Raw genomic sequence first — 72,089 nt, forward strand, 5'->3', positions numbered from 1 at the left:
AGTCCATGGGGTTGTAAAGAGTCAGACACGACTAAATGACTTTCACTTCACTTCACAATCTGACAATGGACCTAGCCATGTGATATATTTTGCTCAAAAGTGTTGTTCGAATACATGACATGTATTTCTGCTTAACTGTACCTGTGTTTGTGCTTTCCCTGTTGCAGAATTTGGTCTGCTCACTCCTGTTCCTCACCATGACTACTAGGACAGGGCTAACTTAGTATGCTTCAGGCTGAGATACAAGCAAATTGACTTTCCCCAGTTTTCCCAGCAAAAGTCATCCAGGATAACCTGACAGTCAGTTTACTGCCAAACACAGAAAAGCAACACTGAAATAAAATAAAAGAACAGTGAACAGTAGATTTCCTGTAACTTGAGTTGGTATTTCCAACTCTCACACTCATGCCTTAAAGTGGGGTCAGTGAGTATCCTACATGGTAGATAAGTATGCATAATGAAATATGTTCCACTTTGGAGACTGATCGGGGTGAAATATAGTCTCTGACTTTTAAATAGAATATCCATCTTAGTTATAGTGAAGGATAATTTCTTTTCCTGATCACTATTTCTATCTGAGTCTGCTTTATACTCTAAAATGCAAAACTCAAATACAAAGTTCAATTTATCTTTTTTTCTATTTTTTTTAATTTTATTTTATTTTTAAACTTTACAATATTGTATTAGTTTTGCCAAATATTGAAATGGATCCGCCACAGGTATACATGTGTTCCCCATCCTAAAACCCTAATAAATGAGCAGGATTAGTTGGGTAGAGTGTTCCCAGGAGGGAGGCACAGAGAAGCAAGCCCTGGAAGCAAGAGAACAATGCATCTGTACTCTTACTGGGGTGAGGCATCATCTTCCTTAGGCTTAGTCCTGCTAGTTTGTGAACAAAATCTGCATGGGAACTTATGGGGTTAAAACCTGGCCATGAACCTTTTGTGGAGGAGGAAATAATGTTTTTCCCTTGCCCATAATAAGCTGTGTGTGGATCTTGGTATGCCATTCTGAAACTCCCCATTTCAAAGAAGAAGAGGAACATCAGTCTGAAAGCAGAAGAGGACATTATTTATTTAACATACGTAAATAATTATAAGGTGAAAGAAGTCTTCACTCTCAAAAGGGAAGATGACATATGGCTAATGGATGCCAATGTAGCATGTGTGAATGTCAAGACATCATTCTAGAACTCCGGTCCATTTTCTCAACCTTTTGCATTTATCATTTCTTTAGAGATTTATAGCCTCTGAATTTCAGATTTTGGAAGTGTAGTGGCTATAACCATGAATAAAATATGCTGGTGTACATGTTATTAATCTCTCATGCTGTTCTCGCACTTGTGTGGGGTCTAGCTGAATTTAGATGATAGCATATTCATTCTGTACAGCTTCTAATAAAAAATCTTTTCTTGCAACTATTTTTTTCCCTTAAAAATAAACTTTCAGGTTTATTTGGGTACCTACTCTAGAATGTTAGTAAACCTATTCCTTTTCTCAGTGATCTGAAAGATTGCAATGGGTAATGAATAATGTTCACTCTTGAGGGAAAAAATATTTTCTATTTAAAATGTTTAGAAACTGGTATTCGTCTGAGATGGGGAAAAGGATTGGTACCAAATGTAACAAAATGCAGCAGTACACATTAAGTCAATTTTAATATACAGCAGATGGGGAGATACAAATTCTAAATCATTTTAGGTGCAATGCTTGAAACATAACTTACTCATAGTTTTCCAGTAAGATTAAAATTTAATAATGTTTCTTTATAAATATGCTAGAATCGAACTGATTTAGATTCTGGTGCAATCACAAAGATAGTCTCAAATTTTCAATTCACTTTTACTTATTGTCAGTTATGGACTGCATATATGAATTTCTATATTCCAAGAGCTTTTCATTATGCAAAGATAAATATACAATTATACTCACCTCTTTCTGACAGCTACCAGCTGGCTAGCTCTTCCTTCTCAGAGGTCTGATTGAGTCCTGAGGACCACAGGCCTCTGATCTGAGCCCCTGAAGTTCAAGTGTCTGAGTTTGGAGTCTCAGTTACCCAGCACTCCTCCTCAGAGAGGACTGGATCCTGATTTTGCAGGGTTCCTCCTGTGAACTTTAATAATCCAAACCTCTTCCCTTATTTTCTTCAGTCCTATTTCCTGCAATTACTAACTCTGTAACAGCATAGTGTGTTCTTTTTGACTTTTCAGCTCTCTAATACTTAGTTAAAAATTATTTAAATTACATTTTCTGTTAGTTTAACTAGAGTGGGTTCTGTCTCCTGACCTTATTGGAAGGTGCTGAAGCAAGAAGCACTTACTAGTCAGTACATTTCTAAATCTTAATTTTAAGATTAAGACCCCAATCTTAAGAGATGCATTTGCCCCCTTTTCTAGAACTTCATTATAAATACAACTACATTGTGAATGTTGAGAGAGTACCAATTCAAGGTAAGTATAAGGACAGGAATTAAAATATAACTAGCTGCTCTTTATTTTAGATGTTTCCTTTAGTCATACTTAGGGAAGAAAAAGATTACCCACAGATTATAGATAAGATTATTTTAAAATTTGAGTTTCTTCTAACCTCAGGAGTCTATAGATTAAAATATTTGCTTGACCTTTAATACAAGCAGGAACCCAATAATTCCAGCAATAATTCAAAAATATTATTACCTACCATTTATTAAGCATTTATTTTCCTGTTTATCTTACTTGAGACCTTTTCAATTGTTTTCTTTTGTCTGAACTCAAAGCCTCCTTCTCATTTTCTGAAGCTGATATTTATGCAACTATTCTAAGAAATCCTACGTTTAATTATGTCCCTATATTCAGAGAAGTTAACAGCTGTCAAGTGTAGCTACTGTGATCTAACCAAAGAACTGAACTGGGGTCATTCATTCATATGTTGGGCCCAAGGGCCTTAGTTGGCCATAACTTACAAACTAAGTCTTATAACCATCCTGCACTTATGTGAGGAATGTGAGGCCTAGTGCTTGTATAATTCTTTAGATGACACAGTGTATAAAAATCAATACATCAGATGGTGTCAAAACTAGGTGTTATAATTTTGCTTAATGTAGATTTGTCAGTGTATCAATTAAAAATATTATATTGATTAACATCAATGAAATATCTATAGATATAATGCATTATAGGAGAACAGAATATGGCATCCCAAAATATGATGCTTTGACACAGGATTATTTTGAGCTGAAGACAACTGAGAAACAGGAGATGTGGAAAAAGAAGCCCCCACCCTCATATCCTATTTCCCTAAAAGGAGGCTTAGACTCTTAATCACCTGGAGCAACTATTATCAGCCCAGATGCAGAACAGAAAAGAATCTAAATAGCAAATCTTACTAAAATACGCTTTCCTTGCATTAATTTATTCTCCTATATTTACTGTCCCATTGCCAGCTAGTCTTAAAATCCTATACCCCTTTCCCTCAGTCTTAGCATTTTTCTACAAACTCATTGTTCATTATTAAGATGCTATATAAACCTATAACCCCACTCCAGTACTCTTGCCTGGAAAATCCCATGGACAGAGGAGCCTGGTGGGCTGCAGTCCATGGGGTCGCGAAGAGTTGGACATGACTGAGCGACTTCACTTTCACTTTTCACTTTCATGCAGTGGAGAAGGAAGTGCAACCGACTCCAGTCTTCTTGCCTGGAGAATCCCAGGGACAGGGGAGCCTGGTGGGCTGCCATCTATAAGGTCGCCCAGAGTCGGACACGACTGAAGCAACTCAGCAGCAACAGCAGCAGCAGCATAAACCTATAAAGCTCAGCTGGTAAAGAATCTGAGTGCAATGCAGGAAACTCCAGTTTGATTCCTGGGTCAGGATGATCCACTGGAGAAGGGATAGGCTACCCACTCCGGTATTCTTGGACTTCCTGGTGACTCAGCTGGTAAAGAATCTGCCTGCAATGGAGACCTGGCTTTGATCCCTGGGTTGGGAAGATCCCCTGGAGAAGGGAATGGATACCCACTCCAGTATTCTGGCCTGGAGAATTCAATGGACTGTACAGTCCATGGGGTCGCAAAGAGTTGGACACGACTGAGTGACTTTCACTTTCACTTTCATAAACATATAAACCCCAAGTTCTAATCATTCCTTTGGAATACTAGCAGAGTTTCTCTCATGGGTATTCATGCTGCACATGTTAATAAACTCTGGGTTTTTCTGTCTTGCTAATTTGTCTTTTGTCAGTTTAATTAAAAAGATCACAGTTATAGAATTTAGGAGGTAGAGGAAAAGCTTTCTTTCCTCCCACTATAGTAGTCAAAGTGTTCACTTAAGTAAACAAAATTTTAAGTATATATTATCTTGTGCCTGCTTTTAGAGGAACAGGTTGGCCTATGGATGCTAGACATATTGTATAAATGATGAAAAGTACTATCAATTGGGGTCATCATTTGCTACAATTCTCAGTTGCCTTTGATAATGGCCACAGAATACTCTTAAGGAACAAAAAGTTTAAATGCATTTCAGAATATTTTTCTGAATATTGATTAGCTAAAAGAACAGGTGGCCCTCCTTATCAAGATGCAAATTTTAAATGGAACTTTCTTGAAAAAAAAAAAGTCCTAAGTTATTCTGAGAGCTGGTAATGAATGAAAGAAGTGATACTGCCATTTCCTTGTATGGACACAGACACTTCAGGTAAGCTACTATTTCTGGACAGGAAGGTAATGCAGGTGCCGCTCTGTGTGGAGCAAATCAATCCTTGGTGGTTTATGCTAATTAATACTGGGAGAGGAGGAAAGTTAGCTATGTCTTGAGAAAACCAGAGAATAGGATGAGGGCATGTCAAGAGTGAAATGGGGTGTATGGTGTTTGAAGAAAACAGTAAAAATTCTGGAGAAATAGCCTTGCCAGTGCATGTTTTATGGTGTTGTAGTTAAGGTACCAAAAATGAAACTGCAAGGGGTTTGACTTCAAGTTTCAAGTATATAATTATACGGACGATTGTGTCCTGTTCATCACTTTCACAAAGTTCAGGGTAAGAAGAAAAAGACTTCCATTGGTGCCCAGAGGGACTAAGTTTTCATTTAAGACAGAATGAACTGATAGCATGTATTACAACTTGATATATGTTGCAAGGGACATTGTGTAACTAAGTATGGTGTAGACTATCTGCAACCAGAAGTTTAGTGAAAGAAAATTTAACTTGGTTGGAAAAAATAAGGAAGGCTTTTTATGGGCCACAATATGTTACCTGAACTGTGTAATAAAATCTGAGCTCTGCTCTGCTCTGCTTAGTGGCTCTGTTGTGTGCTACTCTTTGAGACCCTATGGACTGTAGCCTGCCAGGCTCCTCTGTCTATGGGGATTCTCCAGGTAAGAATACTGGAGTGAGTTGCCATGCCTTCCTCCATGGGATTTTCCCAACCCAGGGATCGAACCCAGGTCTTCCCCATTGCAGGCAGATTCTTTACCATCTGAGCCACCCAGAAAGCCCATTTGTCTATGATGTAATATCAAATACAGGCAACAGATTGTTTATTTTTTTTATTAAAATCTGAGAATGTCACTGAAATGAAAAGAATCAGGGAATAAACAAAATATAGAAAAGTATTTAGAATTTGTACTAACATTTATCTATCATTTTTCATATCTTAATAAGGGGCTTTCCCAGTAGCTCAATCAATAAAGAATCTGCCTGCAATGCAGGAAACAGCCTGCAATGTAGGAGACCCAGGTTCAGTCACTGGGCTGGGAAGCTCCCCTGGAGAAAGAAATGGCAATGCATTCCAGTATTCTTGCCTGGGAAATCAAATGCACAGAGAAGCTTGGTGGGCTACAATCCATGGGGTTGCAAAGAGTTGGACACCGTATCTTAATAACTCCGATTTTTATGGGTCAGACATTGTTCTAAATGTTTTGCAAACATTATCTCATTTAATTCTCACAGCAACACTGCAGGGCTATTCAGGCCCTAGAGTATTATCCTTATGTGTGCCTGTTCAGTCACATCTGACTGTTTTGTAACCCTGTGGACCGTAGCCTGCTAGGCTCCTCTGTCCATGGGATTCTCCAGGCAAGTATATTGGAGTGGGTTGCCATTTCTTCCTCCATGGGATCCTCCTGACTGAAGGATTGAACCATCATTTGGCAAATGAGAAAACAAGCATAAAGGAGATATTAATAGTTGATGACTAAGTCATTTGGCTACCAAGTCACTGAAGTGGTTTTGAATCCTATTGTTTAGTTTAAGAGGTTAAAGCTTTAACCAAAAACACTCATACCCATATCCCACATCAGACATTGTTGTTGTTGCTTAGTCACTAATTTGTGTCCAACTTTTTGTAACCTCATAGACTGTAGCCTCCCAGGTTCCTCTGTCTATGGGATTTTCCAGGCAAGAAAACTGGAGTGGGTTGCCATGTTCTTCTCCAGGGGATCTTCCTGACCCAGTGATCAAACCCACATCTCCTGTATTGGCAAGCGGATTCTTTACCACTGAACCACCAGGGAAGCCCTCACATTAGACATGCCAACATCCAAATTTAGTATTTCTTCCATAATAGTTTCTAATTTGAGAATGCCTTTGTCATCCATTAAGTGTGGTTACTCTGAATACTGAAAGATACATATTGTTCAGTCGCTCAGTTGTGTCCAATTCTGCTACCCCATGGACTGTAGCACACCAGGCTTTCTTATCCTTCACAATTTCACTAGAGTTTGCTCAGAGTCATGTCCATTGACTTGATGATGCCATGCAACCATCTCATCCTCTATCGCCCCTTTTCTTCCTGCCTTAGTCTTTCCCATCATCAGGGTCTTTTCCAATGAGTCAGTTCTTTGCATCAGGTGGCCAAAGTATTGGAGTTTCAGCTTCAACTTCAGCATCAGTCCTAACAATGAATATTCAATGTTGATTTCCTTTAGGTTTGACCGGCTTGATCTCCTTGCTGTCCAAGTTATTCTCAAGAGTCTTCTCCAGCAACACAGTTTGAAAACATCAGTTCTTTGGTGCTAAGCCTTCTATATGGTCCAACTCTCACATCCTTACATGACTACTGGAAAAAAACAGAGCTTTGTCTATAAGGACTTTTGTTGACAAAGTGATATCTCTGCTTTTTAATATGCTGTTTAGGTTTGTCATAGCTTGCTTAGGTTTGTCTTCAAAGGAGCATGGTATACAGAAAGGTATATAGAGGGAATTTTTTAGGCATCTCTTTGTGAAAGATCTTCAGAGGTTAAGGAAGCAACTGAAACTGAATTATTCTTACACCTAAAACAGTGAGATTATGAACAGAAATGAGAAAGTCACATGAACATTTCTTTTACTGCACCATTTTTTTCCCTCCCATGCATATACACTGTTATTTTGGCAGTCACTATACAGATATAGTCATTTTGAACAGTTTTAACTTTTTACTATTTTATCTATTAAAAAAAATGAAGTTAAAATTTCCATGGTCATTTGTCTTTCAATATGTCATTCAAACTCAAACAAATATTTAGCCTTCTGGTGTCCAGTTAACACTTGGTTTTCAAAATAGATGATGCTACTCTATTGTGCCTACTGTTGTAAATGGATGCAGAGGAAGACTGCATTCTTTGACTACTTGTTACTGGTACACTTTATGTTTGGCTTCAACAGTAACTCCCTTGACTGCATATCTCAACACGGTTATCTGTAGCAATTGCCTTCGATTGCTACAGTTAGTATTTAATTATCAGCCTAACAGAATAGTGCCTCCAAGAAACCATTTGATTATAATTTCTTACTTTGTCTTTAATTTACAGTTACAGATTCCATCTAAATGTTTTGCTCCAAATGCATATTATAACAGCCCTAGAAACTAGAAATCTAATAATGAATTTGAAGAACAGACAATTTCCATAAACACAAAAATCATGAATGTGCATAAAACCTCTCAGTGTACCCTTCCGCACACCGCACACACACCCACAAACACTTCTTTGAAATCACATCTTTGTCACTTAGAGCAGAGTCTTTAAAAAGTGAAACACTTACTTAACTCTTCATCCCAGCTAGATTGCAAAATTCTCTGGTGGAAAATTAGGTAGTTTGGAGAGCATGTTGGGTTGTACATATGAAAGGCACCCTAATACTCTGAAGAGTTAATACACTAAAACACCTTCCCACTGCAAATTGGTTCTAGGTTGCCCTAGTGACCCCAAAGAGTCCATGTTAAATTGCATCTTTTAACACCTAGGGTGGGAAGGGGTAATTTAGCTACTGAAGAAAACTTAAATCACAGACTGCTCTGTTGTCTAAATCATCCTCAGGGGGCAAATGACAATTTTGAAAGCTGCATTAACTAAGTAGAAAAATGTACAGAGAGATTCTCTAGAGGCCTGATGGAATTAAAGTTCAAGTTTCTGCTAAAGGCGAGTCACTTTCTTTAGAGTAAGGAGTTCAGTAGGGGTTTCTGCTTCCAGGTCAGAAGGAACAAAGTCAGCCAGTAACAGTGAGCGTGGAGGCATTAGATAAGGAGGGGTGATGATCACAACGATGGAATCTCTCAGCACCATCTTCAAGGCTGAAGTACTTTAAAGTATTAAGCTTTGGTGGCTTAAACAAGTTGGTATGCTGAAGACTTTTAATGTCCAACTTAGAATAATTTGACATTGTGGGAAAAGAACAAGTTTTCCTCTTATGAAATATGTAGAAATGAGACCAGCAACTCTGTTGTGCTACAGCCTATTAAAGATGCAAATTAAAAATATCAAAATGCATGGAGATTTGCTTAACCTTTTACCAAGTGTAAATCTTTAATCTGATCTTAATATGAATTTTGTCGATTTACTTAAGTTTAATAACACACTGAACTTGTGAGGTGTTAACAATACCTTTAGTGGTCAAGTATTGCATTTTAGAAAAAGGTTAATTCGAAATCCAGTCAGGAAATCATATTACATTGCACAACATATATCTGCTCTAGTGAAGAACTGACAAACTGAAAATGCCTCAGAGGAAAAATTCCACTAAATTAAAAGCAAAAGATTAATGTACTTGGAAATGAATTTGCATTCAACTGTAAAACAATGCCATTATGCCATTTTCTTCCTTCTTCTTAAAAAAAAAAAAAAAAAAACCAGTCATTTCTGAGGTGCCTGTTACTAAACTAGAGGTTATATAATGAAAATGGAATTGAAGACACTTGAGTTAAAAGAAAAATTCAACAGAAAATTTTATTTATAAACATGAGCTCTCACTTAGTATTTTATTGGTGAGTTACTTTGTTATTTTTTAACTTGTCTGTTTTTTTCATTTTATAATAAACTTAAATTAGCCACACTACATTTAAAATATAACATGCATGAAAACAGTCATTGCTATAGTTTTTAGAATATGATTTAATTTAGCAATTTCAGAAGTAGCATTAATAAAAACAATATAATATCTGAATGACAAGAAAATAAGGCAGTCCCTCATGCTTGTACAGGCCATGCCTTTCATATTTTCTAAAAATTAGACTCACAAAACATGTCATAATTACTTGAACTTGTCTGCAGTATCAGGAAGAATAGTTTAAAATCACTTTATCACATGCCAAGCCATGGTCCATATCTGACAATGTAAATTAGTTACTACTAAAAATAAGGGATGATGATTAATTACCTTAGACAATACCTGCCAGAATTACTAGTCACTGGAACCAGATTCCTTACTGAAACATACCCTGCAATAATTTAAGTACTTGCTTCATCACTTCCCCTAGTCCAAGACAGAGACTTTATGGTTGGAAATAAATAAATAATAATATATACTTGAGATGTCTTCATCTTGCTAACAGAGTAAACAGATAAATAAAGCATCATATTAATGATAGTTGCAGATATCAAATACTAATTTTATCCATGCCTTACTTAAATCAAAGATGGCTGCCTGGAATGCTTTATAACACTGTCAAATCTGCTTTCCATCTCTAAAGCTGTAATTTGAACCCCATCCAGTATTTAAAATCATTTTTTATTGTTATTTTTTGCATTCATGGAGAACAGTCCTTCCAGTGAGATCATAACATATTCACTGAGCTAATGTATATATAGTGGCACAGAAGATTAATTTACTAAATATCACTCTTGAAATTTTCAGTTCAGTTCAGTTCAGTCACTCAGTCGTGTCCGACTCTTTGCGACCCCATGAATTGCAGCACGCCAGGCCTCCCTGTCCATCACCAACTCCCAGAGTTCACTCAGACTCAAGCCCATCGAGTCAGTGATGCCATCCAGCCATCTCATCCTCTGTCGTCCCCTTCTCCTCTTGTCCCCAATCCCTCCCAGCATCAGAGTCTTTTCCAATGAGTCAACTTTTTGCATGAGGTGGCCAAAGTACTGGAGTTTCAGCTTTAGCATCATTCCTTCCAAAGAAATCCCAGGGCTGATCTCCTCCAGAATGGACTGGTTGGATCTCCTTGCAGTCCAAGGGACTCTCAAGAGTCTTCTCCAACACCGCAGTTCAAAAGCATCAATTCTTTGGCACTCAGCCTTCTTCACAGTCCAACACTCACATCCATACATGACCACAGGAAAAACCATAGCCTTGACTAGCTGGACCTTTGTTGGCAAAGTAATGTCTCTGCTTTTCAATATGCTATCTAGGTTGGTCATAACTTTCCTTCCAAGGAGCAAGCATCTTTTAATTTCATGGCTGCAATCACCATCTGCAGTGATTTTGGAGTCCAAAAATATAAAGTCTGACACTGTTTCCACTGTTTCCCCATCTATTTCCCATGAAGTGATGGGACCGGATGCCATGATCTTCATTTTCTGAATGTTGAGTTTTAAGCCAACTTTTCACTCTCCTCTTTAACTTTCACCAAGAGGCTTTTTAGTTCCTCTTCACTTTCTGCCATAAGGGTAGTGTCATCTGCATATCTGAGGTTATTGATATTTCTCCCGGCAATCTTGATTCCAGCTTGTGTTTCTTCCAGTCCAGCATTTCTCATGATGTACTCTGCATAGAAGTTAAATAAGCAGGGTGACAATATACAGCCTTGACGTACTCCTTTTCCTATTTGGAACCAGTCTGTTGTTCCATATCCAGTTCTAACTGTTGCTTCCTGACCTGTATACAGATTTCATAAGAGGCAGGTCAGGTGGTCTGGTATTTCCATCTCTTTCAGAATTTCCAACAGTTTATTGTGATCCACACAGTCAAAGGCTTTGGCATACTCAATAAAGCAGAAATAGATGTTTTTCTGGAACTTTCTTGCTTTTTCGATGATCCAGCAGATGTTGGCAATTTGATCTCTGGTTCCTCTGCCTTTTCTAAAACCAGCTTGAACATAAGGAAGTTCATGGTTCACATATTGCTGAAGCCTGGCTTGGAGAATTTTGAGCATTACTTTACTAGCATGTGAGATGAGTGCAATTGTGCGGTAGTTTGAGCATTCTTTGGCATTGCTTTTCTTTGGGATCGGAATAAAAACTGAGTTTTTCCAGTCCCGTGGCCACTGCTGAGTTTTCCAAATTTGCTGGCATATTGCGTGCAGCACTTTCACAGCATCATCTTTCAGGATTTGAAATAGCTGAACTGGAATTCCATCACCTCCACTAGCTTTGCTCATAGTGATGCTTTCTAAGGCCCACTTCACTTCACATTCCAGGATATCTGGCTCTAGGTCAGTGATCACACCATCGAGATTATCGGGGACATGAAGATCTTTTTTGTACAGTTTTTCTGTGTATTCTTGACACTTCTTCTTGATATCTTCTGCTGCTGTTAGGTCCATACCATTTCTGTCCTTTATCGAGCCCATCTTTGCATGAAATGTTCCTTTGGTATCTATGATTTTCTTGAAGAGATCTCTAGTCTTTCTCATTCTGTTGTTTTCCTCTATTTCTTTGCATTGATCGCTGAGGAAGGCTTTCTTATCTCTTCTTGTTATTCTTTGGAACTCTGCATTCAGATGTTTATATCTTTCCTTTTCTCCTTTGCTTTTCACTTCTCTTCTTTTCACAGCTATTTGTAAGGCCTCCCCAGACAGCCATTTTCCTTTTTTGCATATCTTTTCCATGGGGATGGTCTTGATCCCTGTCTCCTGTACAATGTCACGAACCTCATTCCATAGTTCATCAGGCACTCTATCAGATCTAGGCCCTTAAATCTATTTCTCACTTCCACTGTATAATCATAAGGGATTTGATTTAGGTCACACCTGAATGGTCTAGTGGTTTCCCCTACTTTCTTCAATTTAAGTCTGAATTTGGCAATAAGGAGTTCATGATCTGAGCCACAGTCAAGTCTCAGTCTTGTTTTTGTTGACTGTATAGAGCTTCTCCATCTTTGGCTGGAAAGAATATAATCAATCTGATTTCGGTGTTGACCATCTGGTGATGTCCATGTGTAGAGTCTTCTCTTTTGTTCTTGGAAGAGGTGTTTGCTATGACCAGTGCATTTTCTTGGCAAAACTCTATTAGTCTTTGCCCTGCTTCATTCCATATTCCAAGGCCAAATTTCCTGTCACTCCGGGTGTTTCTTGACTTCCTACATTTGCATTCCAGTCACCTATAGTGAAAAGGACATCTTTTTAGGGTGTTAGTTCTAAAAGGTCTTGTAGGTCTTCATAGAACCATTCAACTTCAGCTTCCTCCGCACTACTGGTTGGGGCATAGACTTGGATTACTGTGATATGGAATGGTTTGCCTTGGAAACGAACAGAGATCATTCTGTCATTTTTCAGATTGTATTCAAGTACTGCATTTCGGAGTCTTTTGTTGACCATGATGGCTACTCCATTTCTTCTGAGGGATTCCTGCCTGCAGTAGTAGATATAATGGTCATCTTAGTTAATTCACCCATTCCAATCCATTTTAGTTCACTGATTCCTAGAATGTCGACATTCATCTTGCCATCTCTTGTTTGACCACTTCCAATTTGCCTTGATTCATGGACCCGACATTCCAGGTTCCTATGCAATATTGCTCTTTAAAGCATTGGACCTTGCTTCTATCACCAGTCACATCCACAGCTGGGTATTCTTTTTGCTTTGGCTCCATCCCTTTATTCTTTCTGGAGTTATTTCTCCACTGATCTCCAGTAGCATATTGGGCACCTACTGACCTGGGGAGTTCCTCTTTCAGTATCCTATCATTTTGCCTTTTCATACTGTTCATGGGGTTCTCAAGGCTAGAATACTGAAGTGGTTTGCCATTCCCTTCTCCAGTGGACCACATTCTGTCAGATCTCTCCACTATGACCCGCCCGTCTTGAGTTGCCCCATGGGCATGGCTTAATTTCACTGAGTTAGACAAGGCTGTGGTTGTAGTGTGATTAGATTGACTAGTTTTCTGTGAGTATGGTTTCAGTGTGTCTGCCCTTAGTATGATCTAATTGTTTCCAACACAGAGGAGACTTTAAACCTAAATTACCATAGCCTGGTGTTATCTATATAAATCCATCCCATAATTGTGGGAGATTTTTTCCTCCTTTGCTGAAACTTTTCTTGTTGCTCTGATTGAGCTTGAGTAATAGAAAAAAGCTCAAATTTATGGCCAGAGTCAGATCAGGCATAATTAATTGGCCCAGTGAGGGTATCCCATCTAGTAATATCACAGCAACCTGAATATGACTATAATTCCTTTTTAAAGTAAATTTTCTCAGGGCCAACCAGTTAGAGTCTTGTAGTAGAGAAATTTAACAAGGTAAACCAGGACTAGACACAGGTAATTGGCCACAAACCCAACAATTGAATTGATTTCTAAAACTAGCATAGAATCAGGCCTATGATAGAAAAGCATTTGATTTATATGCAGAAGTCTAAGAAGTCAAGAAAACATAAATGATCATACAAATCAGGTCCAGCATCTTGGGCAAGCTGTCTACCTCTGATGTCGTCATCTTCTCATCCTGGTGTAGTATAGTTTCTCCTGCTTGAGCATCATTTTAAGGTGAGATCAAGTCAGCTGTCTTCTCTATAGACCAATCCACTTTTGGGGCCAGTCAGGGCACTCTGGCTGGTTGTCCGCATCAGGAGGAGACCAGGGACAAAAAGGTCCCAGTTGCAGCCGGTGGGTCTGGTCCATTGGCAAGCAAGCTGGCCCCTGAGTACCCCGAGTGGTCATTCGGGCTCTTGTCTAACACTCGGAAATGAATTGTCTGAGGAGACACATGTGCTGACAAAGCAAGAGACTTTATTGGGAAAGGGCACCCAGGTGGAGAGCAGTAGGGTAAGGGAACCCAGAACTGCTTGAAATTTAAATAGGTTTTAAATTCTGACAATTGTGGTATTTACTCTCTCATATTATCAGATAAAAATTTCATATTTTAGTGATTCTAGACTTCACTGAATTCTAATTTTCAATTCCTAATGCATTCAATTCGTAAATATTTTACTTTTATAAATTTTGTTTGCACTGTTATTTACTGTTTGCAGTAATAAATTTCTGCTAATAACAAAATGCTGTTTTTTAAAGAACAATGAAAAAAGTCTCTGCAGGAAACGCCTTTCTTCCTGCAAATTATTTAGCTTTTAGACATGAAAAGAAATTCAAACTCTCTTGTGCCTTTCCTCCTCCCTTCTTCTCTGTCCATTTTCAAATAGCACTTAATCTTTTTTTTTAATGACTAAATCAAATCAGTTCACTCCACCAATCAAAATTCTTTAAAATGACCTCTAATTCAGTTTGTAATGTACTGCAAAATCATTAGATGGTGGGCTAGAATAAGCTTCACATACTTATATTTTAGATTTTACTTTTAGCATTATGTCCTCTAACTAAATGAATAAAACCTATAGTGGTCTTTAATGTTTACAAAATTCAAGACCTTATATGTATTATTTGTCTCTTACACTTGAATTGTTGAATTTTCTTTAAATTTCCCTTCACTCTTAACCTATATAATTAACATTTATTCACAGGTCTCCTTTTATTTTCTGATATTCCAACACATACAACCACAGCCATCACCATCACTATCATTACTAAAATCCTTCTGTTATATTCTCCCACAAAATTATTTTTCTATGTTAAAACAGTAAGCTGCATGATATATTTTTCCTTCATCAAACATAGAAGTATGTGAAACATGTACATATATTTAGGTCTTTACTTTGTATACCATGTTTTCTATAGATTTATCAGCAAATGAATATAATAAGAATAGAGAATATATATGTATTTACATATATGAAAGAAAAAAAGCATGTATAAAAACTTGATGACTGCTCAGACAGGAAGAAATAGACAATCTGAATGGCCCTCCTGCCCCCTTTACAAGATTGAATAAATTATTAGCCATTTTCCAAAATATAAAGCACCAGTCACAAATGGATGGTGAACTCTACCAAGCATTTAAGGAAAAATGTAAACCAATTACCTACATTGCCTCTTTCAGAAGATAGAAACTGAGGCTGTATTTCCTAACTCATGAGGTCAGCATTACTCTGACCAAAGACATTAGAAAAAACCAAAGTCATTAGAAAAAACTACAGACCTATATATCTCATAAACATATGTGAAAAATTCCTCTACAAAATATTAGCAAACCATGTCCAACAATACATTAAAAAATTATATATCAAAACCAAGTGGAATTTATCCCAGTAATACAAGGCTGGTTCAACTTTTGAATACCAATTAATGCAATCCATCACAGAAACAGACTACAGCAGTTAAATCACATGATGTTACAACAGATGCAGAAAAATCATTTGGCAAAATCCAACATCCATTTAAAAAAAAAATCTCAAGAACCTAGGAAAAGAAGACAACTTTCTCAACTTGATAAAGTATATCTGTAAGAAACTTACAGCTAACATCATCGTTAATGGTGGAAAACTTGAAACTCTCCTACTAAGCTTTATTCATAATTGCCAAAATTTGGAAGCACCTGAGATATCTTTTAGTATGTGAGTAGAAAAATACAATACATCCATACAGTATAGTATTATTAAAGACTAAAAAGAAATGAGCTATTAAGCCATGAAAAATATGGAAGAAGCTTAAATGTATATTACTAAGTGAAAGAAATCCATCTGAAAAGTCTGCATACTATATAAGCCCCACCATATGACATTTTGAAAATGGCAAAATCACTGAGACAACAAAAAATCAAGTGGTTACCAGGGGTAAAGGGGAAGGAAGAGATGGATAGGAACAACACCGGAGGATTTTTCAGGGCTGTTAAAATACTCTGTGTGATACTATAATGATGGCTACGTATCATTTCACATCTGTCCAAATCCACAGACTGCACAATACCAAGAATGAACTGTAATGTAAACTATGGACTTTAGATGATAATGATGTGTCAATGTAAGCTCATCAATTGTAACAAATATAGCACTCAGTGTGCACTGCCAATAGTAGGGAAGTATATGAATATGTGGACATAGGGTTATATAAGAACTCTGTACTTTCTGCTCAATTTTGTGGAGAACCTAAAACTACTCTAAAAAGTAAAGTTCTTTAATTTAAAAACGTTGACCATGTCTCTGAGAAGGATAACAAAAAAACAAGGACTTCATTTGTAAAGAGTAGCATGGAAGTATGTCACTAAGATTATTTCTAATTTGCAAAATATGTAACTACAAAAAATAAAGGTAGACAATAATAGATACTAAGGTAGACACCAAAATCAAGTTTAAGTGAATGTAAATATGATGAAGAAATTCATCCAATTCAATACATCAATAGGATTATAGAAATATAAGTAAATTAGGTAATTAATCTCCTGCCAAGTATTTATCCTTAAAAATATTATTCAACTTTTTCAGCCTAATAGGTAAAATAGAAAGATGAACTAAATAATCTCCAAATACCTCTCAAGATTTAAAATGATGAAATCTTAAAACCAGTGTTCCTTAAAACTAAGTTCCCAGGGCTGTGAAATATAATAGGAATATAAGACTCAAAGTGTAATATAATATGGAAGGATAGTTCACAGAATAAAGGTTCAAAGAAAAGTAAAATATGTGAAGCCTAGGTTGAAAGATGGTGAAAGACAGAAAGGCTTAGAAAAAAGATGAAGATTTCTCAGACAATAAGAAACAGAAAGGTAGATTGAAACAACACACTCAAAAAAAAAAAAGGAAAGAAGAAAAATTAGAGAACAGTTCTGTTGAAGGTCAATTTAACCTTCACATCAAAGTTTAACTCAATTTCTTAGATACATTTTGAGCTTAGTACTGTCTTATTAACTTAGTTTTCTCTGACTGCAGCTAGAATCTGAATGTGATTCTTATGAGTGCTGAGCACAGAAAGGTGTATAACTGGCTTATGGGTCTTGAAGGTTAGTGGTCACATTCAACCAGTAAAAACGCCAGGAATTCTATCAGAGTTGGAGGACAAGCACACCCCTAGATAAAATCTAGTGTGTATGGTACATTAGAATCGTTGACATGCCATGAAAGAGTCTCCCATTTGTAAGACTTCTCCCTTCATTCCTAGCGCAGCAGGATAGAAATTTACAAGGTAACAACTGTGTTGGCTAAACTGGTAAAGCCTATGCCTGCCAATGCAGGAGATGTGGGTTCAACCCTCAGTCAGGAAGGTCCTCTGGAGAAGGCAATGGCAACCCACTCTAGTATTTGTGCCTGGGAAATCCCATGGACATAGGAGTCTGGCAGGCTACAGTCCATGGGTTCGCAAAAGAGTCAGAAATGACTGAGCGACTAAACAACTGTGACTTACAAGAAGAGATCTTAGCCTAGAAATGGTAAAGTTCAAGTCATGACTCAGCTGCTTATTAGCCATTAATGTAGGTTTACTTTATCAGTCATCTCAGTTTTTCAAGAGCTAGGAGCTATGCCCGTTGCACTCAGTATTAAAGGAATCCTGACCAGGAAAGATAAGAATTAACATGAATTCAATGTTTTGTTTCTCTCAGAAACGTGTAACACATTTCATATGGATTAACATGTTCATTGGAAGGACTGATGTTGAAGCTGAAACTTCTATACTTTGGCCACCTGATGTGAAGAGCTGACTCATTTGAAAAGACCCTGATGCTGGGAAAGATTGAGGGCAGGAGGAGAAGGGGATGACAGAGGATGAGATGGTTGGATGGCATCACCGACTCGATGGACATGGGTTTGGGTGAACTCCGGGAGTTGGTGATAGGCAGGGAGGCCTGGCCTGCTGTGGTTCATGGGGTCGCAGAGTTGGACATGACTGAGCGACTGAACTGAACTGAACTGAACATATATAATTCTCCTAAGAATTCAATGATGTGTATTCTACTGCTACTCTCAGCTTACTAAAGGGGTTAAGTAAGAATTTTATGAATGAGACCCTGAGACACAAGTGGTTTATGTAATAATATCCAATGTTACAATACTAGTAATAATCATACCATCAGGATTATATTGAGGAGTTCATATTCTTATACTCTTTATTTATCTGCACTTTTATACTTTATCTTCATGTATTTCAAGACAAAAAAATACAGTATTTATTCCTTCAAATTGTTGTTCAGTGATTCTCCTAATCCTGTTGTTTTAAAGTTTAGAGATTTTTGCTATCAGATCAGATCAGTCACTCAGTCGTGTCCGACTCTTTGCAAACCCATGAATCGCTGCACGCTAGGCCTCCCTGTCCATCACCAACTCCCAGAGTTCACTCAAACTCAAGTCCATCGAGTCAGTGATGCCATCCAGCCATCTCATCCTCTGTCGTCCCCTTCTTCTCCTGCCCCCAATCCCTCCCAGCATCAGAGTCTTTTCCAGTGAGTCAACTCTTTGCATGAAGTGGCCAAAGTACTAGAGTTTCAGCTTTAGCATCATTCCTTCCAAAGAAATCCCAGGGCTGATCTCCTTCAGCATAGACTGGTTGGATCTCCTTGCAGTCCAAGGGACTCTCAAGAGTCTTCTCCAACACCACAGTTCAAAAGCATCAATTCTTTGGCACTCAGCCTTCTTCACAGTCCAATTCTCACATCCATACATCTGCTTTATTGACTATGCCTTTATATGACATCTGCCTTTGACTGTGTGGATCACAATAAACTGTGGAAAATTCTGAAAGAGATGGGAATACCAGAACACCTGATCTGCCTCTTGAGAAATTTGTATGCAGGTCAGGAAGCAACAGTTAGAACTGGACATGAAACAATAGACTGGTTCCAAACAGGAAAAGGAGTTCATCAAAGCTGTATATTGTCACCCTGTTTATTTAACTTCTATGCAGAGTACATCATGAGAAATGCTGGACTGGAAGAAACACAAGCTGGAATCAAGATTGCCGGGAGAAATATCAATAACCTCAGATATGAGAAGGCAATGGCAGTACTTTTGCCTGGAAAATCCCATGGACAGAGGAGCCTGGTAGGCTGCAGTCCATGGGGTCGTTAAGAGTCGGATATGACTGAGAGACTTCACTTTCACTTTTCACTTTCCTGCAGTGGAGAAGGAAATGGCAACCCACTCCAGTGTTCTTGCCTGGAGAATCCCAGGGATGGGGGAGCCTGGTGGGCTGCAGTCTCTGGGGTCGCACAGAGTCACACACGACTGAAGCAACTTAGCAGCAGCAGATATGCAGATGACACCACTCTTAGGCAGAACGTGAGGAGGAACTCAAAAGCCTCTTGATGAAAATGAAAGTGGAGAGTGAAAAAGTTGGCTTAAAGCTCAACATTCAGAAAATGAAGATCATGGCATCCGGTCCCACCACTTCATGGGAAATAGATGGGGAAACAGTGGAAACAGTGTCAGACTTTATTTTTCTGGGCTCCAAAATCACTGCAGATGGTGACTGCAGCCATGAAATTAAAAGACGCTTACTCCTTGGAAGGAAAGTTATGACCAACCTAGATAGCATATTCAAAAGCAGAGACATTTTTGCTATAGACATATTCAAAAGATAAAAATCTGCCCTCTTGTGGTTAAAGTCGGTTTGGGATAGCAAATGATGTGTAAATGAAAAGGGTTAACACCAGGGTCATCTGTCCCAGAATATATACACGGAATGAGAGTTATCCAATTCTAGTTCTTTCTTGGTAGCCTCCCTTTTCATGAGACAACACTCCCTTTTCATGAGACAACATTTCTGTAGTAATGAATAGCTACACTTTGATTGTACCAGAAACTTGTATGTCACTAATATCTGAAATCAAACTATTCTCACTTTATACATTCATCTGAAATCTACATTCCTTAATAATATATTCTGAAAAGAGCTGTAGGTAGTATTCATGCATGCCTACATGTGAATGAGTTTCTTCAGATCATCTGAAAATAGCAGGTTTTGAAGGTAGGATCAGCAGAGTAAGCTTTGGCTGATAGACAGTGAGAGAGACAGATGAACACGTGTCATTAATGGGATGAAGCCTGTAAGCATACAAACTGGCGACCTCAAGGACACACATTTCCAGTTTTGCTGGTGGCCTGTCTTGCCCTTTCTGCTTTCTCATCCCCACCAGGGATGACAAGTTCAATGGAAATCGAGGTGTTTCAGAAAAATTCTAAAATAAACCTCAAATACTTGTTTAGAGAATTCCAGTGATTTAAGTAAGATGTGACAATGGATGAAAACCACACTGTTAAAAGTGGTCTCACTCCCCTCTTAGCTGTTTGAAAAAGAATACTTTTATCTCAGGAAGCTACATTCTCAAATTTGAGTCCTTAAATCAGGGTTGTTGAAACCTGGTTTACCGGTTCAGTTCCAAATGTGAGATAATACAAACATAACCCAGTTAAGTTTCAAGAAGAATCCCTTCAGTTGCACTAATCATTGTTTTAGATGCTTTAGTAGATCTTTATATGTATGTAAATATATTAGTGAAGGGTTTCACTTTTGCTCTATTTCCTTAAGCTGACGGAAAAAAAAAAATTCTTCCCATTCAATCTACATTACTTATTTTAGCCCATAATTTAAGGCTACTTTCTAGTCACAGTGCAAGTCTATTTAGTAATTTTGATAATTTGCCAGTTCTGAACATATTGCCTATCATATGTTTTTTTCTATAGTAACTCAACCAGGGACTCAGAAAAAAAACTATCTCAAAATTGCGTCTCCTGAAATGCCATGCAATTTGTAGCAAATATTCTGTCAATTTTATAACTTGTCAAAAGTGAAATGAGCACTGACTTGATGGTGACAAAATGAAAGATAATGGAAAACCACACTATTGTGCCATTCCTTTCATCACATGCAAGTGTAATTATATTCACTATGAACTGTTGATCTTCATATTATTTTTTATCGTCAGTTCAAGTCTTATTTGAGAATCAATTATTGCAGATTCACTGCTTTGAAACTCTGTTGGGCTGGTGGTCAAACACATGGAGTCACAAGTCTGTGGCAGGTGTTAGTGTCTGTGGACTTTTGCAGTGACCTTCAAGTGGTTTTAGCAGCTGCTGAATGCCTACACATAATGAAGGTAAATTTGAACAATTTAACTGACACCATTTCTTAAAATTGGTCTAGAAAGAAACTCTGCTTGTGATGCCAAGAAACACTATTTCTCTAGTAGAAGTAAAGTTAGATACTGAGATATCCACTCAGGTGACAAATCCTATTTGATTTCCTACTACGTGTCAAGCCGTGTACCAAGCACTGGGGACAAATGTGAGACAAAGTTCTCTGACCTTAGACAGTTGTAGTCTCACTGAAGGAACAGATACTAAATTTTAAAAAATATGAACCTGTAAATCTTGGTATTTTCATTATTTCTACATGTCAACATTTTTCCTATGTGCTGCATAATTTTTTAAGGGATCCTCCTTTTGGCTAAGTATGACAGCCTTTTATTTTTTCTAAATTTTATTTTGCTTGTGTTGAGAATAAAATGTAAAGTCTGTTTTTTGTGTTTTTTTTTTTCACTACCAACAAATTATTGAAAACAAACTCTATCCTCCTTAATTGTCATTTCTGGACCTTGCATTTTATTGACATAAACTGATTCAATTTATTTTTCATTCAAAAACAAAAATTTTGATGTATAATCTAATGTAATAATATATGCTTTAAGCATAAAAGTCTAATGAGTATTGACAAATATACAGCACCATGAAAATCAAAATATAGAGTATCTGTGTCAACCTAAAACCCGTAGGTCTTTTTGTAGTAAATTCTCAGACCACCCAGGTATCCACTGATCTATTTTTTGTCACTGTAGATTAGCTTTGTCTTTCCTATAATCATGAAAATCATACAAATGGAATCATCCAGGGAGCTCTGATTTGTGATTGGCATTTTTCATTCAGCATATTTTTGAGATTCATGTATGTTGTTATGCGGATCAGTAGTTCATTCCTAATTATTTTTGGGCAGCCTACCAAGTTTGGATGCAATACAATCTGTTTATTCTTTTACCTACTGATGCACATTTGGGAGGTTTCCAATTTCTGTCTATTATAAACAAAGTTGACACAAACAATTCTGTACAAGGTTTTGTATGGACATATTTTTGAGTGCGTGAATAAAAGTGGAATTGGTGGATTGTATGTTAAGTGTATATAAGTAAGAAATTAGCTGTATTCCCACCAACAAATGAAAATGTCAACACTAGGTATTTTCAGTCTTTTAATTTAAACATTCTAGTGGTTATATAGTCATATCACATTGTAGTTTCAATTTGCATTTTACTAAATTCTAATGTTCTTCTGAATGTCTTTGCAGTTGTTCTGGGACCATTAATATATTTTACTTTGTGAAGCATCTCTTCAACTGTTTGCTTATTTTTAATCAAAATGGTTGTCCTTTTATTACGAAGTTGAAAGATATGCATACATTTTGAAAGCTACATGAGGTTTGTGACAAATTTCAAATAGGGTAGACAAATATATTCTAAGAAACAGATAATATGGAATTTTTTTCTAACTAAAAAATACATATTGGGTTCACCAAAAAGTTTGTTCAGGTTTTTCCATAGCATATTATGGAAAAACCCAAATGAACTTTCTGGCCAACCCACTATATCTACTTTCCTATCCTCCATATATCTATTTATCTATATTTGTCTAGACTGCATTTTGAACAAGTCTATATGGACATATTTTTACATTTTCTTAGGCAAATAACCAAAAGTAGAATTGGTGGATTTTATGTTAAAGATAGATAGATAGCTGTTTTCTAGTTGGGAAAACTTGTCTGCCCCAGGGTCACAAACCTTATATATTTTTAAAAGAATTTTCATAGGTTTAACACACATATATAGATTTAAGATCCATTTTAACTGAATTCTGTTGTATGGGGGAGGGTACAGGTAAGGGTTCATTTTTGTTTTCCATATGGATACACAATTGTTCAAGCATCTTTGCATCACTGTTGATCATCAATGGAGCATCTGTGTGTAGATCTATTTCTGGACCCTCTACATTGTTTCATATATCTATTTTTATGTCAATACCACACTGTTTTGATTAACATAGCAAGCAAGTCAAATGAGTTTTCCAAAACTCATTTTCTGTGTATCTAGTTACTTCTCACTTTCATATACATTTTGTAATCATCCTATCAATCTATCAATATGCTTATATTCTGATTGGAATTACACTGATGTGAGGCTTTCCAGATGGTGCAGTGGTAAAGGATATGCCTGCCAATGCAGTAGAAGCAAGACAGTCAGTTTCCATCCCTGGATTGAGAAGATTCCCCTGGAGTAGGAAATGGCAACCCACTCTAGTATTCTTGGCTGGAAATTTCCACAGATAGAGAAGTCTGTGAAGCTACAGTCCATGGGGCCTCAGAGTCAGATACAACTGAGCACTCATGCAGGCACACTGATATGATAAATCAATTTTAGAAGAACTATTGTCTTCAAAATATTGTCTTTCAAATATGAAAAAATATATATATTCAATTATCTGCTTCAGTATCTGTCAGCAAAATTTTATAGTTTTATATAGAGATCTTGCACATGTCTTATTAAATATATACCTAGTCTTGGATGGGGACTACCCTGGTGGTTTAGACAGAAAAGAATCTGCCTGCAATGCAGGAGACTCAGGTTCAATCCCTGAGATGAGAAAACCCCTGATGAAGGGAATGGCTAGCCACTCCAGCATTCTTCCCTGGAAAATTCCATGGACAGAGGAGCCTGGCAGGCTACAAGCCATTTGGTGGCAAAGAGTTGGATACGACTGAGTGACTAACACTTTCACTTTAGTTTTGGATAATATTGTGTGGTAGTTTTGTCAACTCATTGAGTCTTTAGTATCCAGTTGTTCAAACATAAAAATACTGGTATTTTGTAGATATGATTAATATCTATAATCAGTTGACTTTCTAAAGGAAATTATCCTGGATAATCGGGGTGGATCTGATCCAATCAGTTGAAAGGGCTTAAAAACAACCAATTGTTTCTTTGTGAGCTACAATATAAGCTCCTGCCTGAGAGTTTCCAGTGTGCTCCTATGAATTGTTTAGCCAGCTCTGCAATCAGTAAGTCAATTCCTTCTCTGTCTCTGTTTCAGATTCTCTCTTCTAGCTCTGTTTCTCTTATAGAACTGTGATTGATTCATATTGTAAATCCTATTTTTAATTTACTCAAGTTACTTATTAATCAATAAATCTATGAGTTTTCTTATATTTTCTTTGGGATATACTGTATATCATATCATACATATAATGATACAGCCTTCAAATACAGATAGTTTTAGTTCTCTCATTTTTTTTTCTGTTTTCACACATTCTACACTTTTCCCCTCGTATTAAATATCTGAGGATCTTGAGTGAGTCTTACCAAAAGATTGGCATGGGAATCCTCATATTGTTTAAGATTTGATAACATCCAGGGAAACATTTGGTCAGTTGTTTTAACCTACCCAATTACTCAGCCTGAAACCTTCCTCAATTCCACCTGTTTATCATGCAATCAAGTGGAGTACCATTTATGCCCAGTTGAGCATACAATTTTGTCCACATTTTCTACAGTGATTCCTATGATTCCCTCAAATCCCATTAATTAGCCTATGGGGCCCTTACCTTTCTTCTTCCAGAGAGCCATCACTCTACCAGTATCCCATCTTCATCACCAAAAGTCAGGAATTATGAATTTTTTGTAATCTTACCCCACATCCCTGCTAGCAAGTTAGCCTGCCCTAGTTTCATGAAAAACGTCTGACTCAATGGATTTTACTACTCACAATATTAGCAGTAATAAATATATCAGATTTCTGGTGGTTCTATTAAAGAATAAATTATTCATTCAATGACAGCTGTTAAAGAACAGTAAGGAAGAATTTATTCAGGACCATCATGGTAGGTACACTTCACTTCAATGGGGTTTTGCAATGGAGCAAGCTTAGGCTCAAATCCAAATACAACAAAGAAAAGTGGGAATTTATAGTTGGGAAGCAGTGAGTGGTCAGTGGATAGAAAATTGAGGAGAAGTAACATCAGAGGTAAGGAAGGATTGTGCTGATTATTTTTTTTTAAAATAATCAACTAGACATTACACCTAAAATAACATTAAGATAATAACATTTATTCAGTAATACATATATTCAGTAATACATATTGATTGACTACCATATGCTAAGCATTGCTACAAATGCTTCAGGTTGAAATTTATATTAAAAAAAAAATCAGCACTCCCTTTAGACTCATATAAGAGGACAAGGTACTTTAGACATCCTCACAGATCACAAACACAATTATAAATAAATAAAGAACAAATGTGTGACTTTTTACTTGGACTCTGAAGCTAAACTCTGGTACAGGAAACACCTGTAACCTTACACAGCCACTCTCATCATTACTATTCTCTAGACTTTAGTGAAAAGACTCTCCATAGCTCTTATCTTATCTTGTATCCTCAAGTGAAGGGTGACTGTTCTAAAATCTATGAAGGTGTCTGAATTATTTTGTTGTTAACCTGGAAGATGTGGTACAGAGGTCAACCAGTGGATCAGGGATTGGATATGTTGAGATGAGGCTTGTTGAGTTTTGATAATGCCTTACATTGCCTTCAGAAAATCATTGCATACACCTTTACTACTGAAATCAACAGCAATAGCCCAATTTGTAAGCTAACTGACTATATCAGGTATTCTTATGGAGGGAAGAACTAATGAAAATATGTGTTCTTATCTAGCTGCCTTCTGAATTTTCATCTGTACCCTTCTCACTCTAATCTCTAAGGAATTTTAGATTTTAAGTGTAATGGCTATAAGTTTAAAGGTGAAGACCTAATCTGAGGAGGTACTTAGTAGAGTGACAACGAAAGTTCTGTATTATGTGTATGCTCCATATGCTGCTTTGCTTTCCACATCTTTAAATTCATCAGGAGACATGGACGGGAACCTGGGCTTCATAATATGTCCCATGTATATAGGATAGCTGATTTCTCCAAGGGCAATTGTTGGAGGCCGGCATGAGGCACTCAGCCCATGGCAAAGGTCATGAGGAAGGAGGCTTGACATACGCAAAGGCGGGATCGAGCCTCAGGAGTCCCCCTGGAAATCCTCAAGCATCTACCCCCATAACCAGAGCCTGCCTACTTTACTACTTTGCGCTCTCCCCTACACCTCTGACTTTACGAGGGGCTGTCCCCCACCACCTCTTTCGGAGAAGGAGTTAACTTAGAGCTCCAGTTAATAATAATTCCTGGGCGTGATAGGAGTGTTTCAACCTACAAACTCCTCTGAAGGTTCTCTAGCCTGCCTGATAGGCTTGTCCAGCCACATGTGATTGCTCACAGCCTCCCAACTGTGAGAGGCACGAGATGCTTTAAACCTTCTAAAAACAGGTTCCTTAGAAAAGTTAGAAAACCATTAGTATAAGTATAGTGGGCTGATTAGAAATTGTATTGATGAAGGGTTTTTCCTTTGTTGAGCCAATATTTGCTGGTAAGTCTCCATATCCCCTGCCCTTACACACATTAATGAATATATAGAAGAAATAAGTATTAACCTTTGATATAAATCACATTAGACCTTAGGCTAAGTAAATTCTTTCCTTAACTAAAACCCACTACACCCTCACCCTATAGGAATGTAACTTTATTTGGGTGGCGTCTGTTTTAAGAATAATCACTCCTGGAGAAATAAGTGTTGACTGACCGCTGTCACAAGGAGAGGGTCATAAATTGTCAGCAGGCCCCCTGGCCAGAAGATGATGTAACACCCCTAAGACCTCTGTATACATTTGTGTGAAGCACCTGACTTTAATAAAAGTCAGGACTGCTGTCCCCGCGTGACTTTTGTATAACATCTCAGTGTATAAAAACAGACTCTGGAAAATAAAGAATTGGGATCAGTTCCTCAAAAGACTGGTCTCCCCATGTCTCTCTCTCTCTCACTCTGGCTGAGTCTCCATCTGGAGCGCGGAACCCGCCATGCTTACTAATTATGCCTGGGCTTCTAAGATCCGACCAGGGAGGCCTCAGTGTCTCCTCTCCTTTGGGAGAACGGAAGGATGCCTGCGGCCTCCGTAAGTGGTGCAAACTTCTTGTCTTGAAGTTTTACTGGTCTCCCGCATAAACCAAGCTACTCAGCCTCTTTTCTCCACTGAATTTTCCTACTGAGCTATCCTAATTCTATTACTCTTTATATCTTTAATTAATATCTAATTGAAGCTATTGTATCCTTATCCTCGCTGACGCCGTCCCCGCTTCGAATACCCTGGATCAGCCAGGGCTGGACCCCGGCAGGCAATATGAGCTCACACTAAAATAACTAAAATCCAGAAGAAAATGCTCAGAAGAAAGATAACAAAACTAATATGCATTCCATCTGAAGCAGAAGTACTGAAACCAATAGACTCAAATTTAAAATAAGTAAATAGGTACACCTAAACAAAAACATTAGCAAAATAAGATAACAATGAAGAATATTAAGGAGAAAAAAATAGGGATATTCTGTTTAGATTACACAGTGTTAACAATTGGCATTCTATAATGGTTTAAACAGACATTTCAACAAATCAATGTTAAGAGAATGAAAACCTGCAATTCAGTACTACTAGTATTCTATATGTCATTCTCATAGTTTGTCATAAACTGTCACATAAAAGATGATAGATAGATATAGATAAATAGATGGAGACAGAAATATATGAAACGTTGTAGGATGGATATAACTGGAAAATAAATGAGCGGTTTGAAAGATTATATCATAGAACTTTTTGAGAGTAATAGCTAAAAAGAATAAAGCAATAGAAAATAAAGAAAAAGCATATTGAGAAGACATGTACTTATGCCCAGATGACCAAATAAAAGAAAATTACCTTTGAAAATGAGATAAAATATTTGAAATAATAATAAAAACAACCTCCTGAGAATAAAAGATGAAAAATTTCAAATTAAAATGACTCAAAATGTACAAAACATGATAAAAATTATAATATCAAAATAATATAAATAGAAGATCCTTGTTAAAGGAACAAAATCAGATTTATCCTAAACTTGTTAACAGCACATCAAGATGTAATGAGTTAATATTTATAAATCACTCAGAAACTTGAGTATAGAATATTGTATGCAGCAAATATTTAATTTTTATAAAGTACAAAATATTACCATGCATAATTATCCTCAAAATAGTTTTTAGGAAAAAAATTGGCCTTGACACAAAACAAATTGAGTTCCTTCTATAAACATGAAAAGCAAGGATTATCAAATATTTTATTAAACCTTACTCCAATCTAAAATCAATTATAAACAATGGCTAAAATTAAAAATACAGAAAGATAAATAATAAATATAATAAATAATTAAACAGAATAACATAGACAACATATACTAAATGGGGGAGGGATAAACTAAAGCCGCATGAAAGAATTCTAAGTTTTTCTTTTCTCTTATTACCTGTCTTATGTAAAGACTTTGTTTTGCTTTATATATTCCTTAATGGAAAGTATGAAAGACATTATTATCTTATTATGTACTAAATGCACAACTGGTTTTTTTTTTTTTTCTTTCCCCTACTTATTTCTACTGAAGGGGAAAAACAAAACAAAACAAAAACAAAAAACTAGTGCTTTTTATACTCTTCTTCCATAAACAAACCAAGACACAAAACTCCAGGAATACTTTCTCTGTAGCTATTCTCTTTCCTGAAACCATCCTCAAACTGTATGCCATCTTCACAAGTACCTGGGGAAACGGTCAACTGACCATTTAGATTAGTTCAATACTATGGAGGCAGAGAGTGAATGTGGATTCAGAAAACCTCCTACCAAGTGTTCCTCTGGCCACTTCTCAATGGCCTGATTTAGGGACAATTTTTCAATTCCTTGTGATTCTAGTCTGCTGTGTGAACTGAAAAGACAGGTGAAGATACCTTACTAATCAAAGATATATGTCCTAATAATACTATCAGTTTCAATAGCATAATATTCATTAATGCAAATTTATTTTACATATTGAATGCATCTTACTAAGAGACTAAGCACTGATTATTTATTTATTTATTTTTTACTCCAAAACTGTCATTCCTGGAAATATCCATTCTTCTAAAGAATCTGAGGTTAGTTTTGGATTCCTTAGGAAATGTCACTATTTAAATTTAGGTCTAGTTTTTAATCACCCCCTGAAAAAATATGCATCCTTGGGGTAATTTTTAGAAAGACTATATATAGGGAGATATTAAGGAAAGAAAAGAAACAGAAAGAAAGAAAATAATTAATTGGATGTTTCACTATTGTTACTGTACACAACCTATTAGCATTTACTGATTCTGTAAAAAGTCCATTTTTTTTTCCCTTTTGCAAATGAGACATTGTATTTTTCTATTTACTTCACAGAGTCTCTGATGTTTATTCATTCTCAGCTAACCTAGTTTTGAAGAAGCACGGAAACAACTACAAAATATCCCCATCTTGTTTCACCTTGAGGAAACAAAGTCACATATGAAACAGAATTTATCATTATCAATCTTCCTTAGTTTGAAATTAAGGTATCATATCAAACCTATTACTGTTCTTTACCCCACCACTCCTTTGTGAGGAAGATGTATGATGTGATGCCATATAAAGAAAGGGTAGATATATTTCTGCTTATAGTTCAGAAACATATACAAAACTTCAGATGCAGTAATTAATTACCTGTGGAATTCAATGGATGACTTAGCACCAATTCCTGAAGTTCAGCTTCCCAAGAGCTCAGTTGGTAAAGAATCTGCCTAAAATGCAAGAGACTCCAGTTCGATTCCTGGGTCAGGATGATCTCCTGGAGAAGGGATAGAGAAGAGATAGGCTACCTACTCCAGTATTCTTGGGCTTCCCTGGTGGCTCAGATGGTAAATAATTTGCTTGCAATGCAGGAGACCTGGGTTCTACCCTTGGGTTGGGAAGATCTCCTGGAGAATGGAATGGCAACCCACTCCTGTAGTCTTGCCTGAAGAATTCCATGAATAGAGGAGCCTGGTGGGTAACACTCAACGGGTCGCAAAGAACTGGACACAACTGAGTGACTAAACACAGTACAGCCTGAAGGTAACTTGGTTTCACTTTAAAATCTATGGAGACAATTTGTAGAGAAACATTATTTGTTAAATTTTGGTTAGTTGTTGAATTGTTTTTGTTTGCTGCTTTTTCTCCCAGATAACATAACTAAAAATGAATGAGGCATAAATGGCAGCTAAAATCAAATTACATAGTTAAGGTTCACATCATTCCATAAAACAGGCAGAAGTTAATTGAACACTTAGTAAATATTTACTAGTTATTTTAAAATTATTCACTGATTTACTGATTCATTTAACATTTACCATATACATATTTCATGGCAGTCATTGTCCTGGGTTCTAAGAAGTCAAACAAAAAGACATGGCAAACTTTGCCCCATTCTCCCAAAATCTACATTTTTAACTCAATAAATTTGATGCATATAATTATATTAAATGCATATATAGATAGATATATACATATGTGTAATACAACAAAATATGTCTATATGCATATGTATATATATATATATGAACATACATATATATGTTCTGACAAAATACATTAAAAATTTTAAATAATAATTTAATAAATGATTCAATGGAAAATCTGAAGGAGTTATGAGTGGTTTAGAAAGATCTTTAGGAAGGAGAATCAGAAAGGTATTGAGTTGAAATTTAAATAAATAAATAGGCATTTCCACCCATGAACTCAACCAACTAATGGAGTAAGAACTTTCTGATAGAGAAGACAACAAATGCATTGGCATGAAGAGTTCAACATAATCATCTAATAAATTGTCACCAATGTGGCAAGGGATAAAAACAAAAGATCCTTTTTATTTTGCAATGGAATTGAGATTTCAGCCTTTAAGTAACTGCAAACTAATGAAGATTATTGACTGGGGATAGTTTTACTATGATTAGCTTTCCCTGTAGAGAGTGATAATTTTGGAGACATTATAAAGGATAAATTGAAAATGGGAAAAGTGGTTAACTAAGAAGGATGTAATTTTGAATAGATGAAGTGATAAATGACAAATTCTTAAATAGACAAATAGCATTTAGAAAGAAAAAAGATGAATGGTAGGAACATTATTATAAGATGCTTAGTAAATGAGATCTTTAAGGGAGTTAAGAGAGAGAAATCTAGGACAATACTAGTTTGTTGACACATATTCCAAAAGAAAAAGTAGTATGTCTCCACTGTTCAAAAGTTACTGAGTTTAAGACGAATGCTTTTACCAGGAAAAGAAATAGGGAATAGTCAACCTTGCAAATTTAGAGATGCTATTAAAGTTGAAGTTCTTGTGAAATATCCATTTGAACGTCTAAATGGATGTATAAATTCGATACTTATTAGGGATCTTGGCTAGAGATACAAAACCGGAAGTCATCATCATTGCTGCACTAATTCTCTTGAGTAGTGAAAGCAAATTAATAATTCCTAAAATATTACTACAAGAGTTCTGAGAGTAGAAAAACTTTCTCTATTTTAACAGTATTTCAAAAAGAAAAGGACATGGCTTTCACCAATCATTTGTTATGGAAATAACAGATTACTGCCATGAAATATTAAGCTTGTTTCATATAGTTTCTTTGTTTTAGAATAAAACATATAATCTATCAGTTTTCTTGAGAATTAATAGTGTACATGTCATTTTTTCTCTTTGTTTCAAACTTCAAGTACACTCATATAGATTATTTTTTCTAGAATAATAAAATTTTATCTATTAAATTTATGTTTTTATATAATACAATAATTAGAAGTCATAATACAATACTGTAAATGAAAAAATCATATACAAGATATATAAAAATATAAAGAGGTTACTGGAGATAATGTAACAAGGTCAATTCATTTAGTCTGTTTGTGAAGAACTAACCAGTACTTCATGTTGACATAAGAGAAGACAAAAGTGGGTTTGCCCTATTCACTTCTAGTTAAAATTTTTACCTAGTCTATGAAAAACTTTTAGACAATCAATTTAAGATCTTACAAAGACTCAGGAAAAATGAACTTTGCCCTCAATTATGAGATTATGTATGACAATAAAAAAAAATCAGGCAGAACTTCTCTGTGAGAATATTAAGCTACGTGATTCAAAGATCTACGTATGTGTGGAAGATGGTCACTCATCTATGCAAGCTGTAGTAGTAAGTTTAAAGGAATACATTTAATTAGGTATTTGAATCCAATAAACATAGAAAACTTTATAAAGAAATTACTCTCGTTATGTCAGTTTTCTTTGATCATTAAATTCAAGATCATACACCCCGTTACTTAAGCCAGAAATCTGAGTATCATCCTTGCCCCTTCATCTCCTTCATTCCTACATCTAATCACCAAGACTGATAGATTTTTACTTCCTTAAAATAGGATAATCATTCATGTGAATGTCTATCCTTACTGCTGCTACTTTATATTAGGCAAACACTCTTTCTTGTCTGAACTGATACAACAGCTTTTTGTAGTCTTATCTTTTACCAGATCATACTCCACCCTATAGAAATGTTATATTTTTAAATTTGTAGATGTGATTATGTCTCTTTTTTTATCTGAGACCCTCAATAATTTCCTATCACAGCCACAATAATGTCCAAATTCCTGAAAACTATTTTTAGGTGTTTCCTTATGACTTGACTCTCTTATTTTGCTCAACACTGTGTGCTCTGTGATCCAACTCACTGGGCCTTCACATATGGGTACGTCCTTACTTCCCTTGTTAGTCACTCAGTCATGTCCGAGTCTTTGTGAACCCATGGACATGGACTGTAGCCTGCTGGGCTCCTTTGTCCATGGCATTTCTCAGGCAAGAATACTGGAGTGGGTCACCATTTCCTTCTGTTAGGCAGGTAGAATAGGGAAAAGGAGTCCAAAATGGCAGTGGCTAAAAGACAAGGAAGGTCCGAGGACCAGAGTGAAAACTTCAGGCAGAACAAACAGCACTCCTGGCTAAGCCCAATTTGCATAGGGCAGGCCCAGGTGGAAGAAAAAACATATAAAAAGAGGAGCCAAAGCGCTTTCTCTCGGACCCTCTCTCCCACATGCATATGCGCGCTCTCTCTCTTTCTCCCTCTTTCTCCCTCCCCATGCACTCCTCCACTCTCTTCTCTTCGAGTCTTGGATTCTCCTGCTATCTTCTAAATAAAATGGACCTATAACACTGATTTACCTAAGAGCTGTAACACAGTTTGTCCAAGACCCGAGAGCTGTGACGTGCCGAGGGCTTTAATATCCGTCACTCCAAATCTTTGTTGTGACGAGACAAAGAACCAAGGAACATACACTCGCGTGACATCTATGGTGCCGTGACTCGGATTTAACCTGGCTGAAACAACCTCTACGTGGAAGAGGCCAAGCACAACAGGAGCCCAACTCAGCAAAGCTCCCATGCTAGAAGCAGAAGGTGAAGAAACCCAGTGCAGTGGAAGGCCCATCTTGCTGGAAACCGGGACAGCAAAAAACGAACTCTGAGCAGAAAGCTCACGCGGCCCAGTCTCAGATTCCAGAAGACCTCCGGTTAAGGTAAGAGGTCCTCACTCCTATGACTGGACAGACCTTTACAATCTCTCGTTTCTTGTTTCCTCGAACCTCCTGCAAACAGGCGGGCGGTAGGGGCACAATTGAGGGACTCTGGAGAGGCTACTCCTCAGCATGTCCCAAAGGCGCTATCTGCTGAGCCCCAGTAGCTGTTACACAAGCCAGTGGGGGTTCTTCTGTCCTTTCTCTTCTCTGTGCCAAAGATTAGACCAATGAAACTGTGAGCACCGGTCAGATATTTAGCAAATTTTCCAGTGGGCTATGAAGGGGATTCCTTGGCATGTTTTTCCCCACTGCTTTTTCCTCCTGTCCTTCAGCTCTCTCCCAAGACTCAAGCCCGGCCAAAACTAATGAACTCAGGCTCTGATGCTCATTGCAAAAAATTCATTGAGAGACAAAGCCATAAGAGGTAGATTTGTTAGGATCCAGAGAGAAGTCACCCTTCAGGGTGTGAACCATTGCCGAGGGCAAGGGCTGCAACCATAGTATTAGGCCTGGCTAGGTTTTGTGAGGGGATGGAATTCATATGCTAATGAGTGAGAGGCTCATCCCAGCCATTGGGGAACCACCCATTCCTCCCTCTTTTACTTTGTGCCTTGGAGCTGTCTTGCCACCTCTGGGTGTGTCTGTTGGCTTATAGATTGGGGATTAAGGTTTACTTGAAGTAGACTTGTCATCTTGGACCCAATTGATTTTAATTGGTTTACATTATACCCTTGTGCTATGTCATTCTTTGAAAGGTTGTGCTCTGCCCCCTTCCCTCCTGTTTCATGCTCTTTTCCTGAGCCCCATCCAGACCCAGAAGGTTTCTACAATCTTCTGGAGACACAACCAGAAAATAGCTGGCCTTGGGAGGGGAATACTTTATAATATCCAACCCCTAATCCTACCCAATACTGGTCACACTGGAGATCTTGGGGACGCCCAAACTCCAGTCCGGGGGGGTCCCAGGAGGTCATCACACCTTGACCTGCCTAGGGATCAGTCTTCGAAAGGTTGTCACGCCTCAACCTGTTCGGGGATCCTTTAGTCCCAGGGGTCCCAGGAGGTCATCACACCTTGACCTGCCCAGGGACCCAATCCTCGGGAGGCCGTCACGCCTCGACCTGCCTGGGGATTCAATCTCTAGGAGGCTGTCACACCTCAGCCTGCCTGGGGATCTGCACCCTGACCCGGGGATGCCGGGCTCTCAGGTTGCAACAGTTCTGGGTAGGATAAGCTTTAGAAAGATTCACCCCTAAGGAAGTCCACCCATGGAAACATAAAGAAGCCTATTACTTGTGGGACTGTGCCCAGTCTCAGCAATAACTCAGGAGCCCAATGAGAACCCCATTGCCTTTCTGGAAAGGCTAAAAGAGGCACTCCAAAAGTTTACCAACCTGGACTTAGACTCTTATGAGGGACGGATGATTTTAAAGGACAAATTCCTGTCCCAATGTGCATCAGATATCAGAATTAAGTTACAGCAGCTACAACAGCAGGACCCTGCTGCCTCTTTAGATGAGATGGTCCAGACAGCCACCAATACCTTTTATAACAGAGAACAGGAGAAGGAGGCCAAGGCCCAGGAGAAGGAGAGAAAGAAAAAGACAAGGCATGCCCAGATGCTGGCCGCCCTCCAGAGAAGCCCTATGGCAAACCCTGAGTCCTTGAGGGACAAGGCACGAGACAGACGCCTGATCTGTAGACAGGTGGGACATTGGGCCAAAGAGTGTCCAAACCATGACAAGTCTCCTAGAACGGCTTGCCAAAAATGCCATCAACTGGGACATTGGGCGGCACTCTGCCCTCGGGACCCAAGAGCCTCAAGGTCAAGTGCCAAGCCTACCCTCACGATGGTTCAAGAGGACTGAAGCGTCCCGCTCCAGCCAGCCCGCCTGTCACAGATAACCATCACAGGGCTGGAGCCAAGGGTGAAACTGGATGTGGAAGGTAGGTCCGAGAATTTCTTGGTTGACACGGGCTACCTACTCTGTCTTGATCTCCTACTCCGGAGCCTTCTCCTCCCAAACCTGTACCATTTTGGGTGCTACAGGAAAAGCAACTACTAAAAGATTCACCTGAGCATTTCTTTGTTGCTGGGATGGGCAAATATTTTCCCACCAGTTTTTGGTGGTCCCTGAGTGTCCTATCCCCTTATTGGGAAGAGATATACTTACTAAACTGGGGACCACCCTTGTGATGGGAAGTTTTTCAGCCCCTAGAGCTCTACAGCTCCTGGTTACTACTGAAGAACCCATTACACCTTCAATAGAGAGGGACCAAAAACTATGGGAACACAAAATTAACCCCCAGGTGTGGGATCAGGGGATTCCTGGACGAGCCCACCAAGCTGAACCTGTCATCATTGTCCTCCAAGATCCTACTCGGTTTCCTAACTGGAAACAATATCCTCTCAAAAGAGAGGCTCGGGAGGGACTACAGCCTTTAATAAATAAATTCCTTGCTTGTGGGCTATTGGTCCCTACCAGTTCGCCATGTAACACCCCAATCCTTTCAGTAAAAAAAAAAGACGGAACCTGGCGAATGGTTCAAGATCTCCGGATCATAAATGGAGCTGTAGTCCCCCTCCATCCCACAGTACCCAATCCCTATGTAATCTTGGGAGAAATCCCACCCAGTGCCAAATGGTTTACTGTCTTGGATCTCAAAGATGCATTTTTTTGCATACCACTGGCTAAAGAATCCCAATACCTTTTTGCCTTTGAGTGGGAGGCCCCAGGAGAAAAACACCAACAGATGACTTGGACAGTATTACCTCAGGGGTTCAGAGATAGCCCCCACCTGTTTGGACAGGCCCTTAGCCGGGATCTCCTAGATCTGGACCTGGGACCTAATGGGAAAATATTACAATACGTAGATGACCTACTAATCTGCTCTCCAGATGAGAAAAGTGCCCAACAACATGCAATTCAGGTTCTAAACTTCTTGGCATGAAGGGGATATAAAGTCTCCCGTGCTAAGGCACAGGTGGTCGAGACAAAGGTCACTTACCTGGGAGTTCAGATTACACATGGGTCCAGGAGGCTGTCCTCTGATCGGGTACAAGGAATTCTCCAGTTGCCCTCCCCCACGACTCGAAAACAATTGAGAGCTTTCCTGGGGCTAACGGTTATTGTAGAATCTGGATACCCAATTATGGTCTAATTGCCCAGCCCTTATATGAAAGCTTAAAGGGACGAGATGATTCAATCCCACTGATGTGGGAAACTCCTCAAAAGGAGGCAGAGGCTACACGAAAACAGGCCTTAACTCAGGCACCTGCCTTGAGGTTGCCAGACCCAGAAAAAGCATTCCAACTTTATGTCCATGAAAGAGACGGAATAGCCCTGGGAGTGTTAACTCAAAGGTTGGGATCTGAGCCCCAGCCTGTAGCTTACTTATCCAAGAGGCTCGATCCAACTTCCCGAGGTTGGCCCCCCGCCTTTGAAATCTTACAGCTATTGCAATCATGATAGAAGATGCTTTAAAACTCTTCTTTGGGGGCAAACTAATTATTTTTACCAGCCACCAAGTAAAACAACTCCTAAATGGGAGAGGCCACTTATGGATGTCTGATCAAAGAATCCTCAGATATCAAGTAATGCTGATGGAAAATCCAGGCCTCACTATATCCACTTGTGAGGTTCTTAACCCAGCCACCCTGCTCCCTACCCCCGAGGGCTCTCTCCCCTTTCACTCTTGTCTAGAAACCTTGGACCACTGGACAAAACCCCAAGAGGGATTGTCAGAAGATCCTCTGACCAATCCTGAGGAAATCTGGTATACTGATGGAAGCAGCTTTGTCTTGGATGGAAAAAGAAGAGCCGGGTATGCAGTAGTCTCCAATTTTGAGACCATAGAGGCTAAGCCTCTGCCACCAGGTACTTCAGCCCAATTAGCTGAGCTCATAGCCCTGGCTCGAGCTTTAGAGCTGGGAAAAGGAAAAAGAATAGCCATTTACACTGACTCCAAGTATGCCTTTCTGGTGCTACATGCACATGCGGCTGTTTGGAAAGAAAGGGGCCACTTGACCACCTGAGGGTCCCCAATCAAATATGGTGATCAGATTCTTCGACTCTTGGAGGCAGTCCATCTGCCCACTGAGGTTTCAGTCTCCCACTGTAAAGGACACCAAAAAGGGAACACAGAAGTGGCACGAGGGAACCAAGCAGCTGATCAGGCAGCTAGGAGAGCAGCATTACAGAACCATGACCTAATAGGGATTGCCACCTTAGTTCCACAGACTAATTTGCCAGAAACTCCTTCATATACTGAAGGTGAGACTCTTAAAGCTAAGAGCGAGGGCTTTCAAGAAGATCATATGAGGTGATTCCAAAAGGAGGGACTCCTTTTTCTGCCTGGAAACCTCCAATGGAAGTTGGTTAACTCCTTACATGCCACTACTCATTTAGGAGAAAAGGCCCTCCAAAGATTACTAGAAAGGTCCTTCAGAGGAACAGGCCTCCAAACAACTATAAGACAGGTGGTCTCCTCTTGTCCCACTTGCCAATTAAACAACCCCCAAGGAGCTCAAAGACCCCAGCTGGCCCAGCCCATCCAACGACGTGGGGCCTACCCAGGAGAGGACTGGTAGATGGACTTCACCCAGATGCCAGTTTCTCAAGGGAATAAATACCTATTAGTTATGATAGATACATTCATAGGATGGATTGAAGGCTTTCCCACCCGGACTGAGAAGGCTGAGGAGGTGATAAAAAAAAACTGCTCCATGAAATCATTCCAAGATTTGGTCTGCCCAGGTCATTACAAAGTGACAATGGGACATCATTTACTTCTAAGGTCATCCAAGGAGTCTCAAAAGCATTAGGCATTACTTATTATCTCCATTGTGCCTGGAGGCCTCAATCTTCAGGAAAAGTAGAAAGAGCCAATCAATTCTTAAAATCAGTGATAAAAAAGATAACCCAGGAGACCTCCCTGCGATGGAAGGAGGCTTTACCAATAGCTCTCCTCCGCACCTGCATTGCCCCTAAGGAACAGGTTGGTTTTAGTCCTTATGAGATGCTATATGCGAGACCTTTTGTTTATGTCAATGACCTCTTCCTAGATCCAGAGGTTCAGACCCTCCAGTCTTATACCATAGCCATTGGGCAATTCCAACAGGATATACGCTTGTGGGGTATGAACCAGGACCCAAAAGATTCTAAAGAGTCGCCACTATATGCTCCAGGAACTCAAGTCCTAATTAAAGTCTGGAAAGATGGGTCCCCAAAGGCTCAACTCCAGCCCACATGGAAGGGCCTCTACCCTGTAATACTTTCTACCCCTACAGCAGTCAAGGTACCAGGACATGACTCCTGGATTCACTACTCACGAGTCAAGCCATGGAAGAAAACAGAAGAGAACACTCAATATACCTGTGAGCCCCTGGGAGATCTCAGATACCTATTCGGAACTACCAATGACTGTCATTCTAATGAACACCCCCAAAATCTGGTTTCTGGGGATAAGATTTCTCAGGATAACTCTAAGGAGCCAACACAGCTTGACAGAGACTGTACTCCAAAACAGACAGGAGATAGATCTTCTAATCCCTGAACAAGGAGGGACTTAAACCATCCTGGCCATTTGAATTTAAAATTGACCAATGTCCCTACTAGTCTTTGTTATGCTATATTGATGATGCTTATGATTATTCTATGTACTGTCAATTGTCTAACCTGTTTTGTCTCTGCCCAGGTCAACCAGCTACAACATGCAGTGTCAGTTCAACAAAGGTATAAAACTACAGCTGACCACGGAAAATATCACACACCCTTGGACACCGCTATAAGGACTCTGAAGATTGAGACTAGCAAGAGGGGGAGGCCCAATACCCCTTGCTGCCCCAGTTCAGCAGGAAGTAGCCAGAAAGACCTCGACGCCCCTATTCCCAAAGAATTGGGCCTCCTCTTGAGGGGGGAATGTTAGGCAGGTAGAATAGGGAAAAGGAGTCCAAAATGGCAGTGGCTAAAAGACAAGGAAGGTCAAAGGAAGGTCCGAGGACCAGAGTAAAAACTTCAGGCAGAACAAACAGCACTCCTGGCTAAGCCCAATTTGCATAGGGCAGGCCCAGGTGGAAGAAAAAACATATAAAAAGAGGAGCCAAAGCGCTTTCTCTCGGACTCTCTCTCCCGCGTGCATGCGTGCGTTCTCTCTCTCTCTCTCTCCCTCCCCATGTACTCCTCCACTCTCTTCTCTTCGAGTCTTGGATTCTCCTGCTATCTTCTAAATAAAATGGAGCTGTAACACTGATTTGCCTAAGTGCTGTAACACGCTTTGTCCAAGACCGGAGAGCTGTGACGTGCCAAGGGCTTTAATGTCCGTCGCTCCAAATCTTTGTTGTGACGAGACAAAGAACCGAGGAACATACACTCACGTGACATTTCTACAGGGGATCTTCACAACCCAGGGATTGAACCTGGGTCTCCTGCATTGCAGGCATATTCTTTACCATCTGAGCCACCAGGAAAGATTCTTACTTGCCTTATTCCTTCCCTTTTCTCCTCCATGATGTTTTCCTTGTTAATCACTGAGATCTCTCCTTCAGTGACCTTCTCTAAATTCCCAAACCTTACCAAGGTGCCCTTCCTAGAAGTCCCATGGTATCTGTGTTTCTGATCAACAAACTTTATCGCATTGTGCTAACAAGACTGATAACTTGCTTATCTTCATATTAGAATATCAACAACTTTAGAAGAGAAAACATGTCTGCTTTGTATTTCCTAATTACCCCCAAACTATATGAAATGTTTGTTAGCCTAAAAGTTAGTTGGATTCAGAGTAGAACACAGCTACAGAAAATGTGAAAATGATGTTCAGTAGCTTGTTTATAAATGCTTTATATTATATAGTTTTGGAAATTTAATATTCAAAATATTAATTAATATATGAGGTCAATATAAAATGTATGTTCATAGTGTACCTGTAGTAAACATTTGTCTTTTTTTCTACCTCTCCCTCTTCTGAACTCTTATTTAGTATTTTAGAAACACATTATAGTATTTATTCTTAGTATAGCATACTAAGAATACTATTTATTCTCAATATAGCATACAAACTATATTATTATCATCATGTGACATCTCTAGCAGAATATCCTGGACTTCCCTATGGAATGGTAGCTGGGTTCCATGAAAACAGAAAAAGAGGTATTATTACTCTTAACATCTAAGAGTGGAATTTTCACAGCTTTACATCCTTTGCAATCTATAGGTCAAAGCAAGTCATGAGGCCAGTCTATATTCAAAGGGAAGAAAATGGACTCCATCTCTTGATGCAAAGAGCAGAATCTAGGTACCAAAAGAGAAAGAGTGGTCATTGGCTGTCTTTGGACATATTTTCCATGGCACTTAATAAATTATGCATCTACATGCATGTGTTATGTGTGCTTGTATATATTAAGCATGATTGAGCAGAATTATACACTATTCATAGATATCTGAGGTGTAGATATGAGAAAATTAGGCACTTATGTTATCATCATGAACTAATAATTCAGTGGAAGAGACAGTTTATAATACAATAAAAAAATTCAAATAAATGTAAAGTGTGTATAATTATGGAAGACAAAATAGAGAACTTGCACTTGAAAAGTTGATCAAGAAAAACCCTTAGGGAGATACAATATATGAGAAGCAATTTGTTTAAGGTAATAAAAAGCTCTATTTTTGCAACATGATGAGTTGAAGTGTATTGGGTTTATAGTCAACATAACCTCAGGAAGAAGTGGGAAAACTGATCTGGGCTTGATTATCTGGCTTAGCTGCTGTTGAAGGCAATAAGAAATCAATTAGTAGTAAAAGGTACTGCCATCCCATGGCATATAGTTATGAAATGGCAAAATAAATGATTGCTAATGGACACTAGAATGAACTGTCCATTAACAGCAAAACTCTGAGGAACAAGTATCTCTTGTCATCATTGTCATAAAGAATAAAGAATACCAGTAATTCAAAGACTATGGGTCCAAGTGGCTACTTCTAAAAGATAAACACACCTTTTAAAATATTGTGATCTGAGGCTTTGAGACATTTTATATCTGTGCTAAAATAATATAGCTCTTGCAGCTACAGGGATGATTAACCAAAATCCAAATGCATCATTTTTTCCTACCAATGGATGAATGTCATCAGTTGAACTCACAGTCTTAACCAGATGTTTAATGTAACAAGACACACACTGTTGAAAAATGGGAAATAGTCTTAAAATCAGAATCATTATGTGAGTGATTCTGAAGACTGCATAGCCACACTCCAACTCATCCTCTTATCCCTTAAACATAGCCATTTATTATCTAGTTGATCAGGCTGTTTTCGCCTTTCTAGAAAATCCTTTTAAAAATATGTTTAAGTATCTACCCAAGAGACTAATTTAATTGGTTTGGGTGTGGCCTTGTCATCAATAATATTTACAAGGTTCCCAGGTAATGTGAAGCCAAGGTTGGGATTCACTGACTCAGACAGACTTTTATGTCTTTTGTTGTTTTTGTTTCCCTTAATAGGCAAATTGGAACCACTGGGAATGGTTTTAATTTTTTGCTTGGTTGTTGAATGAAACCTAGCTTCAGCTATGTCACCAAGTAAATTAATTTGAGATGCCAAACATTCCTTGATATTAGTAAAGACTCCAAAGAATATGGAAATGAAAATGCAGTAGTAATTTTAACACATATGACATGACCAACTACTGCTCAAATAAGTAACTTTTTGCAAGTCACTGCATTTCCTCTTTGTAAAATGGAATTTTAATAGTGCTTTTCTTATAGGATTATTATGAGAAATAAATAATATCATTAAAGAGTTGAGACAATTTCCTGGTACATATTTAGTTATATATAACTGTTAGTAATAATCATGCTAGTACTCAAAGTGATATTGATGATAAATTACAAGAGGGAAAGTGAACAATCTTTTTTGAAGATCCCAATAAATATACAGGGAAGGGATGAAACAACTTTGAGAAGTATTTTAGGCCAGGGATTTCAATGGATATGAAAGAAAATTCTTAAATGTTAAAAGGAAAATAATAGTACTTGCTTGCTATAGGTATGGTTTGAACAATTACATAAGAGGCAGTTGACACAGTAAACTAAAATTATGACTCACAGTGATTTTTGGGTTGAGGTATTTACTCTTGTAGCCAGTTAGAATAAAACAGAAGGACAGTCTAACAAGGTCCTATTTTACTTGTTATGAAAACACATAAAAATCAGGTAGGGAAATTAGACATAGCTTTGAACCACTGTTGTAGAGAACCATGGCTTCTTACTCTGTGTGCAGATCCAATCTCAACCAGTTTACTGGGGCCAAATAATTTGAATGATGATAATTTATGGTTATTTAGGGCTTCCCAGGTGGCTCAGATGGTAAAGAATTCACTTGCCAAAGCAGGAAACAGTGTTCAATGCCTGGGTTGGAAAGATCGCCTGAAGAAAGAAATGGCAACCCACTCCAGTATTCTTGCCTGGGAAATCCCCATGGATAGAGGAGCCTGGTGGGCTACAGTCAATGGGGTTGCCAAACAGTCGGACACAACATAGAAACTAAACAATGACAGTTATTTACCAGTTCCACTGTAAACTATGGATGGAAAATCTTCCGATCTCTCCTGAAAATTGACATTGATTTCTGGGGATCCAAAGGCTTCTACTTGCAACTTTCCACTGGTTAAATCGAGGAATTATGGCAATTGGGACATAGAATGCCAACCAATGTTTTTTAATAATTTCTGAGTACATATTTGAAATGATTATCTCCAGCAAATAGAAGTTTTATCCTACTTTCTGATTCCTTCAAAAAGTCATGTTTGTAAAAGAAGGAACAAGAGGAAGATTGCCAATTAGTTGATTAAACTTGGTGGAGGGGAGAAGTGCATGAAAATTAGTTTTTTTTGCATTTCACAAAGGATGAGAATATTTGTCTATCTGAATGATTATAAAAGATTCCCAATAAATTGGGACAAAATGACCTTTTTATGGATGTGAGTTGGCCTTCTTCCACAGCTATCTAATTTTTGCTCAATGAAGTCAATAAACATGTGACTATAAAGATATAAGTGGACAGACATATTGTAAGAGATGGAAGCCATACTCTTCCTTACATCAGGTAAAACTGGTTACCATCTTCAAGGAATGTACTGTTCTTTTCATTCATCCAGTGAGGTTAACTCATGAAAAAGATAAAATATTCTATTTAAGGTTTCTGGTAAGTTTTTGATACTGTCCTACAGGATGTTATGGGCAAGTTGGTGCTACTTTTCCCACATCTCATATACCTGAGGATGTAACACAAGGGGTGAAAATGTACTAAATAGTTAATACATTACATGCATGCATGCTCAGTTGCTCAGTTGTGTCGAACTCTTGGCAACCCCACAGACTGTAGCCCTCCAGGCTCATATGTCCATGGGATTCTCCAGGCAAGAATACTGGAGTGGGCTGCCATTACCTTTCTCCAGGGATCTTCCCAACCCAGGAACTGAACCTGAGAATTCTGCACATGTCTCCTGCATTGCAATGCAGGGCCACCAGGGAAGCGTAATATATTACATTATTTTCTCTAATGATCCTTTTTCAAAATTATTGTTTCCTATACCAGTATCCAGGCATGCTATTGACTTAAATGTTTTAGCAAGCAAGGAAGGAATGTTTCCAACAAGAGATGATACTATTCCTACTAATTTGGACGGGAGGAGGAAATGGCAACCCACTCTAGGATTTTTGCCTGGAAAATTTCATGAATGGAGGAGCCTGGTGGACTACAGTCCATGGGGTCACAAAGAGGTGGACACAACTGAGTGGTTGAGCACACACAGAAGCACCCAGGTCTTTCAGGCTTCTTGTCTCTTATATATACATGAGACCAAAAAAAAAAAAAAAAAAAAAAGGTGGGGGTGAGGTGGTTAAGTGTCACAGAGGACTGAGTCTGACTGAACTCAGGGATAGGGAATGACTAAAACAGCAACAGAAAGCAGCATTAATAGAACAAAAGGAATCTCTTAGGTCTTTCATATTCTGCTTATGAAGTGTAAAAGGTTATAGGAAGTCTCTTCATCCACATCCTAATACAAGGTCTCAGTATTTCAGGAATGAAAGTTTGTGTCACTGCCCTAGGGAAATAACTCCTGCCACATGGGTGTTACTTGAAAACAAAAGATTGTAGTGAAAGCTTGTTGTTGAATCACGAAAGACTCAGGGATTCTTGGCCCCCGGAGGAGAAGAATTCAATCCAGGGTCAAAGATGAGGCTTGATCGCTCAGAGCTTTTGTGTAATAAAGTTTTGTTAAAGTATAAAGGAGATAGAGAAAGCTTATGACATAGGCATCAGAAGGGGGCAGAAAGAGTATCCCCCTGCTAGTCTTCAGCTGGATGTTATATAGTCACTAGCAGTCTGTTAATGAAAGAAAGGAATGTCTTAAAATTCAGAATGGCACCAGGCCCCTCACCCATGAGATGCATTTTGGGATAATCTTGGCACCAAATAGTTTATCCTGGGCCATAAAATGATTAACTTGAATCTTGAAGAAGGGCAGACCACCATACAAATAGTTTCATTTACATAGATTAGGGGAACAATATCTGAGTATAACATACTGGTTTGTCAAGTAGGTTCTGAGCCAAGAGGCGGAACCCACTTGAAGACAGAGTTTGGGGGTAAATGCATAGTACATTAGCATAGCTTAAGACAAACATTTCCAGAAGAAAAAGGCATTGGTTATCTCTAGGTTTGAGAATAGTTAACTTCAGGTGAAACCAGGTGTCATTATGGCAACACAGTATTTAAAGAGAAACCTCCTTTTAAATTTGTATAGAGAAGGAAAGAATGTCACTAGTTTGTTTCCTCCTGGCACTTAGAGATAAAAATGTCTGACACTTGCAGGCTATTTCCTCCATTTTGAGACCCTTGGCCTTCCTCCTGTTACCCTCTCAGTAGAAAGGATTGAGAGGTTCAGCATGACAAAGAAATGCTGTGATCAAAATGAGAAATGGTAACTCTTCCATACTCAGCTATAAATTCCATTTAGTTTCATATATATGTTTACATGGAGCTTCCCTGATGGCTCAAACTATAGAGAATTTGCCTGCAGTGCAGGAGACCTGGATTCAATCTCTGGTTGGGAAAATCCCCTGGACAAGGGAATGGCTACCCACTCCAGCATTCTTGCCTGGGGAATTAAATGGACAGAGGTGATTTCTTCTGATTTGAGTACTTTTACGACTACTTCATTGGTTTATCAGCAATAACACATCATTGTGCTGTTTAATTACTTGCATTAAAATTTAAGGTATTCACCTTTAATTTAGTTATTATAGTCTTTCATCAACGGTAGTTAAGTACTTCATGTAAAACATGAGACACTTTATCTCATGTAAGTTTTGATACTTTAACTTGGTTTTTAAGCTTTGTTCAGTTCAGTTCAGTTCAGTCACTCAGTCATGTCCGACTCTTTGCCACCCCATGAATTGCAGTACGCCAGGCCTCCTTGTCCATCATCAACTCCCAGAGTTCACTCAAACTCACGTCCATCGAGTCGGTAATGCCATCCAGCCATCTCATCCTCTGTCGCCCCTTCTCCTCCTGCCCCCAATCCCTCCCAGCATCAGAGTCTTTTTCAGTGAGTCAACTCTTCGCATGAGGTGGCCAAAGTACTGGAGTTTCAGCCTTAGCCTCATTCCTTCCAAAGAACACTCTTTTAGAATGGACTGGTTGGATCTCCTTGCAGTCTAAGGGACTCTCAAGAGTGTAGTCCAACACCACAGTTCAAAAGCATCAATTCTTCGGCACTCAGCTTTCTTCACAGTCCAACTCCCCCATCCATACATGACTACTGGAAAAACTATAGCCTTGCCTAAAGGAACCTTTGTTGGCAAAGTAATATCTCTGCTTTTGAATATGCTATCTAGGTTGGTCATAACTTTCCTTCCAAGGAGTAAGCATCTTTTAATTTCATGGCTGCAATCTCCATCTGCAGTGATTTTGCAGCCCAGAAAAAAAAATGTCTGACACTGTTTCCCCATCTATTTCCCATGAAGTGATGGGACCAGATGCTATGATCTTAGTTTTCTGAATGTTGAGCTTTAAGCCAACTTTTTCACTCTCTTCTTTCACTTTCATCAAGAGGCTTTTTAGTTCCTCTTCACGTTCTGCCATAAGGGTGGTGTCATCTGCATATCTGAATTATTGATATTTCTCCTGGCAATCTTGATTCCAGCTTGTGCTTCATCCAGTCCAGCGTTTCTCATGATGTACTCTGCATAGAAGTTAAATAAGCAGAGTGACAATATACAGCATTGATGTACTCCTTTTCCTATTTGGAACCAGTCTGTTGTTCCATGTTCAGTTCTAACTGTTGCTTCCTGACCTGCATACAGGTTTCTCAAGAGGCAGGTGAGGTGGTCTGGTATTCCCATCTCTTGCAGAATTTTCCACAGTTTATTGTGATCCACACAGTCAAAGGCTTTGGCATAGTCAATAAAACAGAAATAGATGTTTTTCTGGAACTGTCTTGCTTTTTCGATGATCCAGCAGATGTTGTCACTTTGATCTCTGGTTCCTCTGCCTTTTCTAAAACCAGCTTGAACATTAGATGAGGTAATAGTATATTTCCATTGTCTTTCTCTGGGTCTTTGTGCTACTGTTGCTATATATTTTATGTATACCTGCATTATAAATCTCATATCATCAATTGTATATTTAAAATATATGACATATGAAAAGAATTGAAATAATAAGAAAAACATATTTACTTATACAGTACTATTTGTGGTGCTCTTCATTGCTTTTTGTAGACCCAGACATCATCTTTTATCATTTTCTTTCTGCTTGTAGGATTGTATTGAACATTTCTTGTAGTATGGTATTACAGTTGATAAATTCTTTCAGTTTTTTATCTCTGAATAAATCTTTGCCTAATTTTTAAAAGATACATTCATTAATATAGAACTCTGGGTTGGTACACTTTAAAAACCTTGATCCACTGCACTAAAATAATTTAAGCTTGCTCAAAGAGAGGTCTGACTTTTGCCCTCATCTCCCAGGAGGTGATAATCTCTAGGCTTCTAGAATATCCTTCCTGATAAAAGTGTCTTTTTTAAATAACTTGGAGGTTTGGGGCTATGCCAAAGTCTAACAATGTGATTTATGGTGGAGATTTTGGGTCACATTATCAGCCTTCACTGCTGGAAGGGCTAAGACTGAAATAAGTACTTTGGGCAGTTAACAGTGTTCACATGACCAAACATCAATGAACTATCTGAGCACCAAGGTGCTGGAAACTTTTCTATTTGGGAGTAGTCTTCCAATTTTCATATATTCCTGCCAGGAAAATTAATGCTTTCCAAAAATCCACCAGGGGAAGACAATTGAAATTTCCATGTGTAGAACATCCCTGGACTTGGCCCCACACTTTTATTCCTTAGCTGGTATTAATCCATTTTTTCTTGTTGTAATAGTTACTATAAGTATAATAGCTTTCAGTGAGTTCTGTGAGTCTTCTAGAAAATTATCAAAATTGAGTTCTTCAGGGTCCAAAACTTAACAATTGTTGACAGAAAAGAGGGCTGTATTGTAGAATATTCCCAAACTCCACAACTGTCTGCTGTTTGCATTGTTACTGATAAAAATCTGTGTCATTCCTATTTTTTATCCTTTGTACATCATGTGACATTTCCCTTTGGTTGCTTTTAAGATATTCTTTCTTTTCCTGCTAACTGCTACTGCTAAGTCACTTCAGTCGTGTCCGACTCTGTGCGACCCCATGGACTGCAGCCTACCCGGCTCCTCCGCCCATAGGACTTTCCAGGCAAGAGTACTGGAGTGGGTTGCCATTGCCTTCTCCATTTCTTTTGCTAGTTGTAAGCAATCCGATTATGTATATTTAATCTATATTTCTAGTGCTTGGGGTTAATTAACTTTCTTTATGTGTGAGTTTATAGTTTCAAAAAATTTGGATTATTTTTAGCCATTTTTGTGAAATACATTTTTTTCTTCTGCCCACCTTCAAGAATTCTAATTGCATACACTAGGCCACCTAGAATTCTGTCACAAATAACTGATGCTCTGCTGATTTTTAAAACATATTTTCTTCTCTCTGTATTTTGGCTAGTTTACATTGTTATCTATTCAAATTTATTGCTCTTTTCTCATGCAATGTCTAATCTGTTGTTAATCATATTTTGTATTTTTTTTACCTCAGACATGACAGTTTTAATCTCTAAAAACTTCACTGCCTTTCACTTTCATATGCTCCTAGTCTCTACTTCATATGATCATTTTTCCCTTGAGCTTTGAGAACACATAAAATACAGTTATGTAAATGTTTCAATGTCCTTACTAATTAATTCAATCATCTCTTTCATTTCTGAGACAGTTTTGTTTGGGTATTTTCCTCCATCCTACAGGTTGTAATTTCTACTTTCTTAGATAACTAATGATTTTTATTCAGTAATAGACTTTGTATTTTACCTTTATTTAGGCACCGTATCTTTGTTTTTATATGAACATCCTTGAGTTTTTGCTCTGGGATTTAGCTAGTTACTTGGAACTAGCTTGATTCTATCACTTCTTGTTTTTAAGCTGTGTTAGGTGAGAAAATAATCATGTTTAAGGTATGATAAATTTATCCAAATCTAGATGCAAAACAAGTTTGAATAGCTTATTGGATGCTCCATGGTTTATAAGGATTTCTGCTATGGTTGGTTATAACAGGAACTAATCCAGGTCCTTTAGAATACGAGGAGCAGCACTGCTGATCAGCATCCTTCTGAAAACCCAAACGACACCCTGTGGGAATTTTCAGAGCTTCTCTCTGTATAGCTTCTCTCTTTTCTAAAGTGATTTACTCTATAAATCCTAGCAATCATAGTCTCCCAAACATTAAGCTTCATCTCCTCAACTCCAGAAGGTTATTCCTAGGCTTCTTGCCCTATGCCACATCCTGGAAATCCTTTCCAAGAAGAAAGCTGAAAAATCACAGTGCTCACCTCTTTTTATTCCAGTCTCTCAGGGACAAGTGTCTTTTGTTGCTTAATTTCCAGTACCTTGATGAAAATGGATTTAATTTATCTTGTGTACTTTTTTTTTTTTTTTACTTTTGGAGATGGGAGGGTATCCCCATTATTTCATTTTGAAAAGAAGCAAATGTCCCTACCATTTAACATCTACTTGCATACAACTTGTACATATTTTAATGATGTGTTGCCAATAAGTTGAATAGTTTATCCAAAATTACAGCACTGAAAAGAGGCTATGAGGTTTCAAATACAGGCTATCTGACTCTCATCTAAATTTTCCATGTTTCGTTTTTCAAAGAAAGTGGAAGTCACTCAGTCATGTCTGACTCTTTGTGAGCCCATGGACTATAGAGTCCATGGAATTCTCCAAGCCAGAATACTGGAGTGGGTAGCCGTTCCCTTCTCCAGGGGATCTTATCAACTCAACGATTGAACGCAAAGCTTGGAAAACTTTGTTTTCCAGGACCACATAATAAATTTCAGAAACTTTATTAAAATAAAAATTGTTGACAAATACCATGGTGTTCTTTCCTCCAGATAACATCCTATTTGCACTCTAACTTTACCAGCTTTTAAAATGACACTTTAACATAATATGTGATTCTGATAAAATGTGCCTCATACTAAAGTCAAGGCACAATGTTCATTCAACATTAAAGTCATTAGTCCAGTTACTACAATTGCCACAATGTAATAGTCTTTACTAGAAGTCAGTGAAATTATATATGGAGAAGGAAATGGCAACCCATGCCATTATTCTTGCTTGGAGAATCCCATGGACAGAGGAGACTGACAGGCTATAGTCCATGGGGTTGCAAGAGTCAGACACGACTTGGCGACTAAACATAAATAATATAACTGGGCTATTCTATCAAATGCTTACCAGTTTTTCTGTCTGGTAGAAGAAACCTAGTAGCCAGGCTTGTAAACAAATATTTGGCAAGCAGTGCATTTCCACTAATGCAACTAATAATTATACTTCTTTCACATAGCTGTAATTGAATAAATCTAATTGCTTCTTCTGCTTAACTTTAATGCTAGGTTTCAAACTGTCACATGGACAGGAAAGCAACATAAGAGGAATTACTCTAGTGCTGCTTTCCTTCCTATACAGTGGTTTGAACTCAGGCAATAAAGTTAAATGGAAAAGGCTCTATACTCAATTTTCAATTATAGCAAAGGCAGGGAGCCACAATTATCCTTTTCATTACCATGATGCTCTTCACCACTGCCTGAGCAAAACCTCTTTACTGTTGTTGTTTGCTGCTGCTGTGACTCTCAAAGTGAAGAGCACTTGAAATCAGAGGTTAAAAGTAAGGGACCAAATTAAAGTGAGATGACATGTGTAAATGCAAAAAATTACATGAAAAAGAAGAAACAGTAAGGAAAAATACATTAAGTGCTGGATTGACTTTCAGAAATTCTGTGAATTAGGGCAGAGATGGAGAAGCTTAAATAGATTTCACTAATCTTTGTTTCAAATTCTAACTGTAACAAATTCCAACTGTAAGAATACTGAAACTTAGCTATTTAATATTTAGAAATCTTCAAGAGATTATTTGTCTACATCAATTAGAATATTTTTCATTTTTATAAATACTAATATTTGTAACATTATGATGTTTGCAAACATTTCTCAAGGAATTATTTCCAAGGGCCTTTAGTTTGTTATTAGGTTTTTTTCTTCAATCAGTTGTTTCACTATCCAGTTCCATATATTTACAACGAATTATTTTCCTTTTTAGTCACATATCACATAAACTTCTTTCTTTTAATTGTTGTCTAAGCTTACAAATAGCTGTGAAAAGAAGAGAAGTGAAAAGCAAAGGAGAAAAGGAAAGATATAAGCATCTGAATGCAGAGTTCCAAAGAATAGCAAGAAGAGATAAGAAAGTCTTCTTCAGCGATCAATGCAAAGAAATAGAGGAAAACAGCAGAATGGGAAAAACTAGAGATCTCTTCAAGAAAATTAGAGATACCAAGGGAACATTTCATGCAAAGATAGGCTCGATAAAGGCCAGAAATGGTATGGACCTAACAGAAGCAGAAGATATTAAGAAGAGATGGCAAGAATACACAGAAGAACTGTACAAAAAAGATCTTCACGACCCAGATAATCACGATGGTGTGATCACTCACCTAGAGCCAGACATCCTGGAATGTGAAGTCCAGTGGGCCTTAGAAAGCATCACTACGAACAAAGCTAGTGGAGGTGATGGAATTCCAGTTGAGCTATTTCAAATCCTGAAAGATGATGTTGTGAAAGTGCTGCACTCAATATGCCAGCAAATTTGGAAAGCTCAGCAGTGGCCACAGGACTGGAAAAGGTCAGTTTTCATTCCAATCCCAAAGAAAGGCAATGCCAAAGAATGCTCAAACTACCACACAATTGCACTCACCTCATACATTAGTAAAGTAATGCTCAAAATTCTCCAAGCCAGGATTCAGCAATATGTGAACCATGAACTTCCTGATGTTCAAGCTGGTTTTCGAAAAGGCAGAGGAACCAGAGATCAAATTGCCAACATCCGCTGGATCATGGAAAAAGCAAGAGAGTTACAAAAAAACACCTATTTCTGCTTTATTGACTATGCCAAAGCCTTTGACTGTGTGGATCATAATAAACTGCGGAAAATTCTGAAAGAGATGAGAATACTAGACTAGCTGATCTGCCTCTTGAGACATTTATATGTAGGTCAGGAAGCAACAGTTAGAACTGGACATGGAACAACAGACTGGTTTCAAATACGAAAAGGAGTACATCAAGGCTGTATATTGTCACCCTGCTTATTTAACTTCTATGCAGAGTACATCATGAGAAATGCTGGACTGGAAGAAGCACAAGCTGGAATCAAGACTGCCAGGAGAAATATCAATAACCTGAGATATGCAGATGACACCACCCTTATGGCAGAAAGTAAAGAGGAACTTAAAAGCCTCTTGATGAAGGTGGAAGTGGAGAGTGAAAAAGTTGGCTTAAAGCTCAACGTTCAGAAAATGAAGATCATGGCATCCGATCCCACCACTCATGGAAAATAGATGGGGAAACAGTGGAAACAGTGTCAGACTTTATTTTTTTGGGCTCCAAAATCATTGCAGATGGTGATTGCAGCCATGAAATTAAAAGATGCTTTCTCCTTGGAAGGAAAGTTATGACTTTCCATATTCAAAAGCAGAGACATTACTTTGCCAACAAAGCTTCGTCTAGTCAAGGCTATGGTTTTTCCTGTGGTCATGTATGGATGTGAGAGTTGGACTGTGAAGAAAGCTGAACACTGAAGAATTGATGCTTTTGAACTGTGGTGTTGGAGAAGACTCTTGAGAGTCCCTTGGACTGCAAGGAGATCCAACCAGACCATTCTAAAGGAGATCAGCCGTGGGTGTTCATTGGAAGGACTGATGCTGAGGCTGAAACTCCAGTACTTTGGCCACCTCATGCAAAGAGTTGACTCATTGGAAAAGACTGATGCTGGGAGGTATTGGGGACAGGAGGAGAAGGGGACGCCAGAGGATGAGATGGCTGGATGGCATCACTGACTCGATGGACGTGAGTCTGAGTGAACTCCGGGAGTTGGTGATGGACGGGAAGGCCTGGCGTGCTGCGATTCATGGGTTCGCAAAGAGTCGGACACGACTGAGCGACTGAACTGAACTGAACTGAAATATTTCATAACATCCCTCTGGCATTTAAAAATTACCATCTGTAAATCACAGTTTTAAGTAGCCACAGAGAAACACAAATTTTAATAATAAAATAATAAAACTATTATTATCCCTCCCAGCACCTCTGTCTATGGGGATTCTTTAAGCAGGAATACTTGAGTGGGTTGCCATTACCTTCTCCAGTGGATCTTCATGTCTCAGGGATGGAACCCAGGTCTCTGTCATTGCAGGAGTATTCTTTACCATCTGACCTACCAGGGAAGAACTGGATTCTGGGCAGATACCAATTGTTATGCATTTTAATAAGAAGTTCAGGGATAAGTTTGTCTGTTTCTATCTCTAGATTTAAATTAATATTTTACTCTCATTTTTATAAATAAAGTAATGAAGGATTTGTTTTACATGAGAATAACAATATGAGATATTTCAGTTCAGTTCAGATCAGTCGCTCAGTTGTGTCCGACTCTTTGCGACCCCATGAATCGCAGCATGCCAGGCCTCCCTGTCCATCACCAACTCCCGGAGTTCACCCAGACTCACGTCCATCAAGTCAATGATGCCATCCAGCCATCTCATCCTCTGTCGTCCCCTTCTCCTCCTGCCCCCAATCCCTTCCAGCATCAGAGTCTTTTCCGATGAGTTAACTCTTCACATGAGGTGGCCAAAGTACTGGAGTTTCAGCTTTAACATATGAGATATTTGGCTACCCTCAATAATTTCTATGAAAAATAACAAATTATTTATATTAATTAATCATTTCAGATTACACAATTTACTGTTTAATATTATTTAAACATACACGTTAGTATCCAGTTGGTATTTTTTTATATTACTCATTCAGTTATTTAAATGATAAAAACACATAAATATACCATCTGAAGACCAAAAGTTCATATAATAACATTTTTAGGCAAAAACTGGGGCTATATTATGTGAAAGTTGCTCAGTCGTGTCCGACTCTTTGCAACCCCATGGACTGTATAGTCCATGGAATTCTCCAGGCCGAAATATTGGAGTGGGTAGCCGTTCCCTTCTCCAGGGGATCTTCCCAATCCAGAGATTGAACCTAGGTCTCCCAAACTATAGGCAGATTCTTTACTAGCTAAGTCAAACTGGGGAAATCTGGAGTAAGAAAATTTCTTTATTACAAATAGATGGTATGTGTGTGTGCTAAGTCACTTCAGTTGTGTCTGATTCTTTGCAACCCCATGGACTATAGCCTGCTAGGTTCCTCTGTCCATAGGATTCTCCAGGCAAGAATAGTGGAGTTGGTTGCCATGATTTCTCCAGGAGATATTCCTGACCCAGGGAATCTTCCTGACCCAGGGATCGAAACTGCATCTCTCATGTCTCCAGCATTGGCAGGCGGGTTCTTTATTACTGGTGCTATGTTGGAAGCTCTAGATGATATGGGCTGTCATCTATTGTTCACTGAACCTAAAAATTATGGTTCTCATATATTTCAAACTGTTTATAAATATAATGTGGCAAACTGTTTTACTAAAGATAGATATAAGAATATTTCTTACCCCACATGTTCTTTTGCAATGTCACCCGGCCGCTCACTCAACAAGAGATGGAGTCTATATTTCTTTGAATCTAAGTAGGCCCATTGACTGCCCTGACCTAATGAATACAATGGAAATAAATTCATGGAAGTGCTAGGAGTAGCCCTTCACTAGCCAGAGAAGGCAATGGCACCCCACTCCAGTACTCTAGCCTGGAAAATCCCATGGATGGAGGAGCCTAGTGGGCTGCAGTCCGTGGGGTCGCTAGAGTCAGACACGACTGAACAATTTCATTTTCACTTTTCACTTTCATGCATTGGAGAAGGAAATGGCAACCCACTCCAGTGTTCTTGCCTGGAGAATCCCAGGGACGGGGAAGCCTGGTGGGCTGCCGTCTATGGGGTCGCACAGAGTCAGACACGACTGAAGCGATTTAGCAGCAGCAGCAGCAGCCTGAGAACTCCTACTTCTAACCCTTCATGCCTAGAGCTGCCATACACAAAGTCCAAGGTCTCCTAACCTATTAAGCCACCTTGGATTACATTCTCTGAATGACTCAATCCCCAGCTGCTACGTTACTTGCAGATGTCTGGGAGTTCCCAAAAGAAAACCACCCAGAAGAAATTAGAAAATACACAGAATCCTGAGAGATAAAAATAAACTATTTTTAAAAAGCTCATTTGAAGGTGATTCTGGTATGCAATAGTAGTTAACAGAAATGGTTCATTTTTAAATAATATCTAAAATAATACCTATACACAGTAACAGTATTAAAAATAAATAATAGCACATTGCATTTCCTACAGGCTTTTGACATTTCATAGCATGTTTTTTCATAGTATGCTATATATATGTGTGTGTGTATATATATATATATAGCACACTTATAAAAACATTATTAAATGTTTCTTCCAGTACTTCTGAATATTCAGAAGTCTAGTTTAGAATATGTGAGCCAACTGATTTGCATGAAACCTGTCTTCTAGTTTTCTAAAGACTAAACTGTTAAAATCCATAGCATTTTGAGAAACAAAGGAAATATAAGACAAAATAGGGCAATTTTCAGGTATGTTTTATATGCATTTTTTAAAGCAATATTGATTTGCCATTTTTTATTAAGACTATATACTTTTTGATGAAAAATGAATTCATAAAAATTATAATATTGCAGTATCAATGAAGTCGCTCAGTCGTGTCTGACCCTTTGCCACCCCATGGACTGTAGCCTACCAGGTTCCTCAGTCCATGGGATTTTCCAGGCAAGAATACTGGAGTGGGTTGCCATTTTCAAATATTTGTTTTAGTCACTAAGTCATGTCCAACTCTTTGTGACCCCATGGATTGTAGCCCACCAGACTCCTCTGTTCATGGGATTTCCCAGGCAAGAATACTGGAGTGGCTTGCTATTTCCTTCTCCAGGAGCTCTTCCCCACCCAAGGATTTAACCTGGGTCGCCTGTATTGCAGGTGGATTCTTCCAGGGATTAAACCTGGGTCTCCTGCATTGCAGGTGGATTCTTTACCAACTGATTCACCAGGGATTTGATCATTATTAAACCTTATTTTTTTAAGCAGTTGCACAATGCAAAATTATATGGTTATAAGCCCATAACTATTCAACAATATTTAAACCCAGTTCTCATAAAATGATGGCCAATTTTCTAAAATAATGATTGTTTTTATACCTGCTGATAAATCCCCAGAAAAATCCTAAAGAGTTGAGAACAGACATTTATTAATTATCAATAGTTACTTTAAAATTCAACTTTCTACCTTAGAGGTTTAAACCATATTAAGTATGTAGAATCTCATAGTTCCTGTGGTTAGGCAGTTTAACTGAGAAGTGCTGTCTCAGAGTTTCTCATAAACAGTTAATCAGTCATGTCTGACTCTTTGTGACCCTATTGACTCTGGCCCACCAGGCTCCTCTGTCTATGGAATTCTCCAGGCAAGGATACTGGAGTGGGTTGCCATTTCCTTCTCCAGGGGATCTTCCCAACCCAGGGATCGAACCCAGGTGTCCTGCATTGCGGGCAGACTCTTTACTGACTGAGCCACCAGGGAAGCCTAAGGTTGTCATTAAACTGTCAGCAGGGAGATAAACAAAATGGAGGCTGGAGGATTTGTCTCGACGATGACTCACAAACATGGCTGGCAAGTTTGTGTTGGTAAGATTTTCAATTTAGTTCCATATGAAGTCTCCTATGAGTTTTTTGAGTGTCCTTAGGGTGGTGGGCTGACAGAGTAAAGAATCAGGAAAGAAAACAAGAGTAGCATCCTTTTATATCCTGGCCTTGAAAACCACTCACCGCCATTTCTATCTTTTTATTTAGCGACACTCAGGCCAGCCCACATTCAAGCTGAGGGAAATTAGTGTCCACATTTTAAATGCAGGCATGCCAAAGAATTTTTGGGGCACACTTTAGAAACCACCACAAGACATAACCTAATTTATTTCATCATCACCTTCGAAGATAATTGAAGCAGTATGTTTGACACATATCTGCGAATGAGAAATGGAAGAAGGAACAAATTTTAAAATGACTGTAGAATTTTTATGGAATATTTGGCTCTCTAGACAGTTAAGAGGCAGTTCTAAAATTCAAGTAATATCCAATGTGATGTTAATTAAATAAAATATAAGGATTTATTAAGAAAGCATATTGCACTTTTTTATATAAAGAAGGACTGGCACTATTGATAGTCATGTTTATTTAACCAGTTGATTTCTCTATATTTTAACTGTTTGTATAATCACTTAGTCATGCTCGAAATGTGGTCATGTAAGCCCTCCAAATCTGTTCTTCTTATATAAATTATCTTTTTGGCTTGATTTTCAAACGTATTTTTAAACCAGCTTCTCAGTCACACACACACACACATACACACACACACACACACCTGTTGTCTTTGGCTGAATTTACATTGAATGTACAAATCAATATGCAGAAAATGCTGTCTTTACAATACTGAACAGAATTGAACCATTTTTTTAAGATATGTGATGTACTGTGCTTAGTCAGTCATGTCCGAGGCTTTGCAACCCCATGGACTGTATCCTTCCAGGCTCCTCTGTCCATGGGGATTCTCCAGGCAAGAATACTAGAGTAGGTAATCATTTTCTTCTCCAGGAATTGAACCCAGGTCTCCCACATTGCAGGTGGATTCTTTACCAGCTGAGCCACCAGGGAAACCCAATATTTTAATTAATACAGCTTATTATTGTCTAATTGAAAAGTAAACAGTTTCTTAATTTAGCATAAACCTTAAACATTTTTGATACAAGTTATTTAAATGGACTGGGCTAAAGCATTTGTAGAGAAGTCAGGCTGTGAAAAACCTAGACTTCGTAAATTTGCTAACTTTTGACTCCAGGTTTTATCATTTACAAACTGTTTGGCTTTGGAAAGGAGCTTAACTTCTTGGAATCCTAATTTACTTAGCTGTATACTGGGGATAAACATAGAACTTATTTCATGGTGTTGTTGTCTGGCTTAATAAGAGTGTAGATATGTAACAAGAAATCAATCAATAAATGTAGGTTATTATAATTATTAAGAAAAATAAGTACCCTAGGAGAAGGTTATCTCATTATTTTGATTTAATTACTTTGATTTAAGAGAGTGAAATAACCTCCAATGTAGGCTTTTTATCTTTAAGTGAAGCAATGTATTCAGTTAAAGAAAGACAAAAACAAGAAGAAAATCACACTTTCTCTTCAATTTTCAAGGTTTCTACATTCAATTTTCCAGTGCTTTATCTGATCATCAGAAATCCACTTAACTGACCTACATTGCAGAGATGATTTTGTAATTATGAAGAAAATCACAGGTAATGGATTGGAAAACATACCTCTTATGGATACTTAGTGATTATCTTTCACTGTTTTCTTAAATCCTAAGCAGATGAGCATCCCCATAAGACCTATTAGTAAGTATTCATCACACTTTTTAAGTGTCCCCATGGTGAACTCAAGACCGACTAGCCTTAGGTTTTCAAGTACAAAAGAGGGGCCCCTGGAGGAAACTTATATTTCACATATCTGAGGGCTGTGATTGTGTCCCTCTTTATTTACATCCATTGCTTTGCTCCCTCCTGGGGAGAACTAAACAGCAATTTTACTCACTGGAGCAATTAGCTTTTCTTTCACTTCATTTTAAATGAAATGTTGACATTAAACAGGACACTATAACCATTGTAATAACCATAACTAGTTTTTGTATTGTTCTGGAAAAAAGTTTCCTATTCTCTCTGGAGCCGGCATCAAGCTTTCCATCATAAATTCACTGTAATTCCTATTTTTATCGTACATTTCCCCCTTCAATTCAGTTGCCTACAGATGGAACTGATAGATAAGAATAACTCAGAATAACTCAGAATGGTATCTTATTTTCAGTCCTGATATTTGTTTATTGATGCAGGATGAATCTTTACTCCTTCTCTCAAGTGATGTAATATCTTGTATCTTAGTAATTTTATTGGAAGAATACACACAGGAAATTATATATATATTAGGATCTCCTTGCAGTCCAAGGGACTCTCAAGAGTCTTCTCCAACACCACGTTCAAAAGCATCAATTCTTCGGCGCTCAGCCTTCTTCACAGTCCAACTCTCACATCCATACATGACCACAGGAAAAACCATAGCCTTGACTAGACGGACCTTTGTTGGCAAAGTAATGTCACTGCCTTTGAATATGCTATCTAGGTTGGTCATAACTTTCCTTCCAAGGAGTAAGTGTCTTAATTTCATGGCTGCAGTCACCATCTGCAGTGATTTTGGAGCCCCAAAAGATAAAGTCTGACACTGTTTCCACTATTTCCCCATCTATTTGCCATGAAGTGATGGGACCGGATGCCATGATCTTTGCTTTTTGAATGTTAAGCTTTAAGCCAACTTTTTCACTCTCCTCTTTAATTTTCATCAAGAGGCTTTTTAGTTTCTCTTCACTTTCTGCCAGAAGGGTGGTGTTATCTGCATATCTGAGGTTATTGCTATTTCTCCCGGTAATCTTGGTTCCAGCTTGTGCTTCTTCCAGTCCAGCATTTCTTATGATGTACTCTGCATAGAAGTTAAATAAGCAGGGTGACAATATACAGCCTTGACGGACTCCTTTTCCTATTTGGAACCAGTCTGTTGTTCCATGTCCAGTTCTAACTGTTGCTTCCTCACCTGCAGTACTTTGGCCACCTCATGCAAAGAGTTGACTCACTGGAAAAGACTCTGATGCTGGGAGGGATTGGGGGCAGGAGGAAAAGGGGACGACAGAGGATGAGATGGCTGGATGGCATCACTGACTCTATGGACGTGAGTTTGAGTGAACTCCGGGAGATGGTGATGGACAGGGAGGCCTGGTATGCTGCGATTCATGGGGTCACAAAGAGTCGGACATGACTGAGTGACTGAACTGAACTGAACTGAACTGAATGGCCATATTGTTGTACCAGGTTATCATAAATTCCTTACTATTGTTTAGTCACTAAATTGTGTCCAACTATTTTGTGACCTCTGGACTACAGCTTGCCAGGCTCCACTGTCCATGGGATTTCTTAGTTAAGAATACTGGAGTGGGTTGCCATTCCCTTCTCCAGGGGATTTTCCCCACCTAGGGATCAAACCTGCATCTTCTAAATTGACAGAAGGATTCTTTACCACTGAGCCACCAAGAAAGCCCTTCATACTTACTCACTGTGAAAAAGTGATCTTTATAGTTGTAATGTTTTACAGAATAGCTGAGCTGTTAAGTGTTTGGAGGGGAACAAGGAAGTTAATACCAATTGTATATATTTCCTTTATTGGTTAGCACACATTTTCTATTTTGTATCTGCCCTAAGTTTATCACTCTATGTTTTCCTTATTACACCAGACTCTATGTATTAGAAAAATCAACTGAAAAATTTAGCCCTTAAATTAAATGCCATTAATTCTAATAATTTTGGCAGATTTCTGGCATTTTTGCTACTGTATACTCATCAAATCATTGAAATTGTTCTGTGGCAATAATTAAAACCAAAAATACAAAATCCTCTTCTCTTATTCTTCATTCATTTTTCTCATTTGTACTTGAGCAGAGTTTTACCTGATATTTTTCAAAATATTTTTAAATACTCAACAATGAAAATGGGGAGGGAGGAGGGAGGAGGGTTCAGGATGGGGAACACATGTATACCTGTGGCAGATTCATTTTGATATATAGCAAAACCAATACAATATTGTAAAGTTAAAAAATAAAATTTTAAAAAAAGAAAATAACCATCATTTTGTGTTTTTTAATATAAATAATGATAACAAAATTTAAAGCACTATCTTTCCACTCCGAGCAATCAGTTTTGATCACTTCTAATTAGATCATCTTTCTGAGCTATTTCTTCAAAACAGCTTAGAAGGTAGTTTTTACTGTTTTTCCCCCATAGGTAATGAATGTTTAACCTGTCTATAATTACTTGCTGCATCATATGTCCTACTTTCTGAAAATCATGTTATGTTCACTCCAAATTATTCACTAGAGTATTTCTAAAAATAACCAAAGAAAACATATTAATTTCCCTCTCGTTTCAAAGTCTTAGGTCTATGAATTGGGCATATTGTCATTAAATTTTAATACATATAAACTTTTACTAAATTTGTATAGTTTTCCCTCAAGTCAGAAGTTCTCAAATAAAGAACACATCCTATATGTAAACTAATCTTGATTAAAGTCATATAGCTTGTTGGTATTAAATTTCAAACAGCAAAAATATTCTGATTAAAGGTTCAGTTATTTACCATGAAAAAGTGCTTCATTTTCAGTTGTCAGACAAAACATACTTAAAATACTTGACAGATCTAATTATCTCCTCTAAATTATAAAAGATAGATATTATAAAAAAGTAGTAATTAGTTCAGCTTTCCTTAAAGTTTTCAGTGTAGCACTTCATGTTATAAAACTAAAGTCTGGGTACTAAGGTGAGACCCACATGGAATGAAACAAAAATATTCAATGTAATAAAATGAGGAACACAACATACTGATGGCTGAAATAAATTTCTGTTGAGAGGACTTGCCCAATTTATAATAGAAATTATAATGCAGTAATAAAGAATCTGTCTCTTCATTTGTATGTTTAACTTGGGACAGCCTTCAAGCCCCACTTCACTCTCTCCCCTCTTGGCACACATCAGGGAAAGCTGAAAGAATGGCCGGTTTGCTTGCTCTTTTGGTTCTGGAGGAAAGTTCAAACCATATAATACCTGGTCTGGAGAGGTAACATTCACCACAGACACATTCTAACCATTTGCCCCAGCTTGCTCTGTGAAGCCACTTTTAGACCAGTTTGTGTATCTGCCCTGCTCTTTAAAGCATGCCACTGTACATGTTGGACAATTTAGATGTCTACTTTCAAAAGTTACTATTTGGTACTATATTAATCAAAAGAATGTAGTAGACATGGATTTATAGGTCAGTGAAACAGAAAAAAAAATGAGTCCAATAAATAAACAAAAGCACATATGGCCTACTGAATTTTGACAGAAGTGGCAGGTAATAGAAAATAGCCATTTTAACAAATGGTGCTGAACTAATGGGATATCTATGTGTAAAAACATGAAGGTACCTTTTGTTTTTAATATATACAAATTAACTTGCAATGTATCATAAAAATCAATATGAAATTTAAAATTATAGATTCTTAATAGATACAAACATGATTTAGTTCAAGGGCTCTTAAATAGGAAATAAAGTATAAATTATAAAAAAAACTCAGTAAAATGATTTTTTCCAAATTAAAATTTCTGCTCCTCAGAAGTTAAGAAAACAGAAAAATAAACAATAAAATTTTGGGAAATGTTTGCAGAATATATCTGATAAATGACCTTATTGGAAATAAACAACAACTACTTATATACAGAAATAAACTACTACTGCTTATATATTGGAAATAAACAACAACTATACAAAAAAGATCTTCACGACCCAGATAATCACGATGGTGTGATCACTCACCTAGAGACAGACATGCTGGAATGTGAAGACAAGTAAGCATCACTATGAACAAAGTTAGTGGAGGTGATGGAATTCCAGTTGAGCTATTTCAAATCCTAAAAAATGATGCTGTGAAAGTGCTACACTCAATATGTCAGCATATTTGGAAAACTCAGCAGTGGCCACAGGACTGGAAAAGGTCAATTTTCATTCCAATCCCAAAGAAAGGCAATGCCAAAGAATGCTCAAACCACCACACAATTGTACTCATCTCACATGCTAGTAAAATAATGCTCAAAATTCTCCAAGCCAGGCTTCAGCAATACCTGAACCGTAAACTTCCAGATGCTCAAGCTGGTTATAAAAAAGGCAGAGGAACCAGAGATCAAATTGCCAACATCTGTTGGATTATCAAAAAAGTAAGAGAGTTCCAGAAAAGCATCTATTTCTGCTTTATTGACTATGCCAAAGTGTTTGACTGTGTGGATCACAATAAACTGTGGAAAATTCTGAAAGAGATGGGAATATCAGACCACCTGACCTGCCTCTTGAGAAATCTGTATGCAGGTCAGGAAGCAACAGTTAGAACTGGACATGGAACAACAGACTGGTTCCAAATAGGAAAAGGAGTACGTCAAGGCTGTATATTGACACCCTGCTTATTTAACTTATATGCAGAGTACATCATGAGAAACACTGGGCTGGATGAAGCACAAGCTGGAATCAAGATTGCCAGGAGAAATATCAATAACCTCAGATATGCAGATGACACCACCCTTATGGCAGAAAGTGAAGAGGAACTAAAAAGCCTCCTGATGAAAGTGAAAGAGCAGAGTGAAAAAGTTGGCTTAAAGCTCAACATTCAGAAAACTAATATCATGGCATCTGGTCCCATCACTTCATGGCAAGTAGATAGGGAAACAGTGGCTGACTTTATTTTTTGGGTCTCCCAAATCACTGCAGATGGTGACTGCAGCCATGAAATTAAAAGACACTTACTCCTTGGAAGGAAAGTTATGACCAACCTAGATAGCATATTAAAAAGAAGAGACATTACTTTGCCAACAAAGGTCCATCTAGTCAAGGCTATGGTTTTTCCAGTAGTATGTGTGGATGTGAGAGTTGGACTATAAAGAAAGCTGAGTGCAGAATTGATGCTTATGAACTGTGTGGTGTCAGAGAAGACTCTTGAGAATCCCTTGAACTGCAAGGAGATCCAACCAGTCCATTCTAAAGGAAATCAGTCCTGGGTGTTCATTGGAAGGACTGATGTTGAAGCTGAAATACCAAAATATTGGCCACCTGATGTGAAGAACTGACTCATTTTAAAAGACTGATGCAGGGAAAGATTGAAGGCAGGAGGAGAAGGGGATGACAGAAGATGAGATGGTTAGATGGCATCACCAACTCAATGGACATGAGTTTGGGTAAACTCCGGGAGTTGGTGATGGACAGGGAGGCCTGGAATGCTGCGGTTCATGGGGTCACAAAGAGTTGGACACGACTGAGTGACTGAACTGAACTGCACTGAACTTATATATGGTAACCTGCTCTAGTATTCTTGCCTGGAGAGTCCCAGAGACAGAAGAGCCTTGCAGGTTACAGTCCATGAGGTTTCAAAGAGTTGGACATGACTGAAGCAATTTAACACACATCCACTTATATGTCAATGCTAAGATAAATCAAAAAATGAACCCATAAATGAAAAGGAAAAGCCATTCAAAAAGAAAAGCTATATAATGCTTAGTAAGAAAAGATATTCAATGGCATTAGTTCTCATTACTCAGCTTTACCAAAACTATAATTAAATATTACTAATTATCTAAGAGAAAAAATAAAATTTTAAAAATTATGACAATAACAAAAGTTAGCAATTTGTGGAAAAAATGGAACTCTACATCATCACTACTGGTGAGAATGTAAGTGATACATCTATTTTGGCAGAGCAGTTTTCAGCTTAAAATAAAGCCAGACCTACAGGAACCATATGACCCAGCTATTGCACTCCCATGTATTAAACAAGAGGAGTGAAAACATATGTCCATAAAAAATTGTGTATAGTAGCTATAATATCCTCAAACTGAAAACCACCCAAAAGTCTATCAAAAGTGAATGGATATATACACATTTCTATGGATACACAAATGGGATACTGACCAGCAGTTAAAAGGAATGAGTTATCAATACCTGTACCGTATCTATTTATCTCAAAATAATTGTAAAATACATTGAAAGAAGTCAAAGAAAAACAGAGTACATGCCATGGACTCATGTAATTGATGTATAAGACATAATTTGGAACGTTGGCTTTTTAAGATTTTTTTATCTTATTATCTACCATGTTTAGTAAGACAAAATTTCATTTGAATTGACTACCAGGCAATGTTCTATTCAATTTTGATGTAACTATAGAGTGACTTAACCATTTTAATCAATGTTGGTAGATCCTAAAGTAAGATGTACTATTCTTCCTGTATTAAAGGGAGTTAATGTATTAAAGGGAGTTAATGTATTAAAGGGAGTTTCTTTCCACTGTCAAAACATTGATCATCAACATGAAATATATCAGTTTCTACCTTTAATAAACCAGAGAAGTTCAATAAATGTATTAAAAGGAATTTCTTTTCAATGCCAAAATAATGATCAAGTCAACATAAAATATAATATCAATTTCTACCTTTATTAAACCAGCTCTTTAATTCATTGACTATCAGTTCAGTTCAGTTCAGTTGTTGAGTCGTGTCTGACTCTTTGCGACCCCATGGATTGCAGAACGCCAGGCTTCCTTGTCTATCACCAATTCCCAAAGCTTGCACAAACTCATGTCCATCTAGTTGGTGATGCTATCCAACCATCTCATCCTCCGTTGCCCTCTTCTCCTCTCACCTTCAATCTTTTCTAGCATCATGGTCTTTTCCAAGGAGTCAGTTCTTCACATCAGGTAGCCAAATTATTGAAGTTTCAGCTTCAACATCAGTCCTACCAATGGACACCCAGGAGTGATTTCCTTTAGGATAGACTGGTTGGATCTCCTTGCAGTCCAAAGGACTCTTAAGGGTCTTCTCCAACACCACAGTTCAAAAGCATCAATTCTTCAGTACTCAGCTTTCTTTATAGTCCAACTCTCACATCCATACATGACTACTGGAAAAACCATAGCTTTGACTGGATGGACCTTTGTCAGCAAAGTAATGTCTCTTCTTTTTAGTATGCTGTCTAGGTTGGTCATAACTTTTCTTCCAAGGAGAAATTTTTTAATGTCATGACTGCAGTCACCATCTGCAGTGATTTTGGAGTCCCCACCAAAAAATGTCTCTCACTGTTTCCATGTTGGCATGTATTATATAAATAAAATGATATTTCACTTTTATATTATTATTTTGTTGAATTACTCTAATTTGTTCCTAAAGTGGTTAGACTGGGTTTGAAGTTATTTTCTCACTACATGTTTGTTGTCAACACACACAAGGCACAAACATGAGATCAGTTGAAATTAAATGACTGGAATGTAAAGAATGTTCAATCTAAAAAACTATTTATATATGACTTTTTTATTGTTTTGAAACAGAAGGTTCAAATTAGTTTAGATCAACAAAGTAGGGAAAAATTGTGAAAACAGGATTAAAGTGTTTTACTTTACAGAGATAAAATCCTCTGAATTTGTTTCATTATCTCTGATATATCTATAAATCCAATGAAATAACATCTTACTCTAATTCATATTTAATTATATATTCCATGTGAATACACTGTTCTAAGTTGTTTTGTGTAATAAAATTATGGTTTTATGTTTTAGACATATTTTATATATATTTCCTTTATAAAGAAAGCAATTCAAGTAAAAATTGTATCTTTTCATAAGAAGATTTTGTTTTTCAACACTTGCTATTGCACTTAATCAATTTCATGTCATGATTAGAGAATAATGAAAAGCTTCTTACCTAATTTAAAATCAGAATGACAAAATAAACAGTTGTCAATAACAACTTTGATGTTCATTCTTAGCAGATCTTTGTGTGTTTCAATTTAAAAGAAAAGAGTTACATACTTAGTCATGAGAACAGGGCTTAAGAGAGCTCTCTATATTGAGCAAATCCACACCTGTTATTCTAAAAAGAAACTTAACTGAAGAGGTTAGAGCAAGCTAAGCACAGATGGGCTCCTTCTGAAAACTCCTTTTAGCTCAGTTCTACTGTCAATGTCCATCATCAGTCATTAATACAACAATCTCTTTTCATCTCCAACAAAACAAAACAAACAAACAAATCTTTCCCTGGGGTTGCCTGTTGCATACTCCAAAGAATGCACAGTGCTTATGTGACCAGGTGTGCACAACAGGAAGAAGTTAAGATGAAGCCATCAGAATGATAACAATCGTGCCTTGATGAGTTCTTGTTATTTTAAGACACACCTGCTCCAAGTCAGCAGGATTTCTGAGGAAAATCTGAAATGTGTTGGATGTATCCCAAGGCACATAAAAGACTGAATTCAATTCTGTGTAGCTGATGTTTAGAAATTTACAGCCGTGCTGACTGGGCTAAATGCCTTTCTTGCAAAATTCTAGAAAACTCAGTATTGCATTTATCAGAATAAATTACATAGCAGATCCCTTGTTAAAAATGCATAACTTCCTCTGTGCCCTCATCCTTCCTTCCTCCTTCTAAGTAGGTGTGCTTGTCTTGACCAAACTAGAAATGTGATAGGAAGATATATTATTACGTATAGGGGAAGACTGGTGTCTCGTTGCAACCTTAGGGTTAACTGATGATACAGAGAGTGACACATTTTGTATTGTAAACCATAGATATTTTAAAAAGGTGTCAGTACAGATATAGCAGTGTATGCATATGTTCATGTGTGAGAAAATCAGAGAGATTTTCACTGGCTGAGCATACAAATGAATATACAATAATTATTGTCTTTCTTTGGGATTGGAATGAAAACTGACCTTTTCCAATCCTGTGGTCACTGCTGACTTTTCCAAGTTTGCTGGCAGATTGAGTGTAGCACTTTCACAGCATCATCTTTTAGGATTTGAAATAGCTTAGTTGGAATCCCACCGCTTCCACTAGCTTTGTTAGTAGTGATGCATCCTAAGGCCCATTTGACTTCACATTCCAGGATGTCTGTCTCTAGGTGAGTGATCACACCATCGTGATTATCTGGGTTATTAAAATATTTTTTTGTATAGTTCTTCTGTGTATTCTTGCCACCTCTTCTTAATATCTTCTGCTTCTCTTAGGTCCATACCGTTTCTGTCCTTTATTGTGCCTAATTTTGCATGAAATGTTTCCTTGCTATCTCTAATTTTTATGAAGAGATCTCTAGTCTTTCCTAATCTATTGTTTTCCTCTATTTCATTGCATTGATAACTAAGGAAGGCTTTCTTATCTCTCCTTATTGTTCTTTGGAACTCTGCTTTCAGATGGATATATCTTTGCTTTTCTCCTTTGCCTTTCACTTTTCTTCTTTTCATAGCTATTTGTAAGCCCTCCTTGGACAACCATTTTGACTTTTTGCATTTCTTTTTCATGGGGATGGTTTTGATCACCACCTTCTTCCTGTACAATGTCATAAACCTCCATCCATCGTTCTTCAGGCACTCTGTCTATCAGATCCAATCCATTTAATCTATCTGTCACTTCTACTGTATAATCATAAGGGATTTGATTTAGGTCATACCTGAATGATCTAGTGGTTTTCCCTACTTTCTTCAATTTCAGTCTGAAGCTGGCAATAAGGAGTTCATGATCTACACCACAGTCAGCTCCCGGTCTTGTTTTTGCTGACTGTATAGAGCTTTTCCATCTTCAGCTTCAAACAATATAATCAGATTTCGGTATTGACTGTCTGGTGATGTTCATATATAGAGTCTTCTTCTGTGTTGTTGGAAGCAGGTGTATGCTATGATTAGTGCATTTTCTTGGCAAAACTCTGTTAGCCTTTGCCCTGCTTCATTTTGTACTCCAATGCCAAACTTGCCTGTTACTCCAGGTGTTTCTTGACTTCCTACTTTTGCATTCCAATCCCCTATGATGAAAAAGACATTGTTTTTTGGTGTTAGTTCCAGAAGGTCTAGTAAGTCATCATAGAACCATTCAACTTTAGTTTCTTTGGCATTAGTGGTGGGGCTTAGACTTGGATTACTGTGATATTGAATGGTTTGCATTGGAAATGAACAGATCATTCTGTCTTTTTTGAGACTGCACCCAAGTACTGCATTTCAAACTCTTCTGTTGACTATGAGGGCTACTCCATTTCTTCTAAGGGATTTCTGCCCACAGTAGTAGATATAATTGAAATCTAAATTAAAATTGCCCATTCTGGTCCATTTTAGTTCACTGATTCCTAAAATATTAATGTTCACTCTTGCCATCTCCTGTTCAACCACTTCCAATTTACCTTGATTCATGGACCTAACATTCCAGGTTCCTATGCAATATTGTTCTGTACAGTACTGGACTTTACTTTCATCATCAGTCACATCCACATTGGGTATTCTTTTCACTTTGGCTGTGTCTCTTCTTTCTTTCTGGAGTTATTTCTCCACCCTTTTCCAGTAGCATATTGGGCATCTACCAACCTGGGGAGTTCATCTTTCAGCATCATATCTTTTTGCTTTTTCATACTGTTCATGGGGTTCTCAAGGCAAGAATACTGAAGTGGGTTGCCATTACCTTCTCCAGTGGACCATGTTTTGTCAGAACTCTCCACCATGACCATTCAATCTTGGATGGCCCTACATGGCATGGCTCATAGCTTCATTGAGTTAGACAAGGCTGTGATCCATGTGATCAGTTTGGTTAGTTTTCTGTGATTGTGGTTTTTATTCTGTCTGCCCTGATAGATAAGGATAAGAGGCTTGTGGAAGCTTCCTGATGGGAGGGACTGGCTGTGGGGGAATCTGGGTATTGTTCTGGTGGGTGTGGCCTTGCTCAGTTCAGTTCAGTCGCTCAGTCGTGTCCAACTCTTTGCGAACCCATGAATCGCAGCACACCAGGACTCCCTGTCCATCACCAACTCCCGGAGTTCACTCAGACTCACGTCCATCGAGTCAGTGATGCCGTCCAGCCATCTCATCTTCTGTCGTCCCCTTCTCCTCCTGCCCCCAATCCCTCCCAGCATCAGAGTCTTTTCCAATGAGTCAATTATTCACATGAGGTGGCCAAAGTACTGGAGTTTCAGCTTTAGCATCATTCCTTCCAAAGAAGTCCCAGGGCTGATCTCCTTCAGAATGGACTGGTTGGATCTCCTTGCAGTCCAAGGGACTCTCAAGAGTCTTCTCCAACAACACAGTTCAAAAGCATCAATTCTTCAGCGCTCAGCCTTCCTCACAGTCCAACTCTCACATCCATACATGACCACAGGAAAAACCATAGCCTTGACTAGATGAACCTTTGTTGGCAAAGTAATGTCTCTGCTTTTCAATAAGCTATCTAGCTTGGTCATAACTTTCCTTCCAAGGAGTAAGCGTCTTTTAATTTCATGGCTGCAGTCACCATCTGTAGTGATTTTGGAGCCCCCCAAAATAAAGTCTGACACTGTTTGCACTGCTTCCCCATCTATTTCCCATGAAGTGATGGGACTGGATGCCTTGCTCAGTAAATCTTTAATCCAATTTTCTGTTGATGGGTGGGTCTGTGTTTCCTGTTGTTGGCCTGAGTTTAAACTATGATAGGAGTAAGTCCTCCTTCAAAAGGACTTATGCCAGCACAAGATCATGACATCTGGTCCTATCACTTCATGGCAAATAGATGGGTAAAAAATGGAAACAGTGACAGACTTTATTTTCTTGGGCTTTAAAATCACTGCAGATGGTGACTGCAGCCATAAAATTAAAAAATCCTTGCTCCTTGGGAATAAAGCTATGACAAACCTAGAAAATATATTAAAAAGCAGAGACATTATTTTGCCAACAAAGGTCCATATAGCTAAAGCTATGGTTTTCCTAATAGTCAGGTATGGATGTGAGAGTTGGACCATGAAGAAAGCAGAGCACTGAAGAATTGATGCTTTTGAACTGTGGTGTTGGAGAATACTCTTGAGAGTACCTAGGACTGCAAGGAGATCCAACCAGTCCATCCTAAAGGAAATCAATCCTAAATATTCATTGGAAGAGCTGATGCTGGAGCTGAAATTCCACCACTTTGGCCACCTGATGCAAAGAACTGACTCATTGGAAAAAATCATGATACTAGGAAAGATTGAAGGCAGGAAGAGAAGGGGACGACACAGTATGAGATGGTTGGATGACATCACTGACTCGATGGACATGAGTTTGAACAAGCTCTGGGAATTGGTAATGAACAGGAAAGCCTGGCATACTGCAGTTCATGGGGTCAAAAAGAGTCAGACATGACTGAGCAACTGAACTGACTCTTCTCGATCAACTCTATTGCTGCATTTGTCAAGTTGCTACTCATGCTGTGTCAAGGGGTTTTTCCAGGTATCCACCAAGTTCCAGTGACCTGAGAAATGGGGTCTCCACAGCATACCCAACTGAGTGACTGAACTGACCTGAACTGAAATATTGTCACTTTGTTCTTTATAATTTTCACTATTTACCTAAATTTCTCCAAAGAAGTTCTGGTAGTTTTATAATCACAATAAAAGGTAATAAAGGTTTATTTGTATTTGTTGGGAAAATGCAGTGTAGAAAAATATAGAAATTACAGACTTCAACATTTCTGAAATCTTCAAAGACGTTAACATTTATTCAACATACTTAAGAAATTTACAATAACATAATGCATTGCTTATTATGTTAACTCCTTAAAAAAATCAAATATGTGCTACCATGTCATATTATGCAATTACAATTTTCATGTGGAAATGCTGAAAACATAACCATCCTGTGTCAGAGGCAACTGTCTAATGGGATTTTATAAAATATTTTGACAAATATGTATGCATACCATGTGCTATTCCAAAAAATGTTATAATGATATTTTAGGTAATATATTTAACTTAAGATGAAGCAAAAAATTAAAAGATGAGATCAAAAGGATAAAAGATGAAGAGGACATAAAGATTAACTAAGAAACTAAAAGACCTCAAGTAGAACAAATAGAAAAAGAAGTTGAAAATCAAGAGGGAAGTTTGAACAATAAAGTGTATGAACTTTATTGACTGTCTATTTTCTTGATATGAGATGAAAATTAA

General features: G+C 38.0%; 2 long non-coding RNA genes across 4 annotated transcripts; one reads left to right on the forward strand and one right to left on the reverse strand.

The window, feature by feature from the left end:
* Positions 1 to 13,611: 13,611 nt before the first annotated feature.
* LOC129657750 (uncharacterized) lies at positions 13,612 to 52,043 on the reverse strand. Of its 3 annotated transcripts, none has more exons than XR_008717067.1 (4): positions 51,937 to 52,043; positions 29,919 to 30,042; positions 28,101 to 28,147; positions 13,612 to 13,862 (listed from the first exon to the last, which is right to left on the reverse strand). It is a non-coding gene; the product is annotated as an uncharacterized LOC129657750 (long non-coding RNA). The 3 variants fall into 3 exon arrangements; XR_008717069.1 differs by lacking the exon at positions 51,937 to 52,043 and adding an exon at positions 33,822 to 35,730 and having other exon boundaries at positions 29,919 to 29,995; XR_008717068.1 differs by lacking the exons at positions 13,612 to 13,862; positions 28,101 to 28,147 and adding an exon at positions 29,596 to 29,702.
* On the forward strand, positions 31,660 to 41,161 carry LOC129657749 (uncharacterized). Its single transcript, XR_008717066.1, has 2 exons — positions 31,660 to 33,788; positions 39,486 to 41,161. It is a non-coding gene; the product is annotated as an uncharacterized LOC129657749 (long non-coding RNA).
* Positions 52,044 to 72,089: the final 20,046 nt, after the last annotated feature.

The sequence above is a fragment of the Bubalus kerabau genome, chromosome 7 (assembly GCF_029407905.1).
Source record: "Bubalus kerabau isolate K-KA32 ecotype Philippines breed swamp buffalo chromosome 7, PCC_UOA_SB_1v2, whole genome shotgun sequence".
NCBI lineage: Eukaryota > Metazoa > Chordata > Mammalia > Artiodactyla > Bovidae > Bubalus > Bubalus kerabau.